This window comes from Mustela erminea, chromosome 3, assembly GCF_009829155.1.
Source record: "Mustela erminea isolate mMusErm1 chromosome 3, mMusErm1.Pri, whole genome shotgun sequence".
In the NCBI taxonomy this organism is placed as follows: domain Eukaryota; kingdom Metazoa; phylum Chordata; class Mammalia; order Carnivora; family Mustelidae; genus Mustela; species Mustela erminea.
In genome coordinates this window covers 85,219,028-85,290,318 of record NC_045616.1, presented here as the reverse complement: position 1 = coordinate 85,290,318, position 71,291 = coordinate 85,219,028, and the positions used below count along the sequence as shown (strand labels likewise).

Sequence of the window (71,291 nt, the reverse complement as noted above, 5' to 3'; positions counted from 1 at the left end):
AATTTCTTCCTACAGTAGGTGAAGTGCTTGGGAAGTTAATTTAAACCAGCCTGACTCTCTGTGTGTTTTTTAATATTTGTTTAAGCTTTTATTGAGCTTGTCAGGCCAGTCAGTGTGCAAAAATGTAGCCGAAAACCCCTTTTTCCTTCTGTGGTGCCTGCCCATTAATACTAGGTGGTGACAACAAGATTCGCGCACACTTCAAATGGGGGATTATTCGGGTTTTCAAGGAAATTTGAGCCACCTGTTTCAGAAACCTCTTGGTGACTTAGTGGGATGCTGAAGAGTGTCTCCCTGTTCAGCTGTCACTCAGAGTTCCAGCTCCTTGGGCCCCCTCTGACCTGGCCAGGCCCTGCAGGGGCAATTTGCATCACTGGTTGGCGGCCTGTGCTCAAAATGTCCTCCCAGCTTGTGGCTTGGCCTTAGCTTGGGCCACAAAGCAGCTGCCATCTATCTTCCTCTGGGGAACTTTCCAGATCCACAGCAGGCTGGCTTCCCCTCCATTTGGGCTGCCCAGTCTGGAGCTGTTTATCATGGACAGCAGAACGACATGGGATCACCTTGAGGAAGTGGGTTGTGAGAGCTGATTGTGTGGCCTACGTGTCAAGGAGCCACGCTACCCACAGAATTTGGCCAAGGGAGAAATAGAAAGTCAACATTTCCAGCAGGCTGAGAAGCAGTTCTGGAGCGCGGGACTTGCTGGTAAAAGGGTCTTTGTGGTGGCAAAAGCTGAAAGGTGGTTGAGGGGACACAGTGTAATCTTGGTTAAGCTTGGGAAAGACCTCCTCCCCAAATGAGGTTTCCTGGCCCACAATCCAAACTCTCCATCCAATGTAAGCTAAGGAGTAGACTAGACTCATAGCATGTTTCATCTGGAAGGATTCTTAGTGAAGAACTAGACTAGTGCTTCTCAAATTATGGTGCTAGGTCAGCAGCTGGGAACTTGTTAGAAATACAAATTCTCAGACTCCTTTCCAGGCGTGCTGAATCAGGAACTCCAGGGGTGGGACCTAGTCATCTTTGTTCTAATAAGCCTTCTAGGTGATTCTGATGTAGAGGGCAGTTTGAGAACCACTGAACTAATTCAGCCCTGTTATTTGATCAGTGGGAGGACCGAGGCCCAGAGGTGACTGGAAGGAAGGAAACGTGTATACCAGCACTCAGGTTGTGGTAGAACCAGGACAGGTTCTTCCAGGCTGGATTTCTTGTTGCCCCTTTTTCTCCTGCTGGTCCAGAAAGGACAAGGCTGTAATTTTTGAAATCCCACCAGTTTCCATAGTTAATCTGCTGGTCTCTCCCTGGGATGGGCTTGGTCCTCCACTGACCTTATACCCATCAGCAAACTCCAGGTGGGATCTATTTCCCTTTTGTCATACATGGTGATCATTCAGATTTTGGCTTTCTGGTCAGTGCTGTGAGTAAGAGAGCTAGAAGAATTCTGACTTTAAGAAAAGACTAGGTCCCTCACAAGTTAGCTAAGTTTTGGTTCCTTCTTGTTGCATTTTCTTCTAAAGGAGGGCTCTGGGCCTGTCACCCCTCCTGAGTGGACTACACATTCTGCTTCATGTAACAATGTCCCGTGGTTGAAAAGATGGTCTGGGGCAGTCACATTCATTCCATGGAAGTTCAGAATTGGAGAACTTAGAAGAAGCCAGGGCCATTAGCAGTGGGGACCAGAGCTGAAAGGCTGTTTGGGATTACATGATATAGAAGTCTGGGTAGCCCTGAAGAGCCGGGTGTAAGCTGAAGGAAGGCAAAGCAGGTTGAGGACAGCAGACAGTGGGAAGAGAACAGAGAGGAGATGGGAAAAAACAGAGACCCACAAAAAAGATCTGCAGTTGTTGTTTTTAGTCCTACTGAGGCCTGATTTCTCTGTGACTTATATCCTTGGCATCCAGCACATTCCCTGTTATGTCCTGACCACAAACATCCTTAGCTTGAGCTAACCTGGGTGGGCCTCTTTTTCCTGCAACTCAAGGTGCTAGATCAGGGATTGGCAACGCTTTCTCTAATGGGCAGATAGTAAATATTTTAGGTTTGCCAGCCTAATTTTAACCTTGCAACACAGTCTTTGTTGAAACTACTCCCTGCTGCCTTCATAGGGCAAAAGCAGTCATAGACGACATGTAAATAAATGGGCATAGCTGTGTTTTGAAAACAATAAAACTTTGTTTTCAAAAACTGGTGACCAGCTCGCAAGCTGAGGTTTGTCAACTCCTGTGCTAGATTAAAATTTTATTGTTGTATCAGAGCACCTGGGTGGCACAGTCAGTTAAGCGTCCAGCTCTTAGTTTTGGCTCAGGTCTTGATCTCAGTGTTGTGAGATGGGGCCCCATGTTCGGCTCCATGGTCAGCATGTTGTCTGCTTGAGATTCTCTCTCCCTCTCCCTGGCCCTCCCTCTTATGTACTCGCTCATGCGCACGCTCTCTCTTTTTCTGTAAAATAAGTAAATGTTTATTTATTTATTTATTTATTTATTTATTTTCAATGTGCAACATAACTCTTTATTATGAAAATAAACAGCGATCATGTGTGAGGAAAGTACATGGAACAACTGATCCTTCAGGTGCTTATGTTACCTGACCTGCAAGGTAATTTTGATTTCTTGGTCAGCCAGGCCTCCATCCCCAGTCATGGGTATAGCCTTAGGCTGGAGAAAAGAGAAACAGTGATGACGTGGACATCTAAGGCTTCTTTTAGGTGATTTGCTTGAAAGCCTCCTCTGGGATCTTGCCCTCATTCTTGAGCATAGTGAAGACCTGACGAGCTCTGGCATAGTTCCACTCGTTGTCCTGAAGGCACTTCTGAGACCACTTGAGTTTCATTCCAGACTGAATGGAGAAAGCATGAACCATTTCCTGCTGCTCCTGGGAGAGGGTGGGCATGGAGCTGGAAGTTGGTGTAGGATCTCGGTAGGAGAACGCATTCCAAGTCTCACTGGGGGTAGCATCTCTCACAAACAGCTCATCATTCACGATGCATAGACTGGAATTGCTGGCAGGGATGGTGATGAAAGTCCTGGTTAAGGCACGAACAGAACCCTGAGACTTTCCCTCCACCTCCTTGAACACCCCATGGACAGTGAAACAGAGCATCCTCTCCGTCTGGAACCACATGTCCACCAAGAAGGAGCTGAGATCGTGCTGTGTTTTGGGCAGCACACAGAGGGAGCCCACGATGTCATATTTGTGTGATTTAGTGGCTGAACACACAGGGAGGGGTCCTTGGGCTTCTTCATATTCCTGCTTTCCTTGAAGTACTCCCACAAACTGCTTGGGCCTGGGTCCTTGGGGTTTAAGGGAATGACCAGGGAGAAGCAGGCCTCATCATGGTAGGCACCGAGGAGACCCTGACGGTCTCCAAAGTCATAGATGAAATAGTACTGCTGCAGGAACTGCAGGACTAGACTCTTCAGGGCATCAGATCCTTTGTAGCTTTCCTTGCAGGGCTTTAACAAGCAGGGTGTGTCAGTATCAGTGATAACTGGTGGTGATAACTCCTGGCCATCCAGGCGTAACAACTTAGGAAAGCAATTCTTGATGGCACTTATGTAGGTGGACTCGTCTGGAAAGGTGTCACACAAGGGGTTTCCTTCTAGCCAAAGCTCTTCAAGCTCCAGTCCTTTAATCTTGTTTAACTCCCACAGCAAGTTCAGCTCATTTTTGGAGAGGTTCAGGTTCTTGACTGTGGGGGCCATCTCTATAATGTCAGACAGACCATCTAGCCCATACAGTTTGTTGTTGCTCAAGTTCAAGGACAATAGCTCAGGGTAATTCTCTTCATTGATCTGCAGGGTGGCTGCCATGCAGTTTCTTCGGTTCAGGATTATATATATATCATGGCCTACCAAGTCTGGGTCAAAGCGGAGACACTGGAGGTCAAGAGCTTGCTGGGAGACGTCATAGCGTTTGTTCATGGTCAGCTTTAGCTGCTCCATTTCTTCTGGCTCCAACTTATACCTCACAGAGTAGGGTACAGAGGAGGGATTGACAAAGATAGATATCTTTCGGTTCTCCTCATCATAAATCTTGCAGCTGACATCCTTCAGTGCAGAGGCAGTGCCAACATCCTGGACAAAGAACCGAGCCTGGTTTTTCACGTAGTGAAAATCGACTGGAGTGAAGGGGACACTGCAATGGCTCTGGATTGAATTCATTAGCCATGTCTTGTCATACTTTTTCCCATAGGGAATATTGATCTTGAACCATTTCCCTGGGTTTCCATCTTGTGCGTTCTCCCCCATTTCTCTCTTCAGAGTTTTTCTGTCTCTCCACACAGTAATATGGATATGGCCTTCATTTTGCCATTTCACTCTCCTCTTGTTGTGCCGGGTGCTATAGGGAGTGTGTCTTATTTTGGGGTCCTCTTGGACATTTCTCATCAACACATTTCCATCATTCTCCTGGAGGTATGAAAGATGAGGCTCATATCCACCACATTCATAATGAGGGTTCCTCTTGAAAAAATCACTGTGGAATGAACTCCAAATTTTCTTTCTTCCTTGAGGTGAGCTATCACCATCATTGTATTCTTCATTTCTATATGTCTCATATTTATCTGATGGAAGAACATATTTTTGTTGTTGCTGTCTTTTGGACATAGTATTTTGTGTATCAAACCTGGAAGTGCTGACTTCCAGAGACTTGACCGGCAGGGTCCACATGACAGAAAGATCTAAGTGACTTCAGGGTTCAGGAGCCTTCGATTTTCACGTGACCTATTTATTTATTTTTTAAAGATTTTATTTATTTACTTGACAGAGTGAGAGAGAAGAGAGAGAGCACAAGCAGGGGAAGTGGTAGGCAGAGGGAGAGGGAGAAGCAAGAAGCCCAGTGCGGGGCTGGATTCCAGGACCTTGAGATCAGGACATGAGCCAGAGACAGACACTTCACCAACCAAGTCAGCCAGACATCCCATAAATAAATAAATCTTTAAAAATAAAAAATAAAATTTAAGTGTTACATGGACTTGAGATGGATGAATCTAATTCTTTACGAAGGCTAAAAATGTCCCTTATCCCTTTGCATTTAGCTCAGGTCTCCTTTGACTCTGAGTTAAGAGCGAGTGGAATATAATAGCCAAACTATGGCAAGAGCCCAGATGTCCATCAACAGATAATAAAGCATATGTGGTGGATATATAGTGGTATATTATACAGCAATCAAAAATGAAATCTTGCCATTTGCAGCAACATGGATGAAACTAGAGGGTATTACGATAAGCAAAATAAGTCAGTCAGAGAAAGACAATTACCGTATGATCTTACTGATGTGGAATTTGAGAGATAAGGCAGAGGATCATAGGGGAAAGGAGGAAAAAATGAAACAAGACCAAACCAGAGAGGGGGACAACCATAAGAGACTCTTAATCTTAGGAAACAAATTGAGGGCTGCTGGAGGGGAGGGGAGTAAGAGAGAGGGGTGGCTGGGTGTTGGGCATTGGGGAGGGTAGGTGTGTGGTGAGCGCTGTGTGTTGTGTAAGACTGATGAATCATAGACCTATACCCCTGAAACAAATAATACATTGTATGTTAATAATAAATACATAAATACATAATAAATAAATTTTTGTTAGGGGTGCCTGGGTGGCTCAGTGGGTTAAGCCGCTGCCTTCGGCTCAGGTCATGATCTCAGAGTCCTGGGATCGAGTCCCGCATCAGGCTCTCTGCTCAGCAGGGAGCCTGCTTCCTCCTCTCCCTCTGCCTGCCTCTCTGCCTGCTTGTGATCTCTCTCTGTCAAATAAATAAATAAAATATTTTAAAAAATAAATAAATAATTTTTTTTTTTAAGCGAGTGGAATATAGGCCCCATATTCCCTCTGTATTCTCTTTTCTCGTAGTGCTCTGCCACTTTCCCAGACTGGCCAGCTACCCCTTCAGTCATGGTAGGAAATCCAAACTCTGAAGTTTGTAGCAATCAGGATTACCCAAGTGACAGAACAAGCATACCTGCAAAGGAAGTATCTCCTAGACTTAGCTTCAGTGAACTATGCAAAATTTCACAAAATGAAAATCTAGGAGGAAACCTTGTCATTTTAACACACTTATGAGTGTTGTAATGTTCTGAAAAATCAAATAAAGTATTTAAGTTACATTCCATAATTACTAGTATGAAACAGGGTTTGAAAAATAGGCCATGGTTGGGATACCTGGCTGGATCCGTCAGTAGAGTATGTGACTCTTAATCTTGGGGTTGGGAGTTCAAGCCCCACATTGGGAAAGAGCGTACTTAAAAAAAAACAAAACAAACAAACAAAAAAACAGCAGGGAATGGTAGAGACTGGCAAACTGGACTAAAGAGGTAATGCCATGTCTAAAGTCAATGACAGCCAGTACTCAGCTCTGGCTCACTGTTCCCTTTAGAAATGCAAGCCATCTGACATTGAGTTTTCAATTCTTGGATATCTGAATTGTCTGATTTTATTTTATTTTTTAAAGATTTTATTTTTAAGTAATCTCTATGTCCACCGTGGGACTCAAGTTCACAACCCTGAGATCAAGAGTCGCACGTTCTACCACCTGAGCCAGCCAGGCACTTTTATTTTAAATGTGAACACTTGTTTTTTTACTGTTAGTAACTAATTTAAATTTGGGGGAAAATTGTTCTTAACGAATAATGTCTACAAGTCAGATTTGACCCCTGGGGTTCTCAGGCCCAGTTTGTCCTTTCCCCTGTGCCCCTGTCAGACTGAGCTTCCTATGGCACGTTTACCTCATATCTTAGAGAAGTAAAATCCTGTGTTTGTATCTGAGCTCTTAAGAAGGAAACTGAGTCCGGAAAGAATAGGTAAGTGACTTGGTTATTACTCACTGACTCGAACCAGAGTTGAGTTGGAACTGTATCAGTTTCCGGGTTCTACTCGAAACCTGCACTGTGTCTTAAGTTGAACCTGGCCTTTCAGCCACTTTTCTCCACTCACTCACACTTCCACATCTGGGCTGTGTTCACCATGGTATCCATCTGTGGTTGCTGTAGTTGGCAGGAGGGCCTCTGACAAATCAGAAGAGTTGGATACATTTCGTTATAGAACATAGGCTGGGATCTTGTCCTGAGACGTGAGCAGCTCTCTGCTTGCCCTTTAGGCACATGCTGGGGAATGGACCTTCCCCGGGTCCTCACACAGAGTCACTCGAGGGTGAATCAGAGATTGTTTTTTTTGACTTCAAGAATGTTTTTTTCCTAAAGCCACAACAGGAAGAAATGGGCTATTTGCAAAACAAAAGTTATAAGTGAGAGTTCAGTAAGACAAGAGACTATAAAACATGGACACAGCTTCCAGAGGTGTGTGTAGACATTGTTTTTCTAGAGAATCTTAAAGATGCACTTTAAGATGAAATCAGGGCAGTTTTGAGGTCAGGGGCTAGATCTCTTTTGAGGACCCCGTCCAGATAATGTTAGCTCTGGGTACAGATTGGGGCCTAGTCCCCTTGGATTGATGTAGCTGCTCCTCTGAAAGTGTGTCTCTGGCTGTACACTGGAGTCAAGGGAAGTTTTTTTGGATTATCTGGTGTGTTTTTCTTTATTACTATTTTTTAAATTTTTCTTAAGTGAGTGTCATGCCCAATTTTTCTTAAGTGAGCGTCATGCCCAATGTGGGACTTGAACTCAAGACTGTGAGATTGAGAGTTACATGCTTTTCAGACTGAGCCAGGTAGATGCTTCTCCAGTGTTTTGTTTAAATACAGGCCTCATCTTCCTTTTATTAGGCCAGGCTAGCCTGTTGTTATCAGTATTGGTTCAGTAATTGCAAGTCATAAATCTGTTTCTCTATGAACAGTGGGTAGGGGTGGCATTTGAAGTCAGATAGTCTAGGTTCTAATTTTATCTTTACTACTATTAGCTATGTCACTTTGGCAAATTATTTCATCCCCTGTACCTCAGCTCTACCATCTGTAGAATGGGAACGATAACAATACCTACCTCAGAAGGTTCTAGTGACATTAAAATGAAAAACGCCTACTTTCAATTCTAAATAATTATTGAGCACCTGTTTCTAGGTGCTGGAAATGTAGTAGAGAACTAGACAGGCTATGCTTTTGCTCTTGAGATGCTAACAGTCTCAAGTGTGCTCAGCAAATATCAGGTGCCATTCTTATTGTTGATGTTTTGTTGATGCTGTTGCTATTGCTGTTCTCACCACCTAACTCATAAGGAGAGGGAGAGATAATGCCAATATATGGCTTGTTAGTTTTCCTGAATAAGCATGCTCTAGAAGATTCATTGTTCACTGTATGATAGCCATTTCTCAGAGCCTGCTCAGATTCAGAAACAAGCTCCCAGAGTATCTGGACATTTAAAATGTGCCTGCAAGTTATTTGATGCTTCTTCCTTCAAGAAGTAGAGTTTAACTCAAAAAGAAAGAAAGAAAGGAAGAAAGAAAGAAAGAAAAAGAAAGAGAAAAGAAAAAGGAAAGGAAAAAGAAAGAAACAAACAAACAAGAAGAAGAGTGGGGGAAGCCAGCTGCCATGTTGTAAGGAGGAACCCCCAGCAGCCCCTGGGAATAGCTCACAGGATAAGGAACTTAAGCCTTCTGCCAGCAGCCAGCAAGGAACTGAGGTCTCCTGATAACAGTTACGTCCATGAGCCGTCTTGGAAGAGCACTTTCCATCCCCAGTCAGGCTGTCAGATGCATCTTTACCACAACCTCATGAGAGACCCTCAGTCAGAATCATATAGCTGCTTTCAGATTCTTGACCCACAGAAGCTTCAGCAGAATAAATATTTAAGTTTAGCCACTTAGTTTTGAGGTAATTTGTTTTGCATCTGTAGATAACTAAAGATTACCTTTACCTAAAACAGACTTTGGAGGAAGTTTGTTTCCAGAAAATATTGGGGTGCAAGTCTATAGAGTTACTTATATATAAAAATCTCAGTGGTTTTCCATGTTAGTACACAGAGAAAACAATAAGGTAGCAGAAACCAGAAGATCTTGAGTGTAGATACCTCATAATTTGACTGGTGTAGAAGTCACCCACTCAGATTGAAATCAGAAGGCTACAGAATTTATGCAGTGTGACAGACTGATATTAATTGTATATTCCAGATATGTCCTGCATGAGCAGGAGATGTAAAGGAAAAGATTTCATAGATTCCATTTCTGTGTGAGAAGATGGTACCCAGTATAATCCAGCTTTGCACTGATCCATTTGCTTGGTGATAATGTTATGGTAGCCAAAGGACTCCATCATCAAGAGAGGAAAGTGCCTCAGTAGTTGGGTGGGAAATACTAGGGATGGGGAAGGTAGAAGGTGTAAGAAAGTGACACATCACTGTTGAGGCAGTGACCCAGTTTCTTCTTCAAAAGGGCAGCATCCACCAGCCTCTGGCTGCCCAGAGACCTCCCTTCTCCACCTCCGCAGTTTGATCCTCAATTAGGCTACCCAGTATCTGTCTTTTTCTGGAGCATGAGACACCCTTTTCCCTTCCACCCCATCTGTGATGGTCAGTTTTTTGTCAGCTTAACCAGGTCACAGGATAACTGGACACTAGCCACCTATCATTCCAGGTGTATTTTTGGATGGAATTAACATTTGAGTGCATAGATAGCAGATTGCCTTCTTGAGTGTGAAGGAGCCTCATCCAATCAACTTGAAGACCTGAATGGAACCAAAAAAGCTGGGTAAGAATGACCTCCTCTTGCCCAACTGAATGAGTTGGGACGTCGCTGTTTTTGGAGCCTTTGGACTCAGACGAAACAGCAGCCCTTTTTGGTTCTTGAGCCTGCCAACTTTGGGACTGGAATTTACTTCACCAATTCTTCTGGCACTCAGGCCTTCAAACTTAGACTAGAAATACACATCCGTTCTCCAGAGTCTTCAGGTTGGCAACTGCAGATCTTGGGACTCTTCAGTTTCCCTAATCATGTGAAGCAATTTTTTGTAATTAATCTCTTTCTATGTAAGTATATAGATCCTATTGGTTCTTTTTCTGTGGGGAAGCCTAATACACCACCCAGACCATCTACTTTTCTTTGCGATCACTTCCTGCCCTAATCCACTATTGTCCCTCACCTACAAAGCACTTTAGTCGTCTTTAGTCAGGAGGAATTGTGCCCCCCCACCAACCCTCCTGATACCTGAGAATGTTACCTGTTTGAAAAACAGGTCTTTATAAATGTAATTAAGTTAGGGATCTCAGATGAGATCATCCAGGAGTAACTGGATGGGCCAGAAATCCAACAAAAAAGTGTCCTAAAAGAAAAGGAGAAGTGCAGGGACATTAGGGAGAAGACACAGAGAGAAGAGCTTGTGAGGACAGAAGCAGAGATGGGCATTATGCTACTGCAAGCCAAGGAACGCCTGGAGTCACCAGATGCTGAGATGAGATTCTCCTCTCGAGCCTTCAGAGAGAGCACAGTCCTGATAACAACTTGATTTTAGACTTCTGCCATCCAGATGGTGAGGGAATAGGTTTCTGTTGTTTTAAGCCACCCAGTTTGTGGTAATGTGTTATGGCAGCCCTGGGAAACTAATAGAGTCAGTCCCCTCCTGTTCTTGACCCACTATGATCCATTCTCTACCCAGTAGCCAGAGTGATCTTTGAGAAATACAAATCCTGTAACTTATACTAAAAATACTACTCTGTGTGTGTGTGTGTGTGTGTGTGTTGAACCACATATGGAATAAAATACCCTATGCATAGCGTACGAAGCCCAGCTAGGCCTAGCGCTTGCTGTCTCTGGGCCCTGACAGCTCTCATACCAGCTGTCTTCTTCCTCAGCACACTCCTATTATAGTCACTGTCCTGAGCTCATTGAGCTCTCTCCTCCCTCAGGTCTTTGCTATGGCCTTCATGCTTTGGTCCTTTGTCACCCTTTAGGTCTCCACTTAAATGTTACTGAGAGAGAACCTCCCTGCCACATCTAAAATGCTCCCCACCAATTCTTCACCATGTTTGTTCCCTTCATACCTTCTGGCACTGTTTGAAATTAACATGTTTGTATGTGATGAATCTGTTCCATGCCCTCACCATGGAGGTAGGAACTGTGGCGTACTCTGTTTCCCAGTGGGTCCTCCACATCCAGAGTAGTGCAGAGCAGCTTTTGACAAATTCTAGTAGATGCAGGCTTGCATGAGTTGCTTCCTTCCATTCATTCATTCATTCACTCAATAACCATATATTGAGCACTTACATAGTGCCAAGCATGTGTTAGAGCCAAGCTCAGTGACTACTGTCAGATGTTTTCTTCCTTTAAACTTTAATTTTAGGTATTTTTTAAAAAAGATTTCTTATTTGAGAGAAAAAAAGAGTGCCTGCACACACGAGCAGGGTGTGCAGGAAAGGGCAGAGGAAGAGGGAGAAGCAGACTCCCTGCCGATCTGGGAGCCAACTTGACTCAGGGGCTGATCCCAATACCCCAGGATCATGACCCAAGCCGAAGGCAGAACTTAACCCACTGAGCCACAGGTGCCCCAAATTTTAAGTATTTCTTAAATAATACTTTCAATGGAATAAAATTCCAAATATAACCAAGCTATTCAGCTAAAGTCTCTATGCCAGTTATTCACTTACTGTCTTTCAGTTCCAAAGTTTGCTGCTCAGTTTTTGGATGCTGTGGCTAGGGCTCTGAACAGTATGTTTCTGCTTTGGCAGCTGCCTCAGGTGAGACTTTGCCAGCAGCAGTGTCAGGGAGTGTAAGGCCGGGGGGGGAGAAGAAACTTGCTACTTCTGTGGGCTTCTTGTCTGTTTCCTACACTGTGGACTCCTGCCCCATCTCCCAACCCAGCCTCACTTCTTCATCTTGGTATCCTGAAGAAGCAGCTGAAACCAGTTAAGTTTTTCTACCCCTGGCTTCATTGCAGTCCCCTCAAAGATACCAGCACAGGACATGAGTGTCCCTCTTCCAGAAGTGCTTGAGGTCCCTTCCCCAGCTGGGTCAACAAGCCAGTTTCTTGGTATCCTCCAGAGAGCAAATGTAGTTTTTGAGTCAGTTTTATGAAATATGAAGTAAGATTTAAAAAAAAAAATCCCAAACGTTGTCAATAATTAAGGTAATAGTAATTAATTTTGTGGTTAGTACCAGACTGTGGATTAAGAACTACTCCATCAGGGGCACCTGAATGGCTTGGTCAGTTAAGCGTCTGCCTTCGGCTCAGGTCATGATCCCAGGATCCTGGGATTGATCCCCTCATTGAGCTCCCTGCTCAGAGCGGAGTCTGCTTCTCCCTTTCCCCCTCCACCTGCTTGTACTCTCTCTCTCTCAAATAAATAAAGTCTTTTAAAAAAAGAACTTCATCAGGTGGGAAAGTCAGGCAAAGAATGATTAAATATCTCTTCCAGGTCACACATTTAGTGTATGTCAGAACTGGTGTTTGAATACGGGCTTACTGGCTGTAGCATTCTCACACGGAGCTGCTCCACAACATTGTCTCTGCTGTGGTGGTCGTGTCCCGAGTGTAGATTCGAAATCTTAACTCCTGTTTACTGGCTTGTATCCTTGAACACATTATGTAATGTCTGGACATTAGTCCCAACATGTAGAAAATGGGTAAAAATAAATATCTACCCCATAGGGCTTTTCTAATATTAAGCAATACAAGAAGCATTTAATATAGTTGGCAGCGTATATCCCTTACCCCATAAGATTATATAATTAACATTATCACAACACTTTTCTTATTTACTCAGTCTATATCTGTTTTCCCCTATTTTAATGTTTGTAGGCAGTGGTGTGCTGGTGAATGTTCCAACAACGAGCCTTCTGAAAATAAAATGAAGCTCTAGTTCAGAGTTTTTACTGATTTCTGTAGTGTTAATTCTCTCAGCATGGCCAGTATCAAGCTACCAATGTGATGACAGCTGGTTTACAAATTGCCTGAAAATTTGCCATTCTGCTCTTGAGAGTTGGTACAGTGGGGTCTCACACAGTGCCCCTGTGTAGGGGTCTTGGTGAGAAATCTAGAATTGGAACATTCTTTGTATGATGAGAGCCTCGGAAACATGCACGCTACCAAACAAACAAAACAATCCACATGACCATGGCTTAGGGCTCTGGAAGGTGAATCTCAACTGCTGAAGAGCCCCTGACTCCTGTTCATGTACCATGCACGCAGCACATAGTGCTGAGCTCCTGCTCTTTGCTCTCACTTGGAAGCAAGAATGAAAACTTGCAGCTGCCCTGTTGAATGGGCTTTGTCCCAGACGGTGCTCAGGTTCCTGTCCAGGGAGCGTCCTTTCCCTCCTCAGCCCACCCTTCCTTCCTGTCCACAGACCAGCATCGGTACAGGGAGCCTGAACTTCTGGCACACGTGGGCTTCTCTTTCTCTGCACACACAAGCTGTCCCTCTCAATTCCCCTGGTGCCCAGGTGATTCTAGGCACTCTTGTATTTGTCTGATGAACTGTTTACCCGACCAGCTCTTTCTCTTTGTCTTTATAACTTTTCACCAGTTGTACCCTTGATCTCTCTGCCCCAAGTCCAGTATCACCCAAGTATAGACCCATCAGGCAGTGGGTCCACTACAGACCAGATGAGGACTCGAGAGGCCAATGTTTTGATGTGTAGTGATTTATAACAAGTGTTGTCAAGTCACATGAAATGGCTCAGAACTCAGTTCTGTCATTTGCCAGTACCATGCACTTGGGGCTAGCAAGGTAACTAATTTTTAAGTTTTTTTTTTTTTAAAGATTTTATTTATTTATTTGACAGAGAGAAATCACAAGTAGATGGAGAGGCAGGCAGAGAGAGAGAGGGAAGCAGGCTCCCTGCTGAGCAGAGAGCCCAATGCGGGACTCGATCCCAGGACCCCGAGACCACGACCAGAGCTGAAGGCAGCGGCTTAACCCACTGAGCCACCCAGGTGCCCTTAAGTTTTTATTTTTAAGCAGTCTATATACTCAATGTGAACTCGAACTCACAACCCAAGATCAAGAGTCATGTGCTCCACCAACTAAGCCAGTCAGGCACCCCACAAGTTAGCTATTGTAAAGCTTCCTTTTCTCCTTCTTTCGCTTTTTCTTTCCTTCTTTCCTCCTCCCCAACACCCCGCCTTTCCCTCTTCCATCTTTTGAGTTGCTGGCTATTTTAGTCGGTTCAAGCTCCTATACCAGAATATCAGAGACTGGGTGACCTTAAAAAGCAGGCATTGGTTTCTCACAGTTCTAGAGGCTGGAAGTCTGAGACCATGCTGGCATGATCTCATGCTTGCACCCTTGCCAGCATGGTCAGGGTCTGCTGCAGGCCCTCTTTAGGATTGCAGGTTGATGACTTCTAAGTGTCCTCACATAATGAAAGGGACTAGGGAGCTCTCTTTAGGGCCTCTTTTTTAAGAGCACTAATCCCATTCCTGAGGGGTCTACGCTCATGACCTTATCACCTCCCACAGGCCCCATCTCCTAATGCCATCACCTTGGGCATTAGGATTTCAACATATGGATTTGGGGGGTAGGGGATACAATCATTCAGACCATAACAGTGGTTGTACCTTTGTGTTTTGGTTAGTTTTTTGAGTTAGTTTTTTTAGTCAAACATGGTTTAGAGTCAAGTACTTCTACAGAAGTTTTTTAAAAGTGCCAGATCGGGGCACCTGGGTGGCTCAGTGGGTTAACCCTTTCCCTTCGGCTTGGGTCATGATCCCAGGGTCCTGAGTAGAGAGCCTTCCAGGCTCTCTACTCAGCTGGGAGCCTGCTTCCCTCTCTCTCTTTGCCTGCCTCTCTGCCTACTTGTGATCTCCCATCTCTCTCTATCAAATAAACAAAATCTTAAATAAAATAAAATAAAATAAAAGTGCCAAGTCTTCCTTAACCACATTTTCTCCTCCCCAGAAGCAACTACTTTGACGTTCTTTATTTTTTATTTTTTGATAATTGCCTCTGCATATCTGAATAACATAATTGGATTGCTACTTCTTGATTTTTCTGTTTTAGGTATTATCTCTTGCTTGACCATATGTGTCATCACATAAATTATATTTTTGTATTAGGCAGTATTTCACATGGAATAAAATCAAAAGGTCACATAGTTAGCTTAGCTTTCTGGGTTGGAACGTGAGGATTTCTCCTTCAGCATCTCCATCCCTTCCTACTGTGTCCATATTCCCTGCCCCACTCCTGTCTCCCAATATGGTTTTATTTAATGTTTATTAGATCAGTGTTCAGCATTTATTATAAATGCTACGGAATGCTGTTCACAGGTGAGCCATGTAGTATTCTATGAATATTTTTCATTTCCTCTGTAATTTCTGTTTTTTTCCCTGTCGTTAACACTTGACCAGGTTTTTGTTTGTTTGTTTCTTTGCTAACTATCATAATTCTACTCAAAGAATATCATAAATTCTACCCAAAGAATCCCTATATGTGAGTCTCCTCCTCTCAGTACGTTAAAATATTCAAGATATTTTGTTAGCTTCACCTCAGAGAAATCCCTGTAAGACCCTCTGATCATTGGGCCTGAACTTGTTCTTTTCTGGGCCTCAAGCACAGGTGTTCTCTTGGGTCTTTCTATATTGTCATCCAAGGTTCTGGTCACCTCCCACTGCTGTTGGACCCACCTTTGCCAGAATCTCAAACCTACTGATAGATCCCATCATTTGTCAGCTTCCTCAAATCTTGCATGTCGGAAGGTGCCTTATTCTAACATACCCTTTAAGTGATAGTTCAGGTGACGAACTCTAGGTTGGAGATCATTACTTTTCACAGTTTTGAAGACATGGCTTTTTTTTTTTTTTCTGACATCTGAAATCTGTTTTTCCTTATTTTCTTTTTGTCCACAGTTTTCTGAAAATTCACAGCATTGTGCCTTGTTGTGAGACTATTTTCATCCATTACTCAGGGCACTCTGCAGACTCTTCACTAAAAGTGTCTTTCCATTATGATGTTATTGAATTCAGTGTTATTGAATTATTTCTTATGGTTGCTTTGTACTGTGTCATTTTAGCTAAGCTAGAACTATGTCTCCCAGAATTCCCTTCTTCCTATAGTGTCAGGCTAGTGTTGGCCACAAATGACACAAAGGTCATTTTGTTCCAGATCTGGAAAGTGGAAATGAAACAGCAGCTTTATCTGTATGTTGTCAAGGTTGGTATCCAGTACCAAGGTTGGTATCCAGTGCACCTCCTGGATCACCTGGTTGGTTTGGGGCATCACCTGACTCATGACTCTGTTAGCTCCCACCATATCTGTTCCTTCAGCTGCTCCAAACTTCTTTAGCTCTGTGGTGGTGAAAAGGTGCCAGATTCTTCTGTAGGTCACCCATGACATTCAGGTTGGATGTAGTGAAAGAGGAGTTCAGTTTGCTCTCTTGGGTTCCGTCTTGTCTTTGCTGTAATCCACACCCAGCTTTCTTTCCCAACTGCCAATCAGTAGAGACTTTGGCTCAATAGAGTTGCAAAGACAACAGTCTGCACAGATGATCCTACCAGCTCCACAACTATGTAAGCTCTAAGTCCTGTAACAAATCCCTTATCCTCTGTCACTCGTGGTTGTTCTGCATCTCTGCACACCCTGACTAATTTCTTCAATGGTTTGCTCTCCTTCATTCTCTCTGTTCTTTCTGGAACTCCTGTTAACAGAAGATTTCCCTTGTGGGTAGGGTATACCCTCAACTTTTCTTTTCTTTCTTTCTTTCTTTCTTTCTTTCTTTCTTTCTTTCTTTCTTTTTTTTTTTTTTTTTAAGATTTCATTTATTTATTTGACAGAGAGAGATAGATCACAAGTAGGCAGAGAGGCAGGAGGTTGGGGCGGGGGGAAGCAGGCTCCCCGCCAAGCAGAGAACCCTATGCAGGGCCCAATTCCAGGACCCAGAGATCATGACCAGAGCTGAAGGCAGATGCCTAACCCACTGAGTCACCCAGGTGCCCCTACCCTCAACATTTCTTATCATTTCTCTTATTCTCCACCTTTGCCATTTTACTCTATGTCTTAGGGGTGTACTTCCGTATTATCTTGCAATAATTTTATTGAGTTTTAAACTTATGCTATTTGTAATTTCCGGAAGTTCTTTTTTTAGTCTCTGGATATTCCTTTTTGTACCATACTTTTCCTTTTTCATGGATGTAAAAATATCTTAACACTCTGAAAATAGTAGTGATAGTTTTATTTATTTATTTTAAAAGATTTTATTTATTTATTTGACAGAGATCACAAGTAGGCACAGAGGCAGGCAGAGAGAAAGAGGAGGAAGCAGGCTCCCTGCGAGCAGAGCGCCTGATGCGGGGCTCGATCCCAGGACCCTGAGATCATGACCTGAGCCGAAGGCAGAGACTTTAACCCACTGAGCAACCCAGGTGCCCCTATTTATTTATTTTTAAATATTTTATTTATTTATTTGACATAGGGAGACACAGCGAGAGAGGGAATATAAGCAGGGGGAGTGGGAGATGGAAAAGCAGGTTTCCCGCCGATCAGGGAGCCCGGTGCGGGGCGTGATCCCAGGACTCTGGGATCATGACCTGAGCCAAAGGCAGACACTTAATGACTGAGCCACCCAGGCACCCCATAATGATAGTATTAAAAAGAGATTTCTTCTTCATGCACTATTTCTACCTCTACCAGATGTATAATGTTTTTATAGATGTTTGTTTGGGTCTCTACCTTTCACTTGCCTTTCCTCAAATGTCTAGTGGCCCTTTTCTGTTCATATTTAAGAATGAGGTAGGTATTTGTTGGAAGCTCTGAGTGTGTGGTACTTACTGACTGATCTCTGCCATACGCTTATCTGGATCATTCCTTCATTGGGAAACTCCTGATTTTAGTATTTTTTATCTTTCCTCTTGGACTAGTCAAAATGCCCACAGAAGGGGGTTCTGTCTCCTGCTGGGAGCACACCAGACTGGCTACTAGCTCTCTAGCTCTCTGGGCGCCAAAGTAACAAGGAGAGTGGTGGTGGTGGTGGGGGGCGGTGGGGTTCTCAGCATTTAGTACGTCAGTATCACTTGGGCCCTCTTTTTTCCCATGCTATCCTCACCTTCAGTTGTAGGGTTTTCTCTAATCCATACTCCTCCTATTCAGTGGGAAAACAACTGAATCTTCTGCTCAGTTGTGGAAGTGGGAGTCACAAAGCTGACTGCACTGTGTAGGGAATCTGGGATCCAACACCTTCTTAAATCAACGAATCCTCTGTTTTTACCTTCATCCCCCTCCCACTTTAGGGGATAGCTAGTGCTCCCTATCCCAGCCCCTGTGGGGAAGTCTGAGCTATAATCTGGCATTTTTTGGGCTTTCTTCTCTGACTTAACATTCAGCTTTCTCCGGTCTGCAAAGTCCATTAATATTCATTCCATCTTCCACAGTTTTGTTGGTGTGAGCTCAGTTGTCTATTTTATTTACCTTGTAGGTTTTTAATTTTTTTTTCATTCATCACTTTATTCATCTATTCCACAAATACTTATTAATCTGTGCTATGTGCCAGACACTGGTTTGGCTTTTAAAAAAATCAGTTTAGGGGCGCCTGGGTGGCTCAGTGGTTAAAGCCTCTGCCTTCGGCTCAGGTCATGATCCCAGGGGCCTGGGATCAAGCCTCACATCAGGCTCTCTGCTTGGCGGGGAGCCTGCCTCCTCCTCCTCTCTCTCTCTGCCTGCCTCTCTGCCTACTTGTGATCTGTCTGTCAAATAGATAAAAATCTTAAAAAAAAAAATTAAAAAATCAGTTTACTCTTTTAATGGAGTTTTGGATGGGAGCAAACACATTTATGTGTATTCAGTCCCTCATCTTTACTTGTAAGTCAACTTTCTCTTTAATGAGTTAAAAGGGAGTAATAGTATTTACCCATGGGTTGGTAAAGGATTGAAATAATAATGCCTGTGAAGTACCCAGCATAGTGCTCAGCACATAGGAAGTGTCCAATAAATTGTGATCACTGTGGTTATTTTAGTTTTGTCTGGATGGTTACAAATTACATAGACATTTTGTTTTGTCAAGGGCAGTTATGTTCAAGTAGATGATGTACATTATGGATTACCTTGCAATGGTAATGGCAATGACCTCTCCTGAGGCCATTACAAAAAGCATGCCTAAAGGACACCGTCTCAGCTTAAGGTGAGCCTCCAAGCAATCTCAAGGATGACTGTGCAGTTTGGATGGAGAGAAAAATCCTATGTAATGGTCCAAAGTCAGCTGGACATCACTTAAAAACTTTCACTACTGGTTCTCTCCATTTATGAGACACTTGAAGTTTCTTCAGTAAGTGATTCTTTATAAAACACTGCCACAATTATTCTCATGTCAACCCTGACAGGTGGACAGAACTTATAGTGGTGTTCCATTTTATAATATGGGAAACAGTCTCTCAAAAATGATGAGGGGTTGGGACGCCTGGGTGGCTCAGTGGGTTAAGCCGCTGCCTTCGGCTCAGGTCATGATCTCAGGGTCCTGGGATCGAGTCCCGCATCGGGCTCTCTGCTCCGCAGGGAGCCTGCTTCCTCCTCTCTCTCTCTCTTCCTGCCTCTCTGCCTACTTGTGATCTCTCTCTCTAATAAATAAATAAATAAATATTTAAAAAAAAAATGATGAGGGGCACGTGAGGCTCAGTCAGTAAAGCATCTGCCTTTGGCTCAGGTCATAATTCTGGAGTCCTGGGATCAAGTCCCACATTGGGCCACCTGCTTAGTCGGGAGTCTGCTTCTCTCGGCTCCTCACTGAGAGAGCCCCTCTCTCTCTCTCTCAAGTAAATAAATAAAAATTTTTTTTATTAAAAAAAGTTATGGGCATTGTCTTCTTATGTATAGCCAACAAGCAACTAAGCCAAGATGAGAATACAGTTTTGCTCCTTTTTTTTTTTCTCTTCAATTCTACTAAATGAGAAGAACCTAAGAGTCCTGAATTTCCACTATATAGTCTTGATGAGTTTAAGAAATAAATGGTTTCTGTAAGTCAGGAATTCAGGAAGGTCTTGACACTTCTTAGGATCTCTTGTGTAATTGCAGTCATGTATCAGCTAGAGTGAAGTCTAGATTGAGGCTGGAGGATTCAGCATGACTGATTCACATGCCTGGCAGTTGGTGCTAGCTGATAGCTTAGGATCTATGTATGTCTCTTGTTTCACCTATCTAATGCTGCATAACAAATGACCCATAAATTTAGAGATTTACAACTAATAATTATTTTTTTAAAATAAAAATAGAATGGAGAAAAGGGTGGTTTGTTTGCAGGATAAAATCTTTCTTAGAAACAGCCTGGATGTCCCTGAGGGCACTGACAGCATCAAATGCTGACAAGGGTGTGGGGCAACAGGTGTTCTTGTTCACAGCTAGTGGGAGTGCAAAAAGGTACAAGCGCTTTGAAATACAGTTCAGCAATTTCTAACAAAGCTAAATATAATCTTACCACATGATCCAGCAATTAACACCCTTGGTATTGATCCATATGAATTGAAAAACCTATGTCCACACAAAAACCTGCTCATAAATGTTTATAGCAGCTTTATTCATAATTGCCAAAATGTGGAAGCAACCAACCTGTCCATCAGTAGGTGATTAGAGAAACAAATGGTGGCATATCAGACAATGGAATATGATTCAACAATAAAAGGAAATGAACTATAGAGAAAAAAATAAATTTAAAAAAAGAAATGAGCTATCAAGCCATGAGAAGACAGGGAAGAAACTTGAATGCATACTATTTAGTGAAAGAATGGAATCTGAAAGGCTGCATGCAGTATGATTGCAACTGTGGTACATCCTAGAAAAGGCAAAACTATAGAGATAGTACAGAATCAGTCAGTGGTTGCCAGTGTTTCAGGTAAAGAGAGGGAGTAATGAATAGGCGGAACGTGGGATTTTTAAGGCAATGGAATTATTCTGTAAGGTACTGTGACGGTGGATGCACGGCATTATGCGTTTATTAAAACCCACAGAATGTACAACACAGAGAGGGAACCGTGATATAAACTATGGGCTTTAATTAGTGATAATGTTTCAAGATTGGTTCATCAGGTGTAACAAATGTACGTCACTAGAGCAATATGTTGCTTATTGGAGATAATGTGGGAGAGAGGATATAAGGCATATGGAAATTCTCTGTACTTTCTGCTCAGTTTTTCTGGAAACATAAAATCACTCTAAAAAATAATGCCTATTTAAAAAAATGATGGGAACATAGGGTGGATCGGTTACAAGATAAAACCTTTCTAGGAAGCATAGCCCAGATGTCCCTGAGGGCTTTATGTTATATGTTCTCTGAATACATCTGTCTTGAGGTAACGATGCCTTATGAGTAATGATGTATTTAGGATAATATCTGCACCATTTTGAGGTGCAAATGAGGGCCTGTAATGGATGACTTTGAACCTGTTTGGAAATGTGTATTTTAATACATTTGATACAGGAAAAAAGAGAAGCTGTTCACATTCCTATGTTTTGTCTCCCTTCCTCGCTCTTCTTAAATTACTATTACAATGTTTTGTTTTGGAGCCTATGCTGTAAAGTCCCAGAGACCCAAAGGAGACTGCAGGCCTGTTCTAAAAAGGCAGGGTGAGTCATGCTCCATGAATAGTGATTGTCACAAAAGGGCATTATTCCTCAAAGCCAGTGCTGATAACCCCAGCTTCCACACCTTTGATGACTCATGCCATCACCTTTAGATTGGAAATGCAGCTAAGGGCATGGAGCCCACAGAGGTTCCTGGGAAGCAGACTCTTCCTAGAATCCAGCTGGCTGTTGACCCTTGAGCCAGCACTGGCACACCACTGGGCCCAGAAAAAGATACCCTAAAACGTTGGAGAGTGGGGAAAAATCTGAGCCCTGGGGCAGATTGTCAAATTAAAGTCCTTGAGAATTGTTGACAGAATGGGGGTGGTCATATAGTACGTTTTGGCTTAAAACTTGAACATTCTTTTTAAGCAATAACCTTTAACAGCCCCACACTTCCAACCAGCCAGCTTCCAGGGCCTGGCTCTTCCCTCTTTTAAAATGTCTCCTACATCCATCCACCTCTTCCTCTTCATGTCCACTGCTGCCCAGGAGTTCAAGCTGTCAGCTCTGAAACGTGACTCCCTTCCTTCTGTACTAGAGTGGGCCAAGTGTGCCCTCTGCACTCGAGGTTTACTGTCCTCCGGCCTCAGGTTTGCCGTCGCAGCCACTGTAAGGCCGCTGCCTGGCAGGCTCCACAGTCTGGAAGTGGTTGAAGTGTGAGTCTCGTATCTACTTAATATAAGCTCTGAGTTCTTGGGCAAATTTCACAACATTCTCTGATTTCCTTACCTCTAAGAGATAATAGGAGAACTTGCTTAGGGTTGTTTTAAAGATGAAACAGTTGTGCAAAAAGGCTTTGGATAGCTCCTGGTGCATTGTAGATGTTGAACTGGATGCTGGCTCTGTGATGATGAGGGTGATGATTTCTGCTATTCCTGATGGTAAATGCTAGCTAGTCGAAGGATGATCTTTCTCTTCCACCTGGACTTCCACCCTCTTCTCCTCTGCTGTTCCAGGGGACCGTTTCCTTCAGCTTTCTTTCTTTTTTTGTCTGATACACTTTTTCTCTGCACTCATTAGCTCCTTTTCCTCTGAGTTTCTGAGGTAATGACATCCCATCATGGAACGTTTAATTCAATACTGTCCCTTACTGTTCTCTGTTGATGTGCATCTTGTTTTCCTGGCTCTTCTCTAATCGGCTTGCAGAGAGTGGCCTGTCTCTTTCTCTTTCTCCCCTGAAGGGTCTTGGATCAGCAACCACAGGGCAGCAGCCAACATGACAGTTGCTGTTAACAACCTGGGACTGTGCCTGCTTTTGTACCTGCATTATTCCATTTTCATGGAATAATGGTCAATTTCATTTGACCAGTGTTGATTGAGCACCAGCTACCTGCTAGGCACTGAGGTTACATGGTGAATGAGACTAGAGCCTCTGTCTTTCAAGAGTTTGCAGTCTACTGAGGGGAGCTGCCCTGAAACACGTGATCACCCAAATCAGGGTACCAGAGCGGAGGGTGACAAGTGCTGGGGAGGAAAAGAAGATGGTGTGACAGGAGAATAAAATGGGGCACTGATTTGTATAGGGGCAGAGGTCAAGGTGGGAGCATTTAAGTTAAAACTAGAAGGAGTTGCTCAAGGGAAGAGAGTTTCTAGGAAGCTGGCTCACTAGGTGCTGATACATGGTTCAGAGTGCTGAGGACATAAAATAGAACAGCTAGAGGTCCTTCCAGGAGGGACAGATCAGCCTTCACTGATGGGCAGGCAAGTAGCCCAGGGCCTCCTGGGCTTCTGAGGCCAGTTTGGGTATTTTGATTTCATCCTTTCAGAAATCTTATGAGATAGTTGCCAGTGTCAGCCCCATTTCACAACAAAGGAAACACAGGCCCAGAGTGATTAAGTAACTTGCCCAGCATCACACAGCTGAGCTGGTTGATAGCACAGCCAGAATGCCAGTATTGCGCAACCTGGCCAGGACCCCTCCAGTGTTCAGCAGCCACCCACCCAGTGACTAATAGCGGCACTGACCACTGCCAGTACCTGCCAACCCTGTCCTTCTCACATGCTCTTTGGAAAGGGCCCTGTAAGTGAGGCTTTTCTCTGGGCCTCCTAGGAAACACAAAACAGGTTTGGTGGGAGTGAAGATGTCAGCAATTCTGACGTCACAGCTGGGTGTTTATACTGCTTTGTCTTCCAAGCACTAGATCCCATGGTCATACCCATCCCCAGGCTCTGCAGAGCTCAAGAGAAACTCTCTGCATTTGCTTGTCAGAAGTCTGAGGCTGTTGTACCAAGAAAAGGAGACAGTGGTTTATGGTGACCAGTACAGTCTTGAGGAGTTTAGCTGGGATGGTGTTGGCCAAGAAACCCCGGCACAAAGGAGCCTGAGGAAGTCTGGTGGAGACAGGATGTGCTCAGGAATCCGAAATAGGCAGGATTTGTCTTCTCAACTCCTCTGAGCCCCCTTCAGTCTAAGACCTCCTTCCTTTCTCAGTGCCCCTGGGGAGACCAGGTCTGGAGCCCCTTTCTTGGGCCTCCTCATGGTTCCCAGACTGCCTCCAGTGCCCCTCCCAGCACATTAAAACTTACTTACGATGCTAATAGGTGATAATGACACCTCCCAGGGCCTGGGACCCATGCGGTTGTTAAGGATGGCAATTTCAGGCACCAAATGGAGGTGGCCTTTTGGCCCCCCTCAAGTCACCCTGTCATTCCACGGAGATAACTCTAGACTCTATAGTCTAGAGTCTAGTCTTCTATCGTAGGGAGATTTCTTTTAATCTATCATTAACCTCCTCACCACCCCCCCCCCCGCCTCCGTGTTTTGTAGAGAGGAAGAAACTTACAGCTCAGTGAGGTAGAGGGGCCATTGGACCAGTAAGAGGAGGGAAGAAAATGAGGCAATGAAGCCTGTTGTCCCCTTCCTGCCAAGGAAGGTCCCTTTGTTCGCCCAGAGCCTGGCCCTTCAGCCACAACATGACCAGAGGCCTTTGGGTCAGGAGCCTTACCCCCTTTATGGCCTTCTAATGGACCTTCTGGCCACTAGAGCAAACGCCCCTGCCTGTGGGGGAGGGACAGCCCCGTAGCTCTCCTGGCCTCACCAGTGAAGAAACTAGCACCTCTGGGGCTAAAGAGGAGGATGTGCCTCCTTTCCCACAGGCTCTTTTTTTTTTTTTTTAAAGATTATTTATTTATTTATTTATTTATTTGACAGAGAGAGAAATCACAAGTAGGCAGAAGTAAGCAGAGAGGTAGGCTGAGAGAGAGAGAGAAGCAGGCTCCTTGCCCGAGCAGAGAGCCAATATGGGGCTCGGTCCTAGGAATCTGGTATCATGACCTGAGCCTAAGGCAGAGGCTTAACCCATTGAGCCACCCAGGTGCCCCACCCACAGGCTCTCGTCTGAGGGACCAGATGATTTCCTTACTCCCTAACCCTTAGGAGATGTTCTCAGTGCCTTTCTCTTTGTTGTTTGGTTATCTGTAGGGTGGCAGCTTCCCCATGTTGTGCGTTTAAGCTCCACCATCATTTTGTGAGGAAAGTTGACTTGAAGTTTACTCCCTAACCCTTAGGAGATGTTCTCTGTGCCTTTCTCTTTGCTGTTTGGTTATCTGTAGGGTGGCAACTTCCCCATGTTGTGTGTTTTAAGCTCCACCATCATTTAGTAAAGTAAGCTGAATTGAAGTTCCCATAATGTAGAGGTGGTATCAGTTGGTGCCAGGAGCCACTGGGACATGCACACACACACACACACACACACCCCTCCTCAAACAGTGCCCTTAGCTCACCCTGACTTCCTGCCTTCTTTCCATCCATTCACTCCCTGCCATGTGTCTTGTATTCTTCCCTCCTTTTTGTGTACTCTTTACCACACTCTGGCTCAGTGCTTGCCTACTTGGTTAATCTCAGACCTGTCCCTGCCTCTCTAACCCATCCTATAAGTGACTAGCACATTCATTGACCTAATAACAATTGCTACCTGTATATTGAGTACTTAGGAATTCCAGCTAACATTTTAGTGACAGGGTACTGTCTGTCAAGAAGTATACCACAAACTTCCATTAAACTGTCCAGTATTGTAGCTGGGGCACAGAGGTGCAGGAGCACCTGGTTTCAGGGATCCCAGAAAGACTGGGTTCAGCCACTCACAGCTGAAAAAATCCAAAGGCAGAGAGCCGAGGGGTGGGGAAACCAGAAAGGAATTTATTTGTTACAGCTGGAGGACAACAGACTAGTGTCTCAAAGACTATTTCCAAAATGGTGAAAATACTTTCTTGTTTACATGAGGAAAATGTGGGACAAAGGGGTGGGTCCATGCAGGTGGGCAGTGAGGGTTAAGTGATCATTGTCTTGGACTCAGTTGCTAGGCAGGGTCTTGCTAGCCCAGGACAGTCCTTGTTGCTTGAGTAGTTTTGGTTACCATCAGGGGATACTTTGCTCTCAGGGTCTTCTGCCTGAGCTAAGAGACAAGCTGGAAAGAACCCAACTAAAAAGTATGAGGTCAAAATGGAGGCCACCAAAGTCCTCTTTCAGTATTACCACCACTTTGCAGTTGAAGAAACAGAAAAGGTGAAAAATTTGTCCAAAGTGACACAGGCAGAAAGTTGCAGAGCCAGGATTTGAATAGTCAGCTGGATGCAGGGCCTGAACTCCAGTCACTAAGGTGGAATTTAAAAATATTTTTCCTAAATGTTTATTATGAAGAAAGCCCTAGGGTAGGCACTGAGGGCATTTAAATAGGAGTAGATGAAACCTGTTTCCTCCTCATTTCCTAACTCAGGGAGTTAATGATAGCAAGGGCCACCTGGGAAGATGAGTAAGACAAGTCCAGACATGACCTACTGCTGGAGAGGGCAGAGTACGTGCCATGGAGAAGATACACAGAGAGCCTTCGGTACAGAGGACTGAGAAACCACATCCGTTTGGAGACTCAGGAAGTCAGGAAGACTTCTAGAGAGCCATTTGGGTGGGGGATGGTTTATAAGGACAGATCGGTTTGCGCAGGGTCCTAGGGCGTGAGGAAGGACCAGATTGGAGCAAAGAGGGTGCGTCTGATGCGTGAAAACTGTAGAACAAAGAATGAGAGAATCAGAGATGAGGTAAAAGCACCTGACCACAAGACACAAATGCCTGAGAACTGAACCCAGCAGCTTAAGACAGTGGGCTCTGAACTACACGAATCTGAATTTTTTTACTAGCACTTAACCAGCTATGTGATCAAGACAAATGGCATAAACCCTCCCCCATGTATTGGTTTCCTCATCTGAAAGGTGGATTTAATTCAGGGGGAGGACCAGGGTAAGTTGGGTGAGGCATTTGCCTTAAGTATGATATAGGCAGGCCAGGTGGAGAGTTACCCCCCAAAAGCTTGGTGATCATGATAAGTAGGATTTTAATGCATTATTTTTAGAGTGTCAAAATCAGTGCAAATAATCCATGATGAAAAGAATATTAAAAAGTGTTTTTTTTTAAGTTTTATGTATTTGAGAGTGTGTGTGTGGCGGGGGGGGGGGGGGGGCGCGGATAGGAAGAGAGTGAATCCGAAGCAGACTCCCTGCTGAGCTCAGAGCTTGATAGGGCTCCATCTCACAGCCCTGAGAATCATGACCTGAGCCAAAATCAAGAGCCAAGTGCTTAACCAACTGAGCCTCCCAGTCGCCCCCAAAATATCAAAAATTTTATTAAAGAGGGCCATACTAAGCTATACCAGAGCCTAAGGAAAAAGGAAAAATCAGTAATCATGATTCTGTTTTTAGTTCAGATCCAAGCTTACCCTGGTCCTGGCCTGATAATAACACTAGGCATTGGGTGCTGCAGGGATTAAGTGAGGTAATGCATGTTGAGTGGTTAGCATGGCATCTGGCAAGGGAGTGCCTCATAGAGTCTGAGGCTCCAAGGCCTCTGGTTGGGGTGAGATGGAGCTGCTTGAACACCTGCTCTGTCACTTTACAGTTGTGGGATCTGGGCCAGAGCCTGAGTCCCCATCTTTCTTTCTTTTTTTTTTTTTTTCTTTTTTAAAGATTTTATTTATTTATTTGACAGAGAGAAATCACAAGTAGTCGGAGAGGCAGGCAGAGAGAGAGAGAGGGAAGCAGGCTCCCTGCTGAGCAGAGAGCCCGATGCGGGACTCGATCCCAGGACCCTGAGATCATGACCCGAGCCGAAGGCAGCGGCTTAACCCACTGAGCCACCCAGGCGCCCCCTGAGTCCCCATCTTTCAATGGTGAGTGTATCTTTTGGGTAGCCTGGGATAAAAGGTGCTCCTTGCAGCGCTGACACATAGAGTCAAAGACTCAAACTTGTAGCACTTACCTGTGGGTAGCCAGCCAGCACACCTGTACACGTGCAATAGGATTTTTGGTTGCTTCTGGTGAAATATTAGTTTTTTGGCTTTTTTTTTTTTTTGATGTTTCATTTTAGTCAACATTGAGGTGAGGGATTTATTTCTGTTCATGGTCCTAACTGCCAAGCTCTTACTTCTTCCTCTGTGGCATTCAGTTCTGCAACTTTCTGTGCTGCTGCTTCTGACCAGAATGTAAGGGGTTCTGTGCCCCCACTGCCTGTGGCACTGTCCACCCCTGCCCCTACGCTGACCATGGCAGTATGGGTTAATACCATGATTATTTGGTAGTATTATGATTTAAATGACAGGGGACCTTGACCTGGCCACTGATGGCTCTCACTCTCCTCTTAGTCCCTGTTCCTTACCCTGCTGTCCCACCTGTCTCTCCAGTGGAAATGTGGCCTTCCAGGTGCTAGCAGCCCACCTTTATTACCTATGGTACCTATCAGTGTGGTTCAGTAGAAGGTGTCCTTCCCTGGTGCTTTAACTGAACAACTGTCATTAAATGACTATTATCATAAAAGTGACACCTTTATTTTTTAAAATTTTTATTTTTTAAAGATTTTATTTGAGAGAGAGAGTATGAGTAAAGGAAGGGGTAGAGGGAGAGGGAGAAGCAGACTCTCCACTGAGCAGGGAGCCTGATACGATGTGGGGCTTCATGCTGGGACTCTGGGATCATGAACTGAGCCAAAGGCAGACACCCAACCAACTGAGCCACCCAGGTCCCCCAAAAATGACACCTTTAAAATATACCCCTGCCACTGCCTGCATTCAGGGGAAGGTTCCAGAATTTTGCCTCTGAGACCGCAGAGCCATTTCTTATTATGTGACCCTCAAGACTGTCTCAGAGGGGCGCCTGGGTGGCTCAGTGGGTTAAGCCGCTGCCTTCGGCTCAGGTCATGATCTCAGGGTCCTGGGATCGAGTCCCACATCGGGCTCTCTGCTCAGCAGGGAGCCTGCTTCCTCCTCTCTCTCTCTGCCTGCCTCTCTGCCTACTGTGATCTCTCTATGTCAAATAAATAAATAAAATCTTTTAAAAAAAAAAAAAAGACTGTCTCAGAAATGTTGCCTATTGCCTAAATGAGAAGGTAACCTGACTCTTCCTCTACATTGTACTAGTTCCTAGTAGGCCAGTCTAGGCTAGAATTCAGGTTCCACATTTTAGTGGTTCTGTAACCCTGAGGAAGTCACTGAATGTCTCCAGCCTCAGTTTCCTCATCTGCAAAATGGTACGAATCTCAAAGGCTTGCTCTGAGGATTAAATGGGAAATCATTCTTGGTTCCCATATTATTTATAATAACTCATTGGTTAGGACATGAATTGAGCTAATTATGCAACAGATGCATATTGGGGATATACCAAATGCATGGTAGCATTCTGTGTATATGATAATATACAATCTCTGCACCTAACCAGTGATCAGATGGAAGGGAAGAGAAAAATGAGCAAAAGACTGTATTGCAAAATAGAATTGTGAAGTGTCTTGACACAGTAGGCACTCAATAAACATTTTTTGATTGGATCAAATAAAGAAAATCAGGTAGACAGTTGAATTTAGAAGATATTTCCCTGGAGCAATCAGACAAGTCTTCAGAGGCTGGCTTTAAGCTATCAGTATATCAACATAGTTATTAAAACATCTTTTTTAGCAGGCACCAGAAAAATAGTAATATGTATGACAGAACCTATGCTCACCTTCAAGTTATTTATACTTTAACCTGGAAGAAAAATAATAACAACTACTTAAGAATAATTGATCAGCATGAGTGTAATCGGACAGAGATGCTGGGAGACCATCAACTCCTGGGAGATAGGGACTGTGCACTGGATTTTTCTTTCCTTTCTGCTGTACTTGTATAGGCTAGACCTGAAGGATGGACGTTTTTACATTTATAGATAAATTTTAAGCTCTTGGTCACTTTTGAGTAAGTGTTACTTATGTATAGTATAAAATCTAAAAAATAGGACAGGATATGTAGTGAAAAGTGTCCATGCATCTCCTCTCAGAGAGGAGTGATGCCACATTATCTAAGGTATTATACCAGGGATAGTCTAGCTGTCATCAAGCAAACTCATGAATAATTACATAAGTTGGGGTCATGCCATCCTCACTGGCTAGCACTTACTTTTTTCTTGATGATTGTTCCATGTTGGTACATAAGTTTTATGATTGTATACTACTCTACTGTCTGGTTCTCTCAAAATTTAGGTAAGCAATAATATCCTATTGGTGGACACATTGTTAGTATTTTTTCCCAACCAATACCTTTATTTTTTAAAGCAGTTTTAGGTTTATGAAAAAATGAGCAAAAAGTACAGAGTTCCCACATTATTTCTTCCAACCCCAGTTTCCCCTATTATTAACATCTAGCATTAGTGTGTTACATTTGTTATAATTGATGAACCAGTATCCATACATTATTAACTAAAGTCTGTAGTTTACATTAAGGTTCAGCCTGTGTTGTACATTTAATGGCTTTGACAAATGCATAATGACATATGTCCACTATTACAGAATAGTTTCACTGCCCTAAAAATGGTCTGTGCTCTTCTTCTTCATCCTTTCCTCCCTCCCTGAAAACCCATGGTAAAATGTAGTTTTTTCCAATCAAAGTTATTTGTAGTTCATCTTTCAGAAATGTAGGGGAGGATAAATAATTTTCCTACCACCCTTCTAGTAAAAAGGTAATAGAAACCCTTCTAGTTTCTTGGCTGAGACATCTTTATTACAGAAAGACAGTTCAGCAGGAGAAAAATAAACAAAGAGTTAAAAAACCATGTCTTCATGGGAGAGACCCAGGAAAATCAAATAAATCTCCAAAATGGCCCAGACCATCACCTTAAATACCACCTTTAGCTAAAGACAAAAGGAAGATGTTCTTGGAGGATGGGGAGGAACCAGTTATGGAAGGTCACTGGGAAAGCACGGAAAATAAGTATATGGTAGTTAATGAAGATTTAAGTCTTTGCCTTCCCTGTTGATAAGAAACTCTAGATTTGGTCATCTCCCTCTTCCTGGTACAGCAAGGAAGACACAGCCTTAGAAATGGAGGTTTCTCTTATCCATGTAAATGTCTCTTATGAAAAGGTAATTTCGGCTCAGTTTATAGAGCTTTTCCTCTCTCTGTAGTTTCTTTTTTTTTTTTTTTAAGATTTTATTTATTTATTTGACAGACAGAGATCACAAGTAGGCAGAGAGGCAGGCAGAAAGAGAGAGGAGGAAGCAGGCTCCCTGCTGAGCAGAGTCTGATGCGGAACTCAATCCCAGGACCCTGAGATCATGACCAGAGCCGAAGGCTGAGGCTCAACCCACTGAGCTACTCAGGCGCCCTCTCTGTAGTTTCTTTAAAAAGTTACTGGCTTAGAATAATCCTCATGCCAAAGAGGCATATTTTGGGATGAAAAATTCTGCTCCCCCTCAGTCCTGCCTTTGAAACTTTAAACAAGAATTTTCACAGTCCAGGGTGCCTGGGTGGCTCAGTGGGTTAAGCCGCTGCCTTCGGCTCAGGTCATGATCTCAGGGTCCTGGGATTGAGCCCCACATCGGGCTCTCTGCTCAGCAGGGGGCCTGCTTCCCTTCCTCTCTCTCTGCCTGCCTCTCTGCCTGCTTGTGATCTCTCTGTCAAATAAATAAATAAAATCTTTAAAAAAAAAAAAAAAAAAAAGAATTTTCACAGTCCAGAAGCTAAATTGATAGATTTTTCCATATCTCTCTGAACTAGTCACTCCATCCTGAGGTTAGGTAAATTGAGTCGAACAGTTGTGTCTCATCTCAGGAAGAGATAATGTAGCTAGGCTCCCTAAGTTAGGCTGATATTGTGTGAGAAATCAGGTATTTAGTAAGATATGTCTATGGACACAAAAGGAAAACAAAAATGTTAACGAATGGAACAAATTAAAAACCCAGTCTGAGTCCTGAGGGCTGTCAGTCAAGATTTCTAGATGTTAGGCTTAGAACATCTCTTGCATTTGGAATATGTGCAATGGTCACTGGGTGGTCAGGTAACTTTCTGCGTTGCCCTCACAGCAGCAGGCGTGAAGGTTATTTAAACATTCACTGGTGCAGCATTCTCTCTGAAGTATACAGCAGGTCATTCACATTCAGGTTGTGGAGCTTTGGGGAAAAGGGAAGTTTTTGTTCTTAGTGATTTTAAGTCAAAACTGTGAGAGTGGCACCTGGGTGGCTCAGTCGGTTAAGCGTCTGTGTGTCACTCAGGTCATGAGCCGAGGGTCCTGGGATTGAGCCCTGAGTTAGGCTCCCTGCTCACCAGAGTGTCAGTGTCTGTTTCCCCTTCTCTCTCCTCCAGCTTGTGCTCTCTTTTTCTCTCAAATCAATAAAATCATAAACAAACAAACAAACAAAAAAGAACAGAGAAAGTTCAAAATATTAGTTTGGAGATTTGTAGCCAGATAGTTGAAGAAACCAGAATTTGGAATCTGGTCCAGTTTATAGGTAGAAAAGAGAAACCTCAAAGACAAGTAATTGAACTGGAATGTGATGATCACAAGAGTGCATCATGGTTTCTATTGAAATATAAATTTTCTCTCTAAAAGCACCATCATTTCTATCAAAAATGGCCAAATTAAGATGGATTTGTTCCCAAGATAAGTCTGGTCTCAGTAAACTTTGGACTGATTATTTATATAAGGGCAGCAAGCATAGTGATTGACCATATAGGCTTCTTTCAGGCTGCTTTGCTGGAACTTTTCATAAGGAATCTCAGATAGAATTTTTAAAAGCCTCTCCATGCTAAGAAACCAAGTCAGGTACTCACAATCAAACTTTGCCTGTAGTACCCTAGATTTGGGTGAATTTTTCTCAAGGTCCCCCAAATATCCTGAGGTTCCTGCATCTGCCCACAAATGACCTGCCTTACTCAGTTAGGCTGCCAGGATCCCTATAAGCAGGGTTCCAGGCTATTTATCCAAGGGCTTTATTGGCTCCATAAAGTCAACCGTAGTTCCTTAAAGCTGTCCGGCATATCTGACTCTATGCACATTCTCAAATCTGATATTGCAGTCAAAGCCTTGATAAGATAATCAGTGTTTCCAGTGGTGCCCTGTTATAAGGAGAACTGATTCTTTTTTTTTTTTTTTAAAGATTTTATTTATTTATTTGACAGAGACCACAAGCAGGCAGAGAGGCAGGCAGGGGAGTGGGGGAGCAGACTCCCCACTGAGCAGAGAGCCCATATGGGGCTTGATCCCAGGACCCTGAGATCATGACCTGAGCCAGAGGCAGAGGCTTAACCCAAGGAGCCACCCAGGCGCCCCAGGAGAACTGATTCTTAATGAACTCATGTAAATATTTGTATTGTCATGAAAATAAGAATACTGAGTTTTCATTCTGGAGGGATCAGGTAGGGAGAAAAAGAAATTGTTTCATTCTTGTTTACAAAGGTATACTTTACCAAATTGCTCTAAGTCATAGTTAGCTTAAGAGAAAATAATGTCCTTAAATCTAGAAAAACAAAACCTTAAAGAACCAGCAGTATTTCCTACAATAAGCTATAAAAATTATAATCATCCTCATTAGGTCATTCAGTCCCATGTTATTAATGATTGTTCTGTTTGGATGCAGTTTTTCCCTTTGTTTTAGAAAAATCCCAGTTTACTCTTATGGTATTAAAAGTTATCTAAAGCCTTTGCTCACTAGAGCCCTTTCCATGAATCTCCTTGCAGATGAAGCACATTTGCAAAAGTATGAGAGTAAAACAATAATTGTAAATGACAAGACTTTAAAATGTCCATGCTTAAGAGTTCATTATAATGCATTTGACAAGGAAATGTGCTGATTATTTCAAGATAATAACTAGAATTATGACTGACAACATTATACTAGGACATATCAGAATTTTAGAAATTTCATACAATTTCTGGAATTCTTATATATGTGTGCAGAGACAACATAAAGAAACCTTAGTATTCCTCTTAATTGTAATGCTTCCTCTGTAATTTAACATATTAAATAAGCATAATTAATTTTAACAGCTCTTCCACCTTTTTTAATAAAGAGAACAAATCTTTAGGGATATTCCAAGGACCTTCTGAAAAATCCCAAAGTTAGTCAGAGGTCAAGAAGACTTCATTTACAATTTGATTTTGTGGTTTATCAAAAATATCAAAAGGTGAGCCATCTAGGTGGCTCAGTTGCTTAAACTTCTGGAATCAAGTTTGGTCCTGGAATCAAGTCCTGCATTAGGCTCCCTGCTCAGTGGGGAGTTTGCTTCTCTCTCTGCCCCTCCCTACTGCTTATGTGCTTTCTCTCTTTCTTGTGCTTTCTCTCCCTTAAATAAATAAATAAATAAAATCTTTAAAAAAAATCTTTAGAAAGAATATAAAAAAATTTGGACACCCGACTAAATAGAATAAGAGATCATTATAAAACAGTAATTATCTTTTTGTCCAAAGTGACAAAAGATTTTATTTTATTTTATTTTTTAAAGACTCATTTATTTATTTGACAGAGAGGGAACACAGCGGGGGGAGTGGGAAGGGGAGAAGCAGGCCTCCTGCTGAGCAGGGAGCCCAACATGGGCCTCAGTCCCAGGACCCTGGGATCATGACTTGAGCCAAAAGGACATGCTTAAGGACTAAGCCACCTAGGAGCCTGTGACAAAAGATTTTAAAGGCAAATACAGGAGGTTACATAGTTGTAAGCAAAACTTAGCTCTTTTAATATTGAAAAGATTCAGTTTTCTTAAGTAATTAAAGAATTAAGACAACATGAAGCAAAAGAAATTATCTTGGTAAAACACGAAATCTTTACTTTGAAGGCAGATAAAGAAAAACCTTTCACAACTTCTTATGAGAAGCAGACCGGTAGTCCCCAAAAACGTTGTCCTTTTCCAAATGAAAGAAAGTGAAGTTCCAGTTTGACTTAAGTACACTATTGATATTAAATCTTATTTTTTAAAAAAAGAGTTATTTATTTGAGAGAGAGAAAGAGCATGAGAGGAGAGAGGTCAGAGGGAGAAACAAACTCCCCGCTGAGCAGGGAGCCTGATGTGGGACTCAGTCCTGGGACTCCAGGATCATGACCTAAGCCCAAGGGTATTGCTTAACCAACTGAGCCACCGAGGCACCCAAATCTTATTAAAAAACAAAAAACAAAAAACAAAAAAAAAACGTAATGCAAAGTTAGTTTGATTACTAAGGTAAAATTCTCTTCCCTCTCTCTTTCCCCAAGTTTCTGTACCACTTTGTCCTTTATTCTTCTCTTTCTCATTCTGAAATATCCAGTTTTCCTTAAGGATAAAGTGACTTTCATTTCCCTCAAAAAAAAAAAAAAAAATTTATCACCATGCATCATAGCTATTGAAATTGCTAAAGCTTTTTGCTAATGTTTGTGGAGAGGACATTTAAATTTGTCATTAGCCTAATTGCCAAATCATTCCTTTTTTTCCTCCTTCTGACACAAAATTTTGCATTTTGAAGAATGACTCTTAGGTCCTAGAGAAGACAGAGGTAGACAATCTGTATCACAAAGGCATAGAGAAAGTTTTCCAAGTTTTCTCTGAGGAGTTTTGGCGTATATTGCCTATTATCAGGGGTCTAGAGTAATTACTACTTAAAATTTTCCTTTTTTTAAAGTGCAGGATAATCATATTTCCAGGGTCCCAACATCTATAGCATTTTGAGATGCATAAGGGAAGTTTGGGGATTGGTAATGATAGGTGGACTTTGAATTGTGTCTAGAGCCCCTGTTCTGGTTTTGTCGACCTGCATGTCAAAGACAGTTGTTTCTAATTCCTCAGAGAATCTAGTTATAGCCTAAACATCAATAGAAGGATGCACCCATCCAACTAAACCTTGCTTCTTTTATCAAGGAGGTTTCCAGCTAAAATGGAAGTCAAAACATTTCTATATTCTAGAAACTCAGGGTTTAACACAGTGTACTTTTAAGAAGTCCATCTAAAGCATTTAACAAATACCTCATTTCTGAGTGTACAGTTCAACCTTGGACCAATTGACCTGGAAGGAAAATTCTCTACTATTGCTTCTTTTAGTCCCTGAGTATTGGCTTCCAGGTAACTGATTGCCTGATAATTTATAGTAAGGCCTGAGAAAAATTCTGGTCATCTGTTTTCTTTATGATGGGGCTGATTCCCCAGGAAGCTGTCTGGCTTATTTGATAACTACAGTATAAATCATGAGTGGCAAGAAAACTCTTGTAATCAATTGATGTCCTTCTGAGTGGGATTGTGAATGTCTACTCTCTTTCTAATTCTTCTCTAAATTTGGTAGGATCATCTCAGAGTAAAGGCAAAGGGCTTTCTAGTTTCATCTGGTTGAATAATGCCTTAAGGCTAGCCACCACACTCATTTGTGTGTGTTTGAGTGTCTTCTCAATTGGATTTTTCTGTAGGCACCAATAAGGTAATTGTTTAGGATGAGAGCTCTCTATACTTTTTCAGATGGAAGTTTGTTTAATTCAGAGGATCCATGGGGTGCCTGGGTGGCTCAGTGTGTTAAAGCCTTTGCCTTTGGCTCAGGTCATGATCCCAGGGTCCTGGGATCAAGCCCCGCATTGGGCTCTCTGCTCGGCAGGGATCCTGCTTCCCTTCCTCTCTCTCTGCCTGCCTCTCTGCCTACTTGTGATCTCTGTCAAATAAATAAATAAAATCTTTAAAAAAAAAAAAGAGAGAGAGAGAGAGAATTCTGCAGAGGATCCATCATCTGGCCATAATCTCAATAGCATTTCAAATCAGTAAGCCTTTTTATGGCTTAACCATGGATGCAAGAGACATCCCAAAAGGGAATATAAAAGATGCAGCCCCCACAAGATCCAGGAAGTTCACTCCTAGGGGTGCCTGGGTGACTCAGTCAGTTAAGTGTTGGACTCTTGATCTTGGCTCAGATCATGATCTCAGGGTTGTGAGATCAAGCTCTGTGTCGGGCCCTGAGATGCTCCCCCTCCCTCTCCCCCACCATGGATATGGGCACACACTCTCTCTCTTAAATAAATCAAAAGAAAAGAGAGGAGAGGAAAGGGAAAAAAAGGAAGGAAGGAAGACAGGCAGGCAAGAAAGAAAAGAAAGAGAGAGGGAAGGAGGAAGGAAGAAAAGGAAAGAAAGAAAATTCACTCTTAGATTCCGTCTAAAAAGCCAAAGATCTTTGTTGTCACAGGCAATAAGAATGGTATAGCTGGAACAGTGTCTCTGGTTTCCCATGAGAATGCAAGATGCCTTCAGTCACAGACCCACTAGTCTGTGACACTGGAAGGCGCTGCTGGCGTAGGACTTTTCCAGCAATAACAACACAGTGAAGGTTGACATGACAAAGGCTCCTTATGGATTGGTACCCCTTATGACAAACTCCCCTGAGAGCTGTCACAGTTGGACAAAGAGAATGCTGCTGCTTGGATCTACAGCCTATTCGGCTATCCGCCAGATGCATGTTGGTACATGTATCCTCCGGCTAGTCGAGACCAGGGAGAATAATCTTACGGGTTGCAAAGCCAAGATCTGAAGCCATAGAACAAGACAAAAGGAAAAACCTCATTAGACCTATGGTTCTCCTCTTTGTCCAAACAGCACAGAAGACAGAGACAAAAGAAAACAATGACCATCTCTAGGAGGAGGAAGATCACTAGCAAATGAGTGCTCATAGCATATTTTCTTTTGCTGATCTAAGTTTGGAAAGGAAGAGGCAAACATTTTTTTATCTTTCCCTTGACCAGGTAGTACAGAGATCCAGGAGAGCTGGCTTTGGTAAAAATTCTTACCCTTCATGGATTCTGTCAGTTTACCAAGATTCTGTCTGCAGACTCCAAAATGAGTATGGTGTCCTAGAAAGTCCCATCTGGGGCGCCAAAACTGGAGGGGGGTGCATATGAAAAATAATTTTCTTTCTACCCTTCTTGTTTCTTGACTGAGATACCTTTGTAATAGAAAGATTAGCAGGAAAAAAACAAACAAAAAGTTAAATAACATGTAGCCCTTCTGTCTACAGGGGAGAGACACAGGCAAATCAAGTAACTCTCCAAAATGACCCAGGCCATTATCTTCAATACCACCTTCAGCTAAAAACAAAAGGAAGTTGTTCTTGGGGGGGTGGGGAGGAGCCAGTTATGGGAGGTCACCAGCAAAGCACAGAAAACAAGCATATGGTTGTTAATGAAGATTTAATTCATTGCCTTCTCCATTGATACGCATCTCTAGAGATTTGGTCATCTCCCTCTTCCTGGTACAGTGAGGAAAACACAGCCTTACAAGTGGAGGTTTCTCTTATCCATGTAAATGTCTCTTACAAAAGGGTAACTTCTGCTCAGTTTTTAAAGCTTCTCCTCTCTCTGCAGTTTCTTAAAAATAACCAGCTTGAAGTAATCCTTATGCCAAAGAGGCATATTTTAGGGCAATAAATTCTGTGCCCCCTCAGAGCCTATAAAACCTGCTTGCCCTCCTCCTCTATAGCCTTGTCTCCTGTGCCCTGTACGCTGGCCACACTGCATTGTTCCTGCTCCCTGAAACATAGCATGCAGTCCCTACCTGGCCTGCACTTGGGAGGCTGCTCCTCCTGCAGCGTCCCATTAGCTGCCACCACCTCTCGGAAGTGTTTCCCAGTCCAATCTACACTCCCCACGCAGGGTCATGGTCCTCTCCTCTGTGTGGATCGTATGGTAATTTATATTCTTATGCAACAGATTTTTAGGGAGATTTTTAGGGAGCATTTAATGGCATTTTGTTCCACCTGCCATTCAGGGTGCTGGCGCTAAGGGTCTGGTGGGGACACACGTCTATGAAGCCCAGCTCTCAGATGGCTGAAAGTTCTTTGAAGAAAATAAAACCAACTGAGGTGCTGCAAGAAGCCAATGTAGGCAAGGAAGGGCTCTTGGAGGAGGTGACATTCAAGAAAGGACTAGAGGGGAGAGTATTCAAGGTGGAAGAAACAGCAAGTGTAGTCACACAGCCTTGTGTGCAAACCTGGGTATGCAGTTCTTTCAGCTGCCTCCCGCTCTTGTAAGGAAGTGGACCGTCCTCCTGCATGAGTTCATCTGTGCATGCTTGGTGATCAGCCCAGGTCAGGGATGCAAGACAGAATTGTGGGACCAGGCGTCGGGGAAGATGCTCCTGTGCTTCCCAGCAAACACTCTCCTCCTCATTCTCCCAGCTGGGCACTGACAGCTTTGTTTGCTGAAGCATTTGAGCCCTTGATACCAAACCTCAATTATCTGAGAGAAGGCTATTGCCTCTTTAAAGAGTTCAAAAGCCCAGACTTTTTATAAATAGCTCTGGCCTTTCACCAGCCCTTAAGACTGCGATTTATGGCCCACTTCCCCAGAGGCAGACAGACCAACAGACAGGTTACTTCCCTTGGAGCCAGGTTCCTACAATTGTGGGATGCTCCCACTTCCTCTTTGCATTTTATGACCTCCTGGCAGCTAATCCTGAAATGGGTTCCACGGGAAGGAGGTGAATTGTGCATGACTGCAGCTGCCTCGGAAGCCAGAGGCCCACCAGATTCAGGAAAGGACTGGCAGCCTGGCCTCTTAGCTGTGGCCGGCTCCTCTGGTTCCCAGGGCCTCTCCCTAGCAAGATACCAAGAGTAAAGTCCTTTGCGTGACTGGTCAGCTCTGTGATGTGCCGCAGAGGGACAGATAAAAACCTTCATTCATAATCTCATAATGTAGTGAGGCAGTGTGGCAAAAATGGGATATTTTGGTTGTCACGTGAAAACATTACTCTTTCTTTTAGAGCGCATCCTTAATTGTCTTTAATTACTGAACTCCAGGAGGTCTTATGGCATCTTTTTGACAGACAATGAAACTGAGGCAAAGACTGGCCCATGTTGTGCAGCTAAGAGGTGACAGGTCCAGATTCTGATCTGGGCTTCAAATGCCAGGTTGGGGGTCAAAGGCACCAAGAGCAGTGGGAGGTCAGTGAAAAGAGTGGCCTTTGGGATAGGTGGGTCAGCTTTCAGGAAGGAGGAGACATTGTAAGAGGGGTTACAGTGGAAAAGGAGTAGTCTGTCATGGGACACTGACACTGGGCTGGACCAGAGCTTGTGGAGGCACAAGCCTCCTGATACTTCTCGACAGGTCTTTGCCATAGACCACCAGCCTTTCCTTTTCCACAGCCCTTTCTCTAGTTCGTCTCTCCTCATTCTGATGGGTGAGGAAGTGCTTAGGATCATGGGTTATGAGTTCAAACTCCTCTTACCAGCCCTGGGACTTTGAACAGATGGCTTGACCTTTCTTATCCTCCCTTTCCTCACCTCTGACATGAGCTTGATAACAGCAGGACTTGGGTGAACACAACACTGGTAGCTGATGGTATATTCTTTCTGTGATTGTTGTCCCCAGTCAGTGCTTCTCTTTCTCAAAACAGCTCCTAACTTGTCATTTGCCCTGCTCAGAAACTCAAGACTGAACATGTTATTCTAGTACTCAAGAGCCCCTAAGGCCTGATCCTAAAATCCGCCACAGCCAGGCCATCTTCTGATGGTCTGAAATCCTCAGAGGATACTGTATTCATGGCTTGCAATAGTAGAAAGAACACGAAGTTGGGAGTCAAGAAAAGCCAGTGTTCAAATCCCGGATCTTCCAAAGATCCTATGTGCAGAGGAAATAAACCTCCCAAAGTCTCAGCAGCTTTGCCTGTATGGAGGGGCTCCTCCTCTTCTACCGGCTGCTCTGAGAGGCTGGCACCACATGCTTTGCCTTCTGGAACACCGTGGGTGCTTCTTCCATGTGTTCCCTTGTCTTCATTTCAATAATATATTCATTTCATGCCATATTTATGAACGGGGCTCTGCTAAAAACTCATGATACAGGGTCTCACGAGCAGAACTTACACTGCTGCCTTGCTTTCGGCTTTCCCATCATGCTTGTGTCTTGTTTCGCCACCCAGATGGCCAGGCTTCCCCTAGGTAGGCTCCATGTCTGTGGTGTTCATCCCAGATTCTGGCCTGACAAGAAATCAGTGGTCAATAAATATTTATTGGAAGAATTAATTATTGAAGAGAAGCCTAGAGCACTGTGTTCAGTGTCCAGGAGGCATGTTTGAAACAAGTGATTTGAATCTCAAAGGCCTCAGAAAGTAAATTCATGCTCCTAAGAATATGATGATGAATTAGAATCAGCAGGTAAGTCACAGCCCTAAGACCTGGATAGCAACGATGAAAGAGCATGTCTGCAATAAAGAAGGGGATTCCTTGTGTGAGCAGTTCTCCTTAGTTTTGCTCTGGGCCTCCTGGTTCAGGGGTCCCTCTCCCTCTGGGGGAATGCATTCACGAGTTACAGAGTGCCTACTATGTCCTCCTTCATTGGCACTTTATAGCCACTGTTCCTTTTAATCCCAACACCAACCATACAAGGTTAGAATTAGGATCCCTATTTTACAGATGAGAAATTAAGGCAAAGAAAGGACAAGCAATCCATCCAGGTTACCCAGTACTAACTGGCAGAACCATGATCTGAACCTGAGGCCAGGCCTGGAATCCATGGTCTTTGAATTACCCTACACTTCCTGCACTGGCCAGGTTAGCCCACTGTGGCTTTCAAACTGTACATCTATCGTTCTTTTCTTGGCACCCATTTCCCACGCTAGCGGGATCACATTTGAAAGACTAGACCCAACTCATCAGAGTGTCTTTTCAGCCTTGGACAAGCCCAAACTGCTCTGTGTGTTGGGTGCTGGTAGCACTGAGCTCTGTGCTTCCAACAGTCCCTGAAGGGGGTTGAGACTCAGGACAAGTGGAAACTTTCCCCAATGTCATGCTCAGAGATGGAATTTTTTTTCTCTCCCAGTTTTGAAACTGCAGGATCGGGGCTGCAGTCTGGGCTAGGCTCCGCCAGGTTTGGTGACTTATTTATTGGGTGGCTTTGGTACATACGCTCCTCTGTAGGAATTTGTTTTGGAGGGAAATGGAGATACAAGAGACCCATGGGGCTCCAGTACCCATCTGCCTTTCAAGCCTCACCCAGAGGTAAACCATAACAGTTCTCCAGCTTTGCACCCCGAGCCCAAGCTGGGTGTTTCATTGCTAAAGAGAAAGCATCTGCGCACCAAGAAACAATGAGTTGATGTTGTGTTATTTTGGCTGGAACCAGAGTGAGGTTAGGGACTTGTGTGGGAGATTTGCAAATTTATTAGCTCTCTTCTTCCCTTTTTCACACAAATGTACCCTAATCCCCTTGAGCTATGGGTTAGCTGAGCCAATACAGAGGTCAAGTTGACTTCCTCCCTTGCTCAGTTCCTTCCTTCTAGTTTGAATGCTGGCTTCACCATTTACTGTTTCGGTGGTAATTTGCTTAAATTTTGGAAGCCTCGGTTTCCTTATCTGTAACATGGCCAAAAACATAGCATCTCATAGTTTGTTGGTGAGGCTCAGAAGAGTGAATGTATTTTTTAGCATTTGTCATGGAACCTGGCACCTGAAAAGTACATACTAAATTTAAGCTTCCACTGTTGCTGTTGTTCATTTGGCAAACAGTGACTGTTAATGTACCTTGTGCCATGCGTTGTGCTGGGTGTTGGATATAGTCCATGCTTTCCAGTGACACCCAGCCATGCATTGTGCTGTTTGTTGGATATAGTCCATGCTTTCCAGGGCCCACCCAGCTGATAGGAAGAGATGGCCCGTGAAACACGCAGCTGCAACACAACATCGTAGGTGAAATGACAAATGGAGCACAATATTAGAATTTAGTATATGCCAGGTAAATCTGTGAAGCTCATTACTCATCTTATTTCATTTAATCTTTACAACAGTCTCATGAGGCAGGTACTAGTATTTTCTCCACTTTTCAGACGTGGGAGTTAAAGTGCAGAGGAGTGAAGTAACCTGCCCATGTCAACCCAGCTGTCGGAAGTGGGAATGGAAGCCAGGCAGACTGTACAGGATGCCAGAGGGGTGCCTGGCCACGTAAGGCTGGAGTGGCTGCATGGAAGGAAAGATGTTTGAGTTGATCTTTAAGGTTCAGTAGGCTAAGAAGACCAAGCAGGAGTTAACAGGGGAGGGAACAGCATATGGGGTCCCTTCTACTTGGGGTTTACTCTTGCCCAGCTCTGGAAGGTTTACCACTTGACTTGTTTTCTTTTGTAATCTTTAAAATATAAGTCCCACCTGAAACAAACAAAAAAATTAAAACCTTATTGTGATATCCAAGTGTGCTTATTCCTTCTATCTTCATGGAATCTACTGATATTTTTCTAAGCATTTCTTTCTCTGTCATTAATCAAATCACCAATCAAAGTATTCATTTGAGGAGGACAAAGGAAAGAGACAAGAAAGATGTACCTCCTTCCAGATTTTGGAAATCACCATTTATTAATGACCTTGTTGTATTTCACTCGACCTACATTTTTCAGTTGTATTCAAAAGAATGCCTGAGGCTTTTGCAAAGGCCTTGAACTGGTTCATACTTTTGTGATAGTAATTCTATCAAAGGAGAAGTCCACTGAACTTGCTCTTTGTGAATATGTGCTGGTTTCTGGTGACCACAGCTTTCTTTTCTAGGTGCTCATAAGTCACTAGTTTACCAATAAAATCCAGAATTTTGCCCAGGACCAATGATGCGTTCGTAGGCTTCAGTTTGATGAGTGTAAATACTTAATGAGTTCTCTTGTAATATTAAAAAAGAAAATATATGAATCCCACTTAGTAGTATAATGTGAGGACTGAACAAAAGGATGTGTAGTTTGTAAAGTACCTTCTACAGTGCCAGGGTACATAACTGTTCAGTAAATTCATTCATCCATCCATCCATCCATCCATCCATCCAGCACATTTTTATTAAGCACCTACCATGAACCAGGCACTGTCATGGACATTAGGAATATAGAGGTTAAAAAGACAACATCCTTGCGTTCTCATTGAGTTAACATTCTAGTGGACAAGACAGACAATAAAAAAGTAACCAAAAATGTATATGTAATATAAGAGCAGGTGGTGGTGAAATGTAAAATAGGGTGAGAGGAGATTGGAGGTTGAAGTGGGGAATGTTCAGGACAGGGAAGTGAGATAGGCCTTTATGAAAAGGTGGCAAGCAAAATCCTGAATGAAGTAAGGGAATGAGATATGCAAATATCTGGGCAAATATCCTTCTAGACCAAGGAACCAGCAAATGCAAAGGCCCTGGGGCATAACATGCTTGGGTGGATGGAAGGACCTCAAGGAAGGCCATGTGGCAGGAAGAAAGTGAGTAAAAGGAAGGAGGAGAGTCAGAGGAGGCATAGTCAGGTACAGATCATAGGGAATACTGTTGGTCTCAGATATGGTTTTAAATCAGCCTTTAGATACTGTTTTAATTAGCAATAATCGCGCCTCGGATAAACCTCATTGGCTACGATACTGCCACTGCGCAAAGCTAGATACTGTTTTAAATGAAATGAGAAGCCAGTAGGGAGTGTGTGAGCAGAGAGTTAGTATGGTCCATGCCTTCCAGTAACATCCAGTCTAGTTGGAAGAAAGGACTTTTAAAAAACTAGTTATTACACAGCATGGTAAGTGAAATGGCAGACAAATCACAATACTAGGACTTACTGTGTGCCAAGTACTTTTACCTAATTTAATCTTCACAGTAGGTTTGTGAAGCAGGTACTATTATTCTCCCTCTTGTTTAGATGCAGACACTAAAGATAAAGAAATGAAATAACCTGCCTAATAAGGTCACGCAACTGCTCAGTGTTCTCAGTAAATTCCCTCTGGCAATAGGGCAGAGAATCAGCTAACTAGGGGCTGCAGGAGACAGCAGGGAGACACGGTAGGAAGCGGGTGGGTACAATAATCCAGATGGGAGAGAGGATGGTGGGTGGCTTGCATGGTGGTGGAGATGGTGACAACAGATCAGATCCTGGATTTATCTGAATGTGAACCAGTACGATTTGCTGCTGGATCAGATGTGGGGTGAGGAGTAAAGAAAGAAGCCAAAAATGAGCCCAGGATTTGGGGGCTGAACTACTGGGTAAATTAAATTATTTACTAAGATAGGGGAAAGCTACAGCAGGAGCAGGTTAGGAGAGAAAGTCACAACTTTAACTTGTTTAAAACATATAAAAATGCTTGTTTACTGAGCAGATGAAACTGGCTACCCTTCCCACGCTATTACTGTAGTTGAGGGGCATCTGTAGTTAAAATAGTTAAAGAGTGCTTTTCAGGCAAGTCCTTCCCCTCCTCTCCCGGTGTCCCCACTCCCCCCATTCCTCCCTGGGGTTCCAGAGAGAAGCTATCCCTGTGTGACCTTCTCACATTGTTTTTACACCTTTAACTTTGTGTTTGCAGTTTTGACCTGAAGAGAGCAGTTTCACCTCAACTTGTACTGGGGTCAAGGGAAGGCATCCTTCCTTGAACTCTTTCCATGCCTCCCTCCTCACACTGCACCCAGAAGCACTTTTTTGAATGTAGATTATAGTCCCCTGCTGGCCCCAGGAAAAGTGGAGGTGGGTTGGGGGCCTGGGATGGAAAGTGTGAAGTCTTTCTCCCCAGCCAGAGGAAGCCCTGGTGATTCAGTGAGCTGAGGTGCTAAGTTAGGAAGGAAAATAGCACATAGCAAGGAGATCTTTATCTGAACCATTTGTCTGCTGTCCCCTATCCCCCATGAAGGGCTTCCCTGGGGGCTCACAGCCTCTTCCTGCTCTTGCCACATGACGGGGGTTGACTGAGTTCTAAAGAACTGCCAACCCAGTTCAGCTCAGCCATCTTTTCTTTGGGGAATTCTTACAGATTTCTCTTTGACTTTGCTTTATGGGGTGTGTATGTGTTGTAGGGACTAGGTTCTGGGAGGACCTCCCACCAAAGACTCTTTCTTTATCCTATGGCTCACACCTCAGATTTTTCCCTGAGTTTTCAGCTCAAACGTCACTTCCTCAGAGCAGCCTTCTCTGACCACCATGTGGGTCATTCTCCACCAGGTCACCTGATTTCCCTGTAGCACTTTTCACTTGCTACTTCACTGACCTTTCAGCAGGAGAGGAAGCTGCTCTGTCTAACCCTCCTTTCCCCTCAGGACTTCCCAGTCATGTCAGATCCCACCTCCCCATGTCCCTTTCTGGGTCTGAGCTTTCTTTGTCTCTCCGCCTGCCCGTGTCTCTGTGATTCTTTTTCTTCTCCTTGTCCCTCTGTTTCTCTATTTCTGTATCCCTTTCTCTTCTTCCTTGTCTCCTACTCATCCTCTCTCTCCTTATTCTGACTCCTTCCCCCCCCCAAGATTATTTATTCATTTGACAGAATGAATAAATAATGTGCTCTTTCTAGAGCACAAGCAAAGGGAGTGGCGAGAGGAAGAGGGAGAAGCACTGAGATCATGACCTGAGCTGAAGACAGATGCTTTCCTGACTGAGCCACCCTGGTGCCCCGTTCTGATGACTTCTTTTTTTTTCTTTTTTTTTTTTTTTTTAATATTTTATTTATTTATTTGACAGAAATCACAAGCAGGCAGAGAGGCAGGCAGAGAGAGAGAGAGAGAGAGGAGGAAGCAGGCTCCCCACCGAGCAAAGAGCCCGACGTGGGGCTCAATCCCAGGATCCCGAAATCATGACCAGAGCCGAAGGCAGAGGCTTTAACCCACTGAGCCACCCAGGCGCGCCCCCCACCCCCGTTCTGACTTTTTTTTACCTCATGGTAACTACTATACGTACACACACTTGTTGACCCCAGACAGGAGTCTGTGTGAGATAGGTCATTATTGTCCCCATTTTCCAGATGGGGAAATGGATGCTCAGGCAGATTTTGTGACTTGTCTGTTCACACAACCAGTGTATGGCCCAGCTGGGACTTGAATCCAGGTCTTCTGATGTTTATGCTCTACGTAAGGCCATGGTTCTGACATAAAACAAATGTTATTTTCTGACGACATGGTGATCACCATTCTACTTCTCCAACAGGTGAACATGAGGCTGGGAAGGCCAAGAGGGTGCCTGGATGGGGTAGGGAGGCTTGTGAGGTCACACCTTATAGTCACCCCTCATACACACTCTGCTCCTGAGAGAAGTGGGGAGTCCCTGCAGACAGTCCAGGTGCTGTCTGCAGGCCTGTTTGGTTTAGTTGTAACCCGAAGGCCAGAGAAGCTTGGGAAATTTAGAGCTGGAAGGAGAGAAGCAGCTACAAACTGCATCTACCAGTTCATCTGTGACAGATATGACTGGAAGTCTGACTTCAACAGACCCTTTTTTTGGAAAGAGGTGGTGAGAAGGACAGGAATAAAACTCAGTTCTTATTGACCCTACCAGAAGCACGAGCTCTTCACACTTCAACAGGATGGCAGAAAGATGATGATGGGTCGGCCTACACCACAATCTACCAGGCAACATTTTCAAGACAAGTTTGGGGCAGCCTTGGAAGTAGTTCCGCCCCAGCTGGCCTGACCTGGCAGGGAGAAGTTATTGTTGGAGAGCAGGTGAGAAACATTCACCTGATGCTTTGGGCTGCTGGCCTCACCCTGAGTGGGCTGGTAATCATTATTTATAAGGCTGGCGTATTCACACCACTGAAGTCAGGAGAGGCAGGATGGAGACAGCTTCTAACAAACGAGTTATTTATATCTACATCCCAGACCTCAGAAGGAAAATTCCCATACTTAGACATTCCTAGATGGCCTGCGACACAGGATATTTAAAGTAACAATGGGCCAAATTCTTGCTCACATTTTTGGCAGTAATCCAGTCTGAAAGTCCACAAGAAAGACTTGTGGGGCCGTGTTGCTTCAGCAGAGGGGAAAAAAAGGCTGTTTCTAATTTGGGATTTACTTAAGATCTGACTTCCCCCTTCCTTCCTGGAATTACAAGGAAAACATGATTTTGATTTCAGAGACAACATTCTATGTAATCTACTTTGGAAGGTTTTAGGAGTTGTAGATCTGCGGCTACCCCCACCTTGAAAAGCGGGGATGTAAAATCAACTAATAGGATACACTTTGAAAAACTGTGGAATTCCCTCCACATTTTTTTTTTTTTTTTAAATTTGGGAGTGGAAGTAGTTACTATCTATGGGCAGGCTGGTTGCCAAACTCTCAATGCTGCAAATGACTCGGTAGAACTGGACATAGCCCTCTACAAAAGTCAGTGACCCATTTAAGGTATAACGTGGTAGAGCCACCTGGCTGGCTCAGTTGGTGGAGTGCATGACCCTTGATCTCAAACCCTACCTTGGGTATAGAAATTATTAAAAAAAAAAAAAAATCTAGGGACACGTGGGTGCCTCAGTCAGTTAAACATCCAACTCTTGATTTTGGCTTGGGTCATGGTTTCAGCATCATGAAATCGACCCCTGCATCAGACTCTGTACTCACACAGTCTGTGTGAGATTCTCTAACCCTCTTTCTCTGCCTCTCCCTCTGTGTGTGCGTGCATGCTCTCTCTCAATAAGTAAATAAAATATTAAAATATACATATATATACACATTATATATCATATTTGTGTGTATATATATACATATATATGTATGTGTGTGTAAATATATGTTAATGTGTGTATATATATGTTAATAATAAAATATTAAAATATACATATATATATTATATATCATATAATGTGTGTGTGTGTGTATATATACAAAATGTTAAAAAAAAAAAAAAGACATGACATAGTAGCATTAGTTCCAAGGAAAATCTCAGACAGGGTTGAAAATGATGACTTATACTTACACAGTTGTACTGAGGATTAAGGCCCTCCCAAACCTAGGATCTTTCTAAGTGCCAATCTTCTCAAGAAGGAGAGAATGTACCGACTCCATCAGCTAGGATGCCTTTGACTGTAAGTCATGAAAATTACCTACCTCAAACTGCCTTTAATTAAAAGAAAGATGTGTTCACTTCTGTAAAAGAAGTCTCCAGGTGTAGTGACTTCAGGATTGGCTAATTAGGCCACGCAGTGATATCACAAAGGTTTCAGAATCTCTTCCTATCTTCTCTCTGCCATCCAGCTTCTGGGCCATATCCTCAGATCAGCTCCTTTCATGGTATGAAAATTGCAGTTCCAGTGTCACAAAGATACTATATAGTGTGTTCCTTTCTTCCTTGTTTCTCATTTTATGAATGAAGAAACTTCCCAGAAACCCTCAGCAGATTTCCCCTCACATCCCGTAGTTGTCACTGTCCACATGTCCATGCAGAACCAGTGACTGGCAAGGGGACTGAGCCCAGCATGCTTTGATTATACTCCTTAGAGTTTATCTGTGACTAGAATTCCATTTCCCTTAATTGTATAGCAAAGGGATGAACTCTGGAAGAAACTTGGGGTAAGTTAGGCAAGGTCTTGTAGTGTTTGGTAGAGTTGGACTTTCATTCTAAGCTCAATGGGAGGAAACTGAAGACTTTAAAAAAATTACTTACTAAGCAATTTTTTATTTTGTAATAATTTTAGATCTACAGAAGAGTTACAAAGGTAGTACAGGAAATTCCCTATATTCTTCACCCACCCTCTGCTAATGTTAGTATCTTTCATGGCCATAGTATATTGGTTAAAATTGGGAAATTAACATTGGTACAATACTATACAAATATTATTTAGATGTTGTCAGTTTTTTCCCACCATCTTGTATTTAGTGCTCCTGTCTCTTCCGTCCTTCCTAGTATTTGACAATTTTTCAGTCTTGCTTTTGATTGCCTTGATACTTTTGAAGAGCACTAGGCAGGTATTTTGAAAACTGTCTCTCAATTTGAGTTTGTCTGCTCTTTTCTCATGATTCCACTAAGGCTATGAATTTGGGAGAAGAATAAGAGAGGTGATGTGCCCTTCTTGTCACATGATTTCAGGGAGTATGAGATGTTAGTGTGGCTTATTACTGGTGATGTTTAATTTTGATCACTTGGTCAAGGTGGAGTCTGCCAGATTTCTCCACTGTGAAGTGACTGTTTTTCCCTTTCCATGCTCTGTTCTTCGGAGGCAAGTCACTAGGTCCAGCCCACACTCAAGGGGAGGAAGAAACTGGAAGGTTTTAAGAAGGGCAGTGACAAGAAAGGAATGGATAAATAAATGATGGTTACTTTGGAATACACTTCTCTAAGTAGTACAGACCTGGAGCTGATGGCCCAGTGAAAGCTGTGTATCTTGAAGATGGCAGTCTTTCCTGTTCTCTCCTGTTGATTGTCGTGGCTCTCTTTTAAGGAGAGTGTCACACTGTCTAAATTTTGTCCTCACTCAGAGATGTGCCACGTGGTAGATCTTCTGGAGAGGGAGGAATTTCCTGTATACCCCAGTAATGGCTCCAACATGCTGCCCTGTGTCAAGCCCCACCCCTTGCACCCACCATACACACCCTCCCATGGGCCAGCAGGGCTCTTGTTTTTGGTCACTGTCTTCCTTGGGCAGGGCAAGCAGAGAATGTGTGTGTCCTGTGGTCCAGGTGAGGTTTATGGCTGGGTATAGAGAGAGAGCTATCACAACATGAGGTAGAAACAGGAATGGTAAGGCTGTAAAATGAAATGTCATGCAATACCACTTACTAAAAATAAGACTGGAGCTTTGGAGATACCGAAGGAAGGCCATCCATGTATGTGTGTAGTTTTCTGCAGTGTGATCCTCTGTGCGGTTTAGAAAGTTGGAAGGACAGTCTCTGCACACTTAATGTTTGTTCAGTGAATGACGGGTATACTCCAAAATGTCACACCGAAGTTGGGAATTTGGTGGGGAATTTTATTTTATTTTTTTCTGTTGGTTTTTTTTTTGCAAAAGTCATGTTATTTTTTAAAAATATATTTCAGTCCTTATATTTCTTTAAAAATTAAGTGCCACCTTTGTTCTTTTTCTGAATCTGGTCAATTATCATTCTTCTTATACTGCCCTGGTCTAAGCAGTTGAATGTTCACTGTTGACTGTTAACAAACACTTGTGGTAACCATACATGTTCTAGAAGGGTCAGAAGAACCAAATGGTGTAACTGGCTTCTTCTTTTCTCCTTGAGGTTATTTTGTCACAGGCAAATGGTAAAGGGAGCTCAGGGCTGGGAATTTGCGAGCTTCATGTTTGCAAATTACTGGCCCCAGATACCTTCCCAGTCCATGAGTGATTCTACAGCAGTGCAGCCGGTCCTTCTTACCTGGCAGCTAGGGCTCAGGCCTCCTCAGCCATCCCCAGCTGGCTGTCCAGACACCATGCTGATGCCCCTTCCCAGTGTCCATGAGTGGGCACATGGGTAGGAAAGCAGGGGTTCAGGAGTCAGGCCTGTGTGACCTTGGGCACATGACTCTACCTTCTAGACCCTCAGTTTTCTCATCTGTAAAATAGGGGAAATGAAAAGTACTAATACAGAGAGAAGATTAAAAGAAAAATAGGTAAAAAGCAGTTGATTGGTATAGTACCAGGCATATGATAAATACTCGCGTGTCAGCTGTATCAATAGAAGCTGGTCTTAGTCATAGCCGCATTCTCTCACGCGGCTAGCTTTAGAATGGAAATATAATAAAGCCCGAGACCACTTGTTCACTCTTTTTTCACTCCTTTTGTTCACTCCACCCTCCACACGGGTGGAGAGCCCAGCACAGTGCTTGAACTCATACCCATGAGATTAAGATGTGAGCTGAGATCAAGAGTCAAATCCTTAGCTGACTGAGCCTCTCCAGTGCCCCTTGTTCTTTCCTTTTTAACTCTCCTCTCAGTGTATCTTGAATTGATTATGCACTGTCCCTCATGTGCCAGATGGTGTGCTGGAAGCTTCCCTGTGGATGTGGACTATATTGAAATACTGAACCCCTGGGTGCTCAGGGTAGTGGGTGTAGCTTGAGAGGATAGAGCTCCTGGACTCTGGAGTGCTGCTGCCCTTTGCTGGCAGATCTTAATGGTTTAACTGAGTGGGCAGTTTCTGTGTGTGCTGTGACAAAGGCCAGGCAGCACTGATGTCACAAACAAGAAAGGCCAAGTTTCCCACATCCTCACAGAACACATCCTCTAGTAAGGATGAGACATGTTGTGAACAAGTTTTGAAGGTCGTTAAATTGCTGGATATTGCAGAAGTGGCAGGAAGAACCAAGAAGAGATCAGAGAGAGTCAGGGCAAAACTCTCTTGGGTCGTGGTATCATTATGGTTGAGGTCACTTTTGAGGCATTTTTTTAGATTTAGACTACAGATTAGGCTTATAAATGTTTGAAAACCATTCACTGTTTCCTAGAGAGAAAACCTGGCTCCTATTCTTTGCTTTACAGCTAACCTGTTATGTGACCTTGGACAAGCCACTTAGTCTCACATCCCCATCTATATATATATTGGAGGTGGGTGGATTGGACCAGGGATTCTTAACATTTTGGGAGGTTCACATGCCCCTCTGAGAAACTGATGGGTGTCTCTCAGATAAGAAGCAGAAATTTTTCTAACAATGTCAAGGGGTTCCTTTTAACGCCCTCCCCACCGCCTTGCCCCCAAGTTCTGGGCTAAGAACCACTGGCTTCCATGAGCTTAGATTTCCTTTCTGAGATTGTGACTCTAGTATGTGTATATGAGTGACTTGCCTGCAGGGTGGGCAGCCTTAGGAAGCCCTCTGGGTGGAGTTTGGGATATCATGATTTCAGTTAAAGTGCCCAGTGAGGCCAATCAGACTTGACACTAGCCAGCATCATAACTGGAGAGCCAGGCAGGTAATATAAAATAAAAAAAAAGAGAAGCAGGCTGGACTATGGGACATCATGTTACAAACGTCATCAATGTCTGTGGGCATTCAACCCAGGGGAACTGGGAAGTGCAAAGGGAGGGGATGCTGTGGGAAGGCAAGGGGACCCTGCCCAGTTTGGAAAGGGCAGTCGCCTTTCAGCTCCAGCCAATTCCTACCATGGGAGAAATGGGCACTCAGAGCACCAGCTATTTTTTTTTTTTAAATATTTTATTTATTTATTTAAAGATTTTATTTATTTATTTGACAGACAGAGATCACAAGTAGGCAGAGAGGCAGCCAGAGAGAGAAGGGAGGAAGCAGGCTCCCTGCTGAGCAGAGAGCCGGACGTGGGGCTCGATCTCAGGACCCTGAGATCATGACCTGAGCCAAAGGCAGAGGCTTTACCCCACTGAGCCTCCCAGGCGCCCCCAGCACCAGCTATTTTTATTTTCCAAGAGAAGTTGTATATCTGGGTTTGGAAACCTCTTATTTTTCAAATTAGTTTTTGAAAACACTGGACCAGCATTCTGTGATTTCCTGCCTCCGTGGTCCAGGCTGCTGGCATAAGATGGAGAAACTGAGGCTCAGCAATAGATAACTAAATTCCTGTATTCTCTGCCATCCCATGTGAGCCCCGTTTTCATCTCTGATAGTAGTAAGAGCATTCATTGGGGTTGTGCACAGCCAGTATCTCATCCACCAACTGTTATTAGAAGGGCAAGCATTCTCCCAAGGTCATGTGAACTAGTGAAGATGACAGAACAGGTACCTGAGCACTAGGGACCGTAAGACTCAGTGCTCTTCTCACCACATCGCCCTAAGAGGGGGCCTGTGGAAGTGGCAGTCACTACTAGGAGAGCCCCAAGGCTGTGCCCACTCTGGGAATTAGCCCTGGCTGGATAGATACTAGTTCTCTAATCAGATTAGGCCTGGCATCTCCAAGAGCTTTAGTAATCCAGGGTTAGCTGGAGCATTGTCTGGAAATCAGTCAAGCAGTAACCTGGGGATTTGAGAGGAGCACTGTTTCTAAACTGGGGACCCCCTACCCTTGCCAGAATCCATCTCTGACCTGACTGCTTTGGCTCCCTGATCCGTGCCTGCTCCATCTACTCCAGGACTGGCACAAAGAACATGACTTTGCCCCTAGACATCCAAAGAGGATGGCCTAAGCCCTTCACCCCATGTAGGCATCTACTCCCTTGCAGCTGCTGCCCCAGTCAACCGCAAAGCCAGCAGAACACATTTGTGAATTGTTAAGTGGAAACTTACACGTCTCTCTCTTCCGTGTAAGATTCTTGTCCCTGGCCACCACAGCCCAAATAATTCCATTGTTGGGGGAAACTGGTCCTCTTTTGATGGCACAAGGAATCAGGAAGGCTGGCCAGTAGCAATGTTGGGAGGGTTCTTGTAATGTCATGTGGTAATGGAGGATCCCTCCTGAGGTCAGTTTGGAGATGTGGCCTCAAAATTTAAATGCGGTGCTGTGGTGAGGTGGTTAGACCAGGATTCAATCTCTTGTCAATTAGTCTATGTAATCTTGGTTAAAGATCACCTACTCTGCCAACTTGTAGTACAGAGGCACAAGTGTAAGGAAAACTTTCTGGGAACACAGGAAAATATCCAATGGGAGGTGATACTTGGGTTGGGTTTGGAAGTTAAAGACCGACCTTATTATGCAGTACACAGGCTCTCCACTTATCAGCTGTGTAGACTTGGGCCAATAACTTAACCTCTCTGAGCCTCAGTTTTCTCATCTGTGAGACTGATTATATCACCCTAACTTGACTGTTCTCAAGACTATAGATGGTAACACAGCATCTTTGCTCAGAAGCAGTAGCTTTTGTAGTGATTTCTTAAGGCCTCTAGATTCTCGTTACCCTATTGAAAGCTTACCAGAAGACAGTGGGTATTCTAACTACTGATCTCAATTAGCGTGTCATCTGGAGTTCCATTATCCTGCTTTGTGGATGGTACATTTTTCTATTCAGAGTTGCCATTCCCTGGGAAGGGAGCCAGTCAGAAGTCTACCTGAGTCTCTTCATGTACAGGAAGGCCGGAAGGAAAAGAGGCCAGACCCAAGGGAGGAGAAGGTGGAAAGGAAGAGAACAGGGAGGGTTCCAAACTTTTCAACAGTTAAATGTTAATGTAGGTGTCAGCATAGGAAGCGTCTTCTAATGACAGAAGGAAACGAGGGAGTTTGTCAATCATCTCCTGCTTAACAGATACAGATGTATTCCTAATTATCCTTCGCCTCAGGCCTTGAGGCCCAGGTGGGCTCCAGAAGGCCTGTGTTCCTGCCAGACTTAAGTCCTTAAGGAACATCATGTAGACAATTGGAATGCCATTTATCGTGCAAAACACAATAAAACCCTGAGCTCTCTTCCCGTCTCAAAAGACCCATAAATTATGAAAATAATACCTGCCCCAGGCCACGGACATATTGTTTTATTAAAGTTCCGATGAATAAACTTCAGGCTCTTAAAAATGTCCTCTTGGCTTTCATCTGGCACACACCTTTAGCATGGAGCTGTCGGTCTGCCTGGGTTCATTTGATTACCTCACAAAGGTACTTTGGAAAGTGGAGCTCATTTCAAGTTGTGCCTTCAACAGGCTGGAGGGGATGGCCAGGGAGCTGCAGGGGTGCCTTGGGCCTTCCTGGCCATACAGCAGAGTTGTGTGTAGGGGGTATATCTTGGGTTTTGCCCCCAGATCAGGGACCAACGCGCTCTTTTGTGGAATGAGCACCAGGCTTATAGTGTCTCTTAGAGGAGTTATCTGGTTATCAGAATGCAGAGGGTGGAAATTCTGCTTCTTCCCCCTTATTTTAAAATTCAGTCACTGGGGAGCCTTTTAAATTCATCTTCTGCTTCTAACAAATTGAGCTATTAAGACTTCAACTCGTTTTCCCCATCCATCCCAACCACATCTTTGGCATGTGTTCGGAGCCTGTGTCTGTACCTCTAAGGCAGCTAACAGGTAGTGTCTGCTGTGTACTTGTCAATTTCCTGGCAAAAGAAAGCATTCTATTCAGCAACTGCTAACCATTATTGCCCAAGGCCATTTTGTAACTGGGAACGGAGGGGAGAAAGGGCCAGTCAGGGAAGGAAAGTTAAGGGAGGCAAATGTGGAGCTTTTTCTCTGGACAGGGAGTTTTTTTTGTTTGTTTTTTTGTTTTTTTAAACCAGTGCATGTTTGTTCAAACAGCACTTGGATTAGTGAGATTATAAGCACCCAGCACCCTGCGTTAAGTTTTTGTTATTTTTAATATCTGAATATGAGACAGTGTAAAACCAGGCTGGGCCAAGTATCAGGAATTCCAAGGCTGAATCTAAGCCTGATACACAGCAATGGATACTGAAGGGATTAAAAAGAAAAGCCATCAGCAGTGTGACACTTACCTGGTCAGCACGGGAAGACTTTGGAGCACAGATTCCTCTTCATCCATTTGAGAACAGGACAGGGCACTTGGTCTGGCCAAGGAGGTAGAGCAGACAGGACCACACTGAGGACAAATATCCTTTGTGCCCTCTTTGGCATAGATGGTGGGGTGGGTATCCTTGGAATGAAAGGGTTTATCTATCTCAAGAGGAACCTGAGGTTTTAACCAAGAATTGGAAGACGCCAGAAATTTATGACTCCAGATGAAATCAGAACTGGACCCTAGGCTCCTTATCTTTCTCCCCTCCATGCCCCCCTTGCCCATCATTATTGCTTGTGTGCCCACGCTTAATGGCAACAGGAAAAAAAAAAAAAAAAGATGAATCACTCAATTGCTTTTCTTTCAGAAAATAAGAGGCAGGTGTTCACATGTTCAAAATTTAAAAAGTTCCCCCAGGTACATAAAGTGGGAATTGGCCAGGTCTCTACCAGTTTTTTTTTCAGGGGACAGGGTGTGGGCAGAAGAAACACACAGAAGGTACATTATAAGGGCAAAGGCAATGCATTAAATGGAGGGGAGACTTCCTAAGTCAAAGGAACTGCTTTTGTACAATATCCACCAATCTGGTGAAAATAAAAAGAGTTTGCCTGCCTTCTGAAAGCATTGTATATGTCCGTATGCACTGAAAATCTGCTTCGGGGGCACCAGGGCTTATGAAAGGAGAGAACTTTGCTACCTCCTCTGCCTCCCTGTGTGAGTGGTTACAGATACACTCCTGGGGGGGGGGGGATGGAGCAGCACCTGGCAGAACTCAGCTAGGTAAAAAGTGAAGTTTCCTACAGGGGTTGTCAGGGCGTCCTAGAAGTAGAACAAGGGACTATTGTGGCACAAGGAGCCCCCCATCTCTGCTCCTTTTCCTGCCAGAGCTGGGGTACAGATTTCCACTTGTTGAGTGTTCTTTGACAAATTCAAGAGTTGTGCTGGGTGAGGACATTGGGGGTGTGAACACAAACACACAAGAAATGGCAGTCCCGTGTATATTTAACAATATATATTTATATATATTTTCTAGATCAGTACATTCAGTTTTTAACTTGTTTTTTTCTTCACAAACAGAAGAACTCTGACAATAGTAGACTTTCTAAAATAAATACTATTAAAATAGAGCTTCAAAATAAATATTCTATACAAAGGAAACCTTCTGTGGTAACTTTTGTTGTGGGGTGAGAAGGAGCTACAGTGAAGAGGCAACATGAAGTAGGAAGGTAGTGGGGTGGGAACCTTGAACAGCTTTTTTGTTTGTAACACAAAACCAAACTGTGGGGCAGTGAGAAGAGAAAGCAAGGTAGGACACCACACAGTTACCCACAGCAAAAATGGCAGCACAAGATTTGTCATCAACTGTCACAGTAAGCACAGGGCATGGAAATGCTTACTGAAGGCATGAACCAGAAAGCCAGTGAAGCTTGGGAGATGCCCTAGTGAATTGTACAGTGCAAAGTCATGCTGCCCAGACTCCATCAGCCATCTCCTGGGGCAGCAGGGGACACTATGAAGTTTCAAAGTGACGGAAACTGGGTGTCTGCTCCTGACCAATACCTTCCATGTTGTGCAAACTTCAGCCACTCATTAGCTAACTGGGCCCCACTCGATGTTCACTGGGGATCCACGCAGACTCCACAATGCTGGAAGAACTAGATGTTGTCACATGAAGGTCTTCCACTTCTGCTGGCTGTGAAGGGGCCCATACCAGCAGCGGAGATTGGTCTTTACCTCTTTCCAGCCAGGGACTGTGAGAAGCCTTGGTTGCACCCCGACATCCATCCAGAAGGTCTTGGCTATCCTAGAGTCAGTTCTCAGGGTGCTTCTTGGGAGTGTTGGGCCTTCATAAACCCACCCTTAGGGTGGGAGCAGCCATGGCTTACTAGGACATGTGTCCTGGACCCAGGCTTGTGGACCCTACCCCCAATTCCACACGGAACGACCACTAACCCCAGGTTGAACAGAAGTGGGAACCAACTGGCTCTTTTCAGAAAAGGTTCAGATGAGGCATAATCCAGCCAAGCAAGCCATTGCTGATGGAAACACAGTCAGCCAGAAGCACACAGAGAAATGTATCGTGATTCTGAGAGTTTAGTCCCTAGTGGCCCTTGACCGGCCCCTAGGGCCCATGGGCAAGCCAGTTTTGTTTTGTTTTGTTTTGCCAAGCTGAGAAAAACATGCTGAGGACTTGCCCTGCAACAGAGCTGGGAGAACCAAAGCTGCTTCACCGCTTCCCTTTATCACTGAGCACAGGGGACACCGGGAGCTCGGCACACATCCATCTAGCAGGTTAAATGCAAACCAAAAAGAACAAGGCAAAACGGAGGGAAGAAAAAAAGAAAAAAGAAAACCCAAACTAGAAAAATCCATGTTTACAACTATGTACACAAAAATTCAGGGTTCATCAGGGGTCAGGAGGCTGTTTGTTAGGAAACAGGGTCTGTGTAGATAGAGGGTTGGTGGAGTAGGGGTGTGTGGGGGGGTGTGTACACAGCTTATGTAAATCAATTCTCCACAGAATGGGTGTGTAGAACACCAAGATCACTGAAGTGCAACTTGCAGTGGGTCAAGTTTCCCATGGAGACATTTGAGAGGGGCTCTGGGAAAAGTTCTCAGACCTTGCCAAGAGTGGACGTGTGCCCTTCCATTTGGGGGGTAACCTCTGCTCAAATATTCTGAGGAAAACATCTCCAGTCCCTTTAGTACACATCTGATACATTCAATTAGTGTAAGTGGTTGGCTGAATATGTTTTTCCTACCATTCCCTCCTATTTGTGCAAGAACATCCATACATCCATCACAACTGTGGCAAGGGTAGCTACGTGAATCAGCCTTAGAAAACATAGATGCAATATTTCGTAACTTTTTACAAGCTAGCAAATGTTATATAAATAAAGCCTAAAATAATATGACCCTCCCCTCCTTTCCTCCAATCAATAAATACCTACGGTTATGATTAACTTATTCTAAATCATAAGATATTACTACTAGTCTTCAAGAAGGAAAAAAAAGTCCTCAGAAGCACTGGGTGCATGCCAATCACAGCTACCTGCCTCCTTGCCTCCTTCCTGGAGGTGGTTCTCTTTTACAGAACAAACGAAATGCTACAAAAGGTCTGCCTGCTGCACTTCTGGTTTCACCTGGGGTAGCTTTTCTGACCCAGGCCATGTCCTCTCGTGGGGTTGGGACAACACACAGAATATCACATGAAGCAAAAACCCCTGCACAACAGCTGGGGGAGGGGGAGGACCACACACAATATAGCTTTTGCATGCAACAAGTACCTACCCACTGGACGTGCTGCACTTCGAGTCCTTTAGCACCTTGAGAAAGTGAGTTGCTACGTCTTTGGGGACTGTTGGGTGGGGGTAGTGTGGCCACACAGGGAAGCAGGGCTCAATCCCAAGAAGCCCCTGGAGAATCCCCACCCCCCTTGCTCTTACTCCTCAGCCAGGGCCTCCTAACACTAAAATAGACTTTTTTTTTTCATCATCTGTCTATTTACATTAAAGATACACACACATCACTGTACACAAAAGGCTATGACAGCAAGCAGCAGAATCACAAGAGAAGGAGCCCACACCCAGCTCGGCTCTACTGTCACTCTGCCAATGGGAGGTGCTGCCTCTCTTCTTTGCTCTTAAAATCCTCTTCTTGTTGGGAAGGGGGATTGTGTTCCTTGAGGTTGCTCGCCCCCCAGATTTTGAAATCAGCCCTTCCTGGGGGTGGCCCAAAAGGAAGCAAGTATTTCATTATTATCTTTTTAAACACCATTACAGCATCTGGTTTAATTGTTCTAAAAAAACATAATGACTGGATCCAGAGACCACAGCCTCAGACTCATTGGCAAAATTATATTTGGTCTCGCATGTGCCGCCCCGGCCTTCTCTACCCATAAAAATTTCTGGAAAGGATCTGGGCAGAGAGAACTCGGGACTCATAGTGGCAGGTGAGTCTGTGACTCGGTAAGAACCAGAGGATGGTGTTATGAGCAAACACCCCTGACAGTTAGTGATGAAGCTGGAAGGGAGAAATGCGCTCTGTAGTGGCTCCTAAAATCCATCTGCGGCTCTAGGGAGGCAGAGTGGGGAATGAGCCTCTGCTCTTAAGGGGGTCCCAAGTATATACAACAGGGATTGCCAGGGTCTTCACCTTCCCCATGGTGATAGGGCAACCTGGGGTTGGCAGGGAGAGAAGTACGGACATCAGGGTTCCAAGCGTCTTCCTCAGAGGTCCTGGTCACTCAGTCAATGATTCCTCCCCAGCAGCCAGAGAATGGAAGAGTGGGGAGAGGGGGAAGGAGGGACTGGGAAGGCATTCAAGCAGCTGCAACTTCCGGATATGTGTCCACATCTGTGTTCTGTCTTCTGAAAAGGAACCCTCCCCAACCCCCACCACACCACACCCCTGCCACTGTCTGTCTGCCAGAGTTCCAGGACCCTGGAAAAAAAACAACAACAACAACAACCAAAAGAACGAAAAACAACAACCCAAAGTGCTTCTTCATCCTTTCGGGAAAGAGAGGGTGGGCAGTGGTGTCTCCATATCTTCAGAAGCTGAGGGTGGGGAGTGGGCAGACCAGCAAGGTCAGCCTCAGGACATTTAAAGCCTTTGGCCTCGCTGTGGTCTTCTCAGGTGTCAGGAAGGGAACCAGGTTTTCAGGGGCAGCGCGGGGGCTTCGACTGGAAGCGTCAGAAGGGCTTGTCTGGTCTGTTGGCCTTGGCATCCCCGGTGGCTGCCTTGCAGATGACGCTGTTCGTATGCTTGCAGCGGCAACCAGGGCGGCGCAGCCGGTCGTAGCCGCGCTGGGCCAGCTTCACACAGCCGGTGGCGGGCAGGTAGCAGAGCAGGCACGGCAGCACCAGGGAGAGGGCCCCCATGAAGGACCAGCGGGCGCAGCAGTTGGAGCGGGAGCAGGAGCAGGGGTGGTCAGCGCAGGAGCCCTCATCGTCCTCATTGGTGCAGTGGTAGAAGATGCCTTGCACCAGGCACATGCAGGTGCCGTAGTTGACCAGGGTCTGGGCAGAGCACAGGCATTCCTGGTTACAGACCCAGCAGGAGGGCAGTGTCCGTGGGGATGCACACTCCTTGCACTTACACTTCCCACAGGCCTCACATAGCAAGAAATGCTTGTCCAGTTCGGGGGGCACTGCCAGGCCCTTGAGGTCCAGTGGTTTGCAGTGGACCACCTTGGGCTGGATGCGCACTGCCCTTGGGGAAGCCTGATCAGCCACTGGTGGTGGTGCCATGTGGTCTAAGAGCCGCTGGTCAGAGGACGTGCTGCTGCTGCTGCTCACGGAGCTGGGGCGCCCGCTGAAGGAGATCCAGTGGTGGGTGACATCCTGGTCACAGCGGGCAGGCGTTGGGGCCAACTCTGGGGGCCCACCCCGGGTCCGCTTAGGGCCAATAGGGGGCACCAGGCCAGGATTGTCTATGTAGTCATTCTCCACATGGCTGGTCTTCATTTGGTCGATGGGGAGGATGGTGAGTGGGTGTTGGAGGCGGTTGTGGGGCATACGGCTGTCAAGTAGGGGCTGGACCATGACTGAGCTGGGAGTCAAGGGGACGCTCTGTGGGATCGGGGGCTCCATTGGGCTGGAGGTCCTGGACTGTGCAGAGGAACAAGCTTCTAGGGGCCCTGGGTAGGGGGAGGTGGGGAAAAGGAAGAGAGAGTGGATTCCAGGCATCAGTACTTGGCCTGTTAACACCCCCACCCCCATCCCTTAAGGTCCTTGGGAGTACAAATGAAATGGGAACTGGATTCTCAGTGGATTCTCCAGCACTGAGGCTCAAGATGATTAATACTAACTAACAATAATGAGTGATAGAAGCAACACTTACTCAGCACTTAATGAGCCATACGCTCTGGTAAGCTCCATGTATAATGTGTCATTGACTCTTCACTACTACTAGCCCTTCTGTAGTTACAGAAAATGGATGTTCAAAATAACCTGTCCAAAGGCACACAAAATTATCAACAGAACTCAGCAGGAGTTCAAACCTAGCCCAACCAAACCCATTCTTGCAATGGCTGCAAAATATGCCCTATTTTTAAGTTTAGGTAGCCCAGTGGTTGTAAATACAGGTTCTGGAATCAGATCCAAGTTTGAATTCTCACCCATCTCCCTAGCAATGTTGCTGTAAGTAAGGTTCTGTTACCTTTATGCCTTAGTTTTTTAATCTCTAAAATGGGTTCTTGTGAGGATTAAATGAGAAAATGCTATCCACTACCTAGCGTCTTGCCTGCCAGTAATGTATCACTATTCCAGAGAGCATCAGCTTAGATTTCCTGAACACCCAAAGGACTGTGTGCTGAGGATGTAGTGACCATAACAGATAGCCCCTGTGAGCTCCCATGGAGTGTATCAGCTAGATAAACAAAAAAGCCTTTATTTCACATAGTCACAAGAGAAGGAAGGGCTGTATGTGATATCTCTACATCCAGGATATTAACTTATAACCACCACTTCTAAGAGCAGCAACCTCCAATGGCTAATAACCTCTGGCTAGGTGCACTTCTGACAACTTGGATGGGAAATCCTCTCGAGGGGCACTCACATCACCCATTTCCAAGTGCTGAGCTGAACATTCAGCCTAAATGCTATTTACTAGAATAGCTAAGCCAACTCTGGATCAGTTTCTAATTTCACCGAGAGAGTGCAATTTTAAGTTGGAATCCCGCCAGAGATTCAACTGCAGTGCCTGACACGGAACCCCAGGAAGTCACTTAAATCAAAGAGCGGAAACGACTTGGTTCAAATTTAGAAAGTGCACATTGTTTTCTATTAGAAGTGCCATTTCCTCGCCTGCTGACCTTTACATTCGGAATTCGGCTGGAGATCAATTTAAAGAAATAGCAGCAGAAGGCCAAGACCTCTGCCCAAGGGGACACAATTTGGAATCCAAGAGGAAGATTAGACTCTGGGAAGAGTCCACTAGTGGGTGGGGGTGTGAGACAGAACAAGATGCGGATAGAAGGGAAAGATAATGGTATTGAAAAAAGGAACAGACCACTGAATTAATGTTACCGGGCAGAGTTGGATGAATGCCCTTTCATGATACTAATGATGTTCTCATTAGGGGAACAGCCCCTGCATCTCTGCTGTCAGGTTCATGTGGCCTCAGAGTAATGCTAAGGGGTGGGGGGCGTTGATAGGTTTCCATTTCTAGTTAACCCCATGCCCCTCTAGACTGGATACACAGTTGGCCTATCCCAGTACTCCAATCATAGGGGAATGATACCCTGCCCCAGGTGACTCATCCATACTTACCAATGTCTACACTGAGGAATGAGGCGGCGGGTGGAAAAAGCATTCAGAGCAACTCAATTTTATACCCCCTAACTTGGAAATGGTATTTGATAAAAAAAAAAAATGGTGAAATTGTTGGGGGAAGGGCTTCTCCAGATGCTTTCTGATCTGTCTAAAAGAGCAAGCTAGCTCTCAATGAAAAGTTCACGAAGGGGAGAAAAGGGAACTTTATCCACAAGGTTCTCATCCTGTGTTCTCATCTCATCAAGTCTTTTCCATAAGGCTCAGTGCTCAGTCAGCTGCTGTTTCCCATTTGCATAGGGCATGTATTATTGGCTTTGCTCCCATGGCTCTACCTACTTAAAAGATGCTAGGTCTTCTGTGCAGTTTTTCTCACGTGGGAGAAAGTCTGCCTAATGGCAACACCTGCCTCCTGTCTCCACATTCCCTCCAAAAGCAAGGAGAGCATCATCTTAAAATGGGAGACTCCCCTGCAGCAGAGTTACTAGCCTGAAGTGTCTGGCACTTGTGCCAACAAGAATGATCATTTACCAAGGCAGCCTCCTATAGGGACCCTGTGGATGGGGGTGAGGTCAAATATGCATCTATAGAGAGGAGTTTTTCCAAGGATCCAGGATACAGTGGGGCAGAACTTTAGGGAATGCTACCTTAGCACACTTACTCTTTTGCAGGGGCTCCAAAGCCTTGCTTCTGCAAATGGGTTTAGGTTCAACAGACGAGCATTAGGAACCCCAGGTCCCCACCATGGGGACTTTACCTGGAGGAAAACATGTGACGGGGCACAAGAAAGGAAAATATTGATGGAGGCAAGGGATGAGACTCTCAGGTGCCAGCCAAGAGGTGCCTCAGCCTGAACCCCCAGCCCGGACAAAGACAGTGTGGTTCCCTTATTCCAGAAGCTTGGGTCATGAATGCTCAGGGTCTTGCCAACAAAACTGCCAGTGGCAGTTTGAAGGCCATTTTGCCCCATGTAGTTGGGGTTTTGTCTCTTAGAACTAGGACTGGGACTTGCCATGCTGTTGGAAAAATAAGGGTAAAGAAGAAAATTACACACTCTTCTTCCCCCAGTTCTGTTTTTGGAATTCTTAAAAACAGCCATATTTTCTTATGGCAATGCTCAAAGATTTTAATAGGCCCTGGAATCAGAAGGCACATTAATGGAAAAGTCCCACCAGGATGCCAGGGTGGGCACAGCGCCTGTGGGCAATGGGATGTTGGCTGTCAAGATCTGGGCTTGCTGTTGGGGCCAGACATGGGGGTGGGAGCTTGGTCCATGATGACTCAGCTCTCTTGGGACATGCAACATACAAGATGGCTCCAGCAGGCATATTCCAAAATGCGTCTTCCCTATCATAACCCTGATGTCGGATTCCTCCCGGCCACTAGCTCAGCAAAAACCAGTGGCTGGCTCACAGTTGCAGTGCTCAAAACCCTCCCCCAGCCCCAATGCCTTACCTCCCCATTAGCATGGACTTCCACTACTTCCCGAGCAGACTGTTTGATAACCCCTCAGCAAGGATAAATGAAGCCTCAAAAAAACAAAAAACAAGAAACACAAAACACAAAACCCCAACCCTCAGTTGGTTTATAAGATCAATCTCTACTCACTGGGACACACCCAGCCTCTAGCCTAAGCAATGCTGAGGAACTTAAGTGCAGTTTAATATGTACTCCCTGCTTCCCCTGCAAGGAAGGAAGAGATTTATAATATAAATAGAGGAGAGAGGAGGCTTTGCCTCATTTAGGCTCTTTGGAAGACTGATGGTCAATTTGGAAAACTGTGGACAGAGAAACAAAGCCAGCACTCCACTTAGTCAGAGAAGCACCTCTATGGAGTTTTTTTAGGTGGCATTATTATGGATTAGCATGAGGAAAGGAAACTTTTGCCTCCACTCCCAACTTCTCATACTAAGGAATAATAATTGTGGAAGGTGGGTGCCTGGGTGGCTCAGTGGGTTAAGCCGCTGCCTTCGGCTCAGGTCATGATCTCAGAGTCCTGGGATCGAGTCCCACATCGGGCTCTCTGCTCGGCAGGGAGCCTGCTTCCCTCTCTCTCTCTGCCTGCTTCTCTGTCTACTTGTGATCTCTCTCTGTCAAGTAAATAAATAAAATCTTTAAAAAAAAAATAATTGTGGAAGGAGCTAATATTTATGAAACCTATCTTCGAGTCAGGCTTCTGTGCTAAGCAGTCAGTGATTTTCTCATTTAATCCTTACACCATCACTTTGGAGAGTAACACCCATTCTGCAAGGAAGAAATGAAGAACAAAGGGTCATAATGCTAGTAATGTTAGTAAGTTACTGGGGCACCATTTGAATCTAGACAGCAAAGGCTCCAGAGCCTGCTGCCTCAACCCCACAGCCCTGACTTACAGTAACATCTAGGTATTCATGTAAAGGCAGGAAAGCACTGATCACTTTCACAATCATGGACTCCACTAGTCTCCCCAGTCTGCCACCAGCCCTCAGGGAGCCTCAACAGGCCATTCACGGGGCTCTTAACCAAACCAGCAGGGAAATGAAGCACGCAGACAGGGGTTACATCAGACTGGCCCCCTGTGGAGGGAATTCTCACTGTGCTCTTGGGGGTGAAATCTGTCATTACAGGAAGGCTCAGAATTCAAGTTTCCAATTCAGTTTTCTTTACCATCCCTTCTGTCACCTCATACACCACTGCTTCACTAAGCGTGTTCATTTTATTTTTAAAGTGTCACTTGTAGGATCTCATCACAAAGCAGAGTCTAAAAGGAAGCCCTGGCATGGGAAGGAATTCCCTCTCCCCTCTCCTACAAAGCTGAACTTAAGGATCCCTGGGATACATTCTCAGATGGGGCTTTCTGTTCCAGGTCTGTGGGGAAGGGAGGGAGGGGCCTGAGTAAGAGGAAGCCAGAAGCCGGTCCCAGAATACTGAATCAGCAGAATATTGCAAAGCTCTGAGCACACAGTCCTGTCTTTGCCACTTGGCAGTCTGTGGCCTATGTACCTGTGGGATGGGCTGAGCGTCAGGATACAGAGGCAGGCTGGCTGAAAAGAATCAAGGGGTGTGTTAAAGGTCCATGCCACCCACCCACCCCTTCCCCTTGACTTCCCCTGGGAAGAGGAGTTGGGAAATACTGACAGCTGTGCTTTCAAAACTATAGCTCTGCACATGACAGACTGGCAAGAGGCTCTGAATGAATGGGCCATTTCTGTACTGCTCCATTCAGTCTAGGCAGGTCCTCCCAGCGAAGGTTGTTTAACCCTTTATCAGTTCAGGAGAAAAGGTCTCTAGGCTGCCGGGAATCCCACCCAGCATTGCCGCTTGGTTCTTTGTGACAGCATCACAGTTTAGTTAATTAAATTCCAACCAAATAATGACTTACTGCTTCAAAAAGACTTTAAAAGGTGTTTGGCGGGGTTGAGGGGAGTGGAGAGGAAAACCAAGGACCAGCCTTCCCTACACCCCACTGAGGAAGACCATCTCTGCATCTCTGAGATGCAGAGAACAGCCCCTGTGGGAGAACAAAGCATTGGCGCAGCTGGATTTGTCTGAGAATCCTTGCAGCGGCTCTCCCACCCCTCTCCAGCACCAGCATAAGGAGTTCACTAAGGAGCTCACCTCTGGCCATAATAGTTAGTTAGAGGTCACAAAAGAAAACAGCTGCTTTTCATCCTTTTGTCCCACTACCAGCTAGCAGTTCCCAACCCTCTCCCTCTTCCTCAACCAGTCAGTTGAGCGTGCCAAAGTCTCAGCACAAGGATTAGTGGTGGTGGTGGTGGTGGGGGGGTCTTGCTGTACTTGCTCTGGGCTATTCTAACTGCTTTAAATGTTGGTTTCATTGGTTATCTGCTCAGATCCCCTTAAAGAGATACTGAAGTCAAGGGAGAGAAAAGAATGGGGCTTGAAGAATTCCCGGCCCATATCAAAGTTTGGAGGGGAACAGAAACTTAGACCCCAAGGGAGGCCCCCCTCTCACTGACAACAAGACAATTTATCTTACTACCCTCCACCAGAGATTTCTAAGAAAAGATTCTAATAATGGATTCCTGATAACAGATTTTTGTTTCCTCCTGGGATGGGGCAGGAGATGACTCCCCACTCCTCCCAACCAGAAAAAGAAAGACTACTGGAAAAGGGAAACCACTCTCTGCAAATGGCCACCTGCCCCAGAAGGGCCTCTTCCCTTCTCGACTAGATCCAGCACATCTGTGCTCCCTCCCCAGTGCCCTTGCTTCCTCCACAGACTGTCCTTGGAAAGAACAATCATGAACACAGCTGAATGGTGTAGCCTCTTAAACCCAACCACATGTCCCGGATACATCCCCAGCCTTGTCAGCTGTCCGGATCTGCAGGGTGGCCCCAGACCCCTGAGAGCCAAGAATATCCCGCCTCTAACTTCATGCAACACTCCACATCTTCTGTGTAAGAAGTGGCTCCCTCACAACCAGCTCCTTGTATGTGCCCAGCACAGCCCACCACGACAGCCCCCTTGGGAAGTTTCTGCCCTCCGTCCCTCCCTGACTGTACAAATGGAGAGACTAAAGCTCAAGCTTAGCAGGTTTCTTAGCTATTCACTTTCTCTGACCTGGCCCCAGCTTGGTCTGAAAGGAGTAATACAGTTTTCTGTATGCTGCTCTTCATTCCCTTCTTCCTCTGGCTCTTTTGAAAGACCAAAAATATATTCCAATGGGTCACTGCTTTTCTTTCTATCCAGGAGATCCAGGTTTGCCATGAGATGGAACCTTTCCACTTTTGCCATTCCCTTTCCTTAAGAACGCTTTCGTATCTACATCCCAAATCCAAATTTTTCAGCTGTATCCCTAAATCCAGGTTTGTGTAAGACTCCTGTAAGTTTTCCTCACAAGGAACTTGCAAGTCCATCGCAGCAAGGTGACAGGCACTCTGGAGTCACAACCAGATTAAATGCCTCAACTCTCTAAAGAACACTCAACTTCTAACTACAGAAAAGGAGCTCTTTTCCAAACCTCCCTGGTACAAAATCTGGGTCATACCCAAGAGGATGGCCTGAGAAAGAAAAATGCTTGGAGGGGGGCCCCCACACTGGGGGCCAGAAGATGTCACACCCAAGGAGTTAGCATCAGGTATTGGATGCAAAGTCCCAAAGTGTTCTCAAGGGCCACTTCTGAAGGTGTTAATGGGTGTTTTTTTCTACCTTTACTTTAAAATCACTTACTTTCAAATTTTGCTTGGAAAGGCTGCCTTCATTTGTCATTCAAGTCAGCCAGACCTCTGGGTTTACCAGAGTGGGAGTGGGGGATGGGGATGTAGATGTTGGAATGGGTAAAGAATATGCTGGACAGAGGGTGGAATACCAAAGAGCCTCATCTCTCTACCTTTTCTGTAAGCTCCAAATGATCTCCGGCCCCCAGTTTCTGTCCTGCTTAGCCAGGAATCATTCTAGGCTATGGTTCTGTCTCCTCCCACCAAGCCTAACCAAAGCTTTAAGGAAATGTTGTAATTTCAAAATGATGGTAATACAAAAAAGATCGTGGAAATGAGGATTTCCACTTCACAAAAAGGGAAATGACTCCTGGGTTCAGAATCTAAAAAAGGAAAATTAAGAGATGTCTTATGAAAGTCTTCCTCACCCTAACTGACCAAAATTTGTCCATCATGGAGATTTTGGAAATATGCCATCAAAATGCCTCCCACCAGGTACTGGCCCAATGCAGCATCTCAGTTGGTCATTGTGTGCGCTGCTCACATTAATGGATTTGCCTGAAGCCTGCTGGCAAGTGAGGTCGCTCCCAAGGGCTGGCAAAGAGAGGAAACTGGATTTCACCACTGGACAAGTCTACGTCTTTCCAGCCCCTCTCTTGAAACAGAGAGCTAAAGGGGTCAACTGCAGTCTTTCCTTTCCTAGTCCACCCCACACCCACAGACTAAAGGAAATAAAAAACTGAACAATTCAGATGTTTTATGTTCCATTCATGTGAAGATCCAGAGAACTCTAAACATTGTGAAATCACCAGTGCAATATCGGGCAGGGCCACAGGCCGGACTGAGTTTATTAAGAGATTGATAAGGCCGTATTTCCTAAATGCTCTAGGCCTTCACCTTCCAGCTTTGTATCACCGAGAGGCTCATCAGAAAGACTGGAGAGCCTTGGTCAGCTAACCAGAAAGGCATGCACTTGCTCCTGCCCCTCCCCAAACTGGAGAGAATCACGCCACTGATTTAGAGGCAGAAAAGTGAGGTTTCCCACTGGATCTGGGCACCCCACTGAACCCACATCTTTTCTTTCAGCGCTAACCATGCCTGGGGGTTACTAGAGACTCCGTGTGCCAGAACGCAGCCTCCTGCCCTCACCCAGCCTTGGCAATATGGACGCCCATCCAGCAGCTGGTGAATGAGGCAGCCAGCAGCTCTCCCCTCTAATCACCACCATCAAGCCCCTCCAGCCCAGCTTGCTTCTCCGTCCATAACTCAGCCATCGAGCCATGCAATCATTTTCGCCTCTCTTGCCTTCTCTGCCCACAACCCCCAGCCCCAAAGAGAATTGAGAAATCTTCTTCTTGCACAAGAACAGCTACTGTCTAAATGCTTTTTGATCGTCTGCATGGAGGGGGAACTGGGCACAGCCCTGGCCCCAGTGATGAAGCCAAGCTCCAGCTGCCCTGGCTGCCCAAACCCGCCTTTTCCCCCCTTCCCTGCCCCTGTGGCCTTGGAGATTCAGAATTTTCAGAACGTACCGTCTCTATCTTTCTTCTGGGTGATGTCAAGCCTGGTACCACCAAGAAGGAGGGAAAGCTTATCTCTACTACGCATGCAACCTCTTTCTCCAGCTCCCACACGCCCAGCGTTATGTAAACGCACCTTCAGCCCCCACCACAGCCCCAGCGCGTCCCGGCCCCGGGGCCCGGCACAGCTCAGTGCCCAGAGAAACGAGGAAAGAGGAGGCCGAAGGGCCTCTGCCCTTGCAGAGGCCGGGAAAGGGTAAGGAAACTGCAAGGCAGTTCCACAGCATAAAATGCAGCGGCAGAGCAAAGGTCAGACGGCTAAGAACCGCCTCGCCAAAGTGAGAGAGCAGAAATGTCCAGTCTCGGGCCATCTACGTGCTGACCATCGAGGAGAAGACAGAATGGTAGAAAACCCAGTCTGTCACGGCTCCGAAGGGAAGAGAAAAACCTACGTCGAGCATAGGCCGCTGCAGTGGGCTGGGGAGATCTGGGCAGAGCTGGCACCGTGGGCACGGAGCCCGGGGTGGGCAAGCCGCCCAGGGCAAGAGCGCCCGCCGGACCCAAAAGGTGGCTCCTGACCGAGCCCAGAGCTTCCCATTCCAACGCTCGAGGCGGGTGGTGGCAGGAGGAAAGAAACCAGGCCAGTAGCAAACTCCCGGGACACGCACGGGGCTTCCTGAGTCGCAGAGTGGGGAAGCCGGGCTTGGCAGTGCCCCGGGGTCGGAAACTCTGGTGCCAAGCTGTGAACACCCCCGGCTCTGTGCCGGCCCAGCCGAGGGCGTCAGGGAGCTGCGGCAGACCGCAGCGGCTCGAGGAGGCTCAGGGAGAGAGGGAAGAACACTGAGGCGCGCCCAGAAATAGCGCACCATTTGCCCCAGCCGGAGGGGGGAGTCGTATTGCGACTCAGAGGGGGCACTTTCGGATCCCGAAACCGGCTAGGGACTTACTTTGAGGAGCCGCAGAACCACAAGCATTGCTCCACGCTTGTGTAAATCTCCGAACCCGGGCGGGTCAGACGCCGCTGTTCACGCAGACGTCGGCGGGGGAAACCGATAGGACTCCTTGCGCACCGCAGCGCCAGCTCCGCGCTGTCAGCTCCTCTCGCTGCCTCCGCGGCGGTGTTGCAACCACTGCCTGGGAAAATGGCTTTTTTATGAATGGGAGGGAAGGGTGCTCCAGTGCGCACGCGCTCCGTTCGCAATTCTATGAATGGGTGGGCACAAGAGACCCCGCACGCGCATGCGCCGCGCTCCTTTTTTTATGAATGGGGGGCCGGAAAAGAACTTAACCCCTGATTGCTGGGGCTGACTGTAGCTCCTCCAGAGGCCGTCGTTCTTTTACAAAAAGGGGTGGAGGTTGTTGTTGCTTTTTTTTTTTTTTCCCCCAATGAATGGAGGGCGGCGGCGACTGCTGCAGCTGGCTCAGCTGCGCGGGCTGTACCCCCTCCCAGCCTGCGAGAGGAGGTAACGGCCACCTTCACGCCACTGCGGGCTTGGGCAGGAACCGTCAGTGTCGTTGGGGGTTGGGGGGCACTGTGGCCTCCGAATCCTGGGCCGAGTGCTGGGTGGGGAGAACTCACATAGATTTAGGGATCTCGATCTGCCGCAGGGGTGGGGGGCAGGGCGGGAGACGGGAAGACCCCCTGCAGGGGGCCTTATCTTTCTCTAGCCTAGGGGTGTTGGGGGGAGGGGTCGTGAAGCCGCGCTTAC

General features: G+C 45.0%; 1 protein-coding gene, 1 long non-coding RNA gene and 2 pseudogenes across 3 annotated transcripts; all 4 read right to left on the bottom strand.

Moving 5' to 3' along the window:
- Positions 1 to 2,498: 2,498 nt before the first annotated feature.
- Positions 2,499 to 4,691, bottom strand: LOC116585618 (annotated as a pseudogene).
- Positions 4,692 to 37,801: 33,110 nt separating this feature from the next.
- LOC116586414 lies at positions 37,802 to 48,771 on the bottom strand. 2 transcript variants are annotated; one of them, XR_004284029.1, is made up of 3 exons: positions 48,403 to 48,771; positions 42,138 to 42,283; positions 37,802 to 40,595 (listed from the first exon to the last, which is right to left on the bottom strand). It is a non-coding gene; the product is annotated as an uncharacterized LOC116586414 (long non-coding RNA). The 2 variants fall into 2 exon arrangements; XR_004284028.1 differs by having other exon boundaries at positions 48,272 to 48,767.
- LOC116587324 lies at positions 43,874 to 44,000 on the bottom strand (annotated as a pseudogene).
- An 8,217-nt stretch (positions 48,772 to 56,988) lies between the features above and the next one.
- On the bottom strand, positions 56,989 to 70,749 carry SPRY4 (sprouty RTK signaling antagonist 4). The gene is made up of 2 exons (XM_032336322.1): positions 70,530 to 70,749; positions 56,989 to 61,269 (listed from the first exon to the last, which is right to left on the bottom strand). The coding sequence occupies exon 2, from the start codon at positions 61,220 to 61,222 to the stop codon at positions 60,323 to 60,325; it is 900 nt and encodes a 299-aa protein (XP_032192213.1). The 5' UTR covers positions 61,223 to 61,269; positions 70,530 to 70,749; the 3' UTR covers positions 56,989 to 60,322.
- Between the last annotated feature and the right edge of the window lie 542 nt (positions 70,750 to 71,291).

Coding starts and splice junctions, on each gene's coding strand:
- SPRY4 (XM_032336322.1), bottom strand. CDS start 61,222: ATGGAGCCCCCGATCCCACAGAGCGTCCCCTTGACTCCCAGCTCAGTC.